This window comes from Calypte anna, chromosome Z, assembly GCF_003957555.1.
Source record: "Calypte anna isolate BGI_N300 chromosome Z, bCalAnn1_v1.p, whole genome shotgun sequence".
NCBI classification, from domain to species: domain Eukaryota; kingdom Metazoa; phylum Chordata; class Aves; order Apodiformes; family Trochilidae; genus Calypte; species Calypte anna.
The window spans coordinates 19,198,892-19,270,980 of record NC_044274.1 but is presented as its reverse complement, the minus strand read 5'-3'; the positions used below and the strand labels follow the sequence as shown (position 1 = coordinate 19,270,980).

General features: G+C 41.4%; 1 long non-coding RNA gene across 2 annotated transcripts; it reads right to left on the bottom strand.

The window, feature by feature from the left end:
• Positions 1-26,404: 26,404 nt before the first annotated feature.
• LOC115599958 lies at positions 26,405-36,248 on the bottom strand. Of its 2 annotated transcripts, none has more exons than XR_003988729.1 (3): positions 36,126-36,248; positions 26,892-27,024; positions 26,405-26,477 (listed from the first exon to the last, which is right to left on the bottom strand). It is a non-coding gene; the product is annotated as an uncharacterized LOC115599958 (long non-coding RNA). The 2 variants fall into 2 exon arrangements; XR_003988728.1 differs by lacking the exon at positions 36,126-36,248 and adding an exon at positions 29,030-29,156.
• Positions 36,249-72,089: the final 35,841 nt, after the last annotated feature.

Here is a 72,089-nt window from a genome sequence, read left to right as displayed (position 1 = left end):
GGAAGCATCAGCCTGCTGTCATTGGTAATGTGAACCATTGGAGCAGAATTTAAACTAAGCTTGCTGAGTGGACAGACCTTTATCCTGTGGTTGAGAGAGATACCTAGGTCATTACCAGCTCTCTAATATTTGCCTTTTTTCTTTCTCTGACAAATGATACTCTTTGTATGTAGTCTTTTATTGCAAGCCCCTCTTCTTTCTATTCTTTGAAATCTCTTGTGGAGGTCTTAGTCTAGATATGATGTCAGCCTTGCTACTCAGGAAAAAGCAAAATAAATTTTAAAAAGGTGCTGATGAAGTAAAGCCATGACAGCTGAGAAACACTGGCTTCTTGCTATTCTTCTCATTGTGTCATTAGAAGTTCCATCACTATCCCTCCCACCCCATACACTTTAGAGTTCACTTCCATTTTTAAAGAATGTAATATATTAGTAGTTCCTTATAAAGCAGGAAAGCTATGGGTGTTCTGCATCTCTGAGATTTAGTGAGCATCTCAGGTTTTTCTTGTGAATGAAAAGATTGCTAGATATACTGTAACTTGAAGGAAGCTTTTTTGAATATGTGCTTAAAAGTATAAATAATATGAACAGCACCGAGGCATAATTATACCTGACATGGAACACCGTGCCCTTTGGACTGAATTCCATTGATTCCAGGCTCATTCAAATGAGTGTAGATGGAGAAAAGGCTTGAGGCTCAATTTTTCCTCATGCCATCACTATCCTTTTATAGTAAGTTCTAAAAACATGCTGTAAATTATTACCAGCCTTTCTGCTTTGTGAATCACAAAAGACTACCCTTAGATATAGGTATTTATTATTTCTGCCTGCAATATATGGTACACATGGCTAATCAGGACTTTAGTGATTTATTGATATGACCTGAAGGTCCTTGTCTTTTGGATATGGCAGTTGCAGTTAACATGCTACAAAGAAATGGAACTAATCTCAGCCTCTGGAATCAAGCAGTGAAATTTCAGGGAAACATGGGCCTAAGACATGCATACTCCTCTTAGTATTGTTAGAGGAATTGGCAACCTTTTTTCTGATAAATAGAAGTTTTAAACTCATGTAATGGTACTGTGTAGTAAAAAAAAGTTGTCTATACTAGTGTGAAAAGCTCTAGTCAAACAGTTTAAAGTAGAAGAGCTGATACGTGTCCTGTCTCGCCTTTGGTTACCGCACAGCGTAAGCCGGCGTTGCCAATCAGATCCGGACAAAGGGAACAGCGGTTGTCTGACTGTGAATCACTTCCCACCTCAATTAATATAGATATTGAGTTTGCACAAATAGACTTGACAATTTGAGGCATGCCCAAATTTTCTGTGTAACTGGAACTTAATGACTGATACCCAATACTTGGACCTAGTACTGAGGCTGAAGTCAACAGTTAAGCACTTTGTTTTGTGCAAGTGACTGGAGGCTCAATAGAAGGATCCAGTGTCTCCTGCAAATAGTCCAATGGATACAGCAGTTCTAGTAAATGTTCCCCAAAGCAAAGGATGCTTAAAATAGATCTACAGAATATGTGAACAAAGCCAAATATGAGTACACAATTGTTTATGTTCATAGCAACAGGATCTAATTTTAAAAGTTATATTTATTCAGCAAAGAGAAAATAAATATACTGTATTAATAGTACATCCCACAAAATGTTTTGTTTAATTTAATACATTTGCAAGTAATTTGCAATTCAAGAACTAGTCAATTCAGCTGAGAAACAAGGGACTAAGTTAAATAAAAACAGCCTGACAAAATCCATTCCGAACAAAGTATTTGCCCAACCCTGACTCTGATAATTAGTTCAAAACTGTCAAAGGCTGATCCTAGATACTGAGAGGCATAATTGTCTAATAGCATCTTACTAGACTTTTTAAAATGCTGTGGTGCTCTCATTTCATTTCCTAGACAGTAGACAATTGTCAGCAGGAAAATTACCCCCAGTACTAGCTCTAGTTAGTAACCTTGCCTTCTGTTCAGGGTCTTAGTCAGCAAAGACACGAAAGTGTCTTATGATTGCTAGGGTTCTTCTGAGGTAGAATTTGTTGACAAGGACATGAAACAAAGCTTTTAGTTTAGATATCTGAATCTCCCGGAGAAATATAGCTCCTGAGTAAAACAGAACAGTTGGGACTGTAACATTTTCCTGAGAGACCACAGTTTCAGTCTTTTAGTTAGAAACTCACCTCTCAAATGAGTGCTGAAAAATCTGATATTCTGAGCTCCAACAACCCCAAGAACCCACAGTTCTTGCTGCCTTCACAGAAGCAAATATCCAGCAAGTCTGGAAATTGGACACCTTAGATGTGGGTATAAGCAAATGTTCATATTTGAATTCAGTTTGTTTCCAATACATAATGCTATGGAAAAGCACTAATTCACAGCACTGGTTGTAACAAAAAGGAATGCATATACAAGTTTGTATGTGTGAGACAGAAAGACAGCAAAGTCATTTAGCTGGTCAGCAACACTACACTAGAGAATTACTTATAGTGGGTATTTTACTTTTGCATTCTATTTTGTGGTCATGGCACATGCAGGTGTAAGTGCCTACATGATAATGTCATTACACCACCCTATTTTGCTGGTTGCACTTTTATGGATGGCTTTATGCATTTATGTTTATCAAATGCTGCTGGTGAGATAAGAACTCTCAGCCTTTAGAGAAATGAAAAACACAGTCTTACTATGACAGGAGAGTTACACAGGTTTTATTCAGTTTGTTGATCAGCAGACCATGTGGTAAGCCGACTATCTCTAAGTCGCTAGATACAAATAACATCTGCTGGCAGAAGGAACCTTAATGGGGCTGAACAAAGGCCAGATAAAGCTGGATATATAGGAATGAAATGTAGATTTCTGGCAATTAAGCCAATTAGCCTTTGAAGCAACACAGAAAGCAATGTAGTACGATCACTTTTGCCAGAGAAAGAAACAAAGATTTTTAGATATAGTCTGGACATCTTTCTAAGAGATCTGTTTAATCAATCAGAAATTATGAGTCTCAATGAGACACTCAAGGAGGGATGTTCAGTTAGCCCGTGCTACATGTGAAGTGCAAGAAAAGGGTCTCATTGTGCTACCCAGGATACTGCAGACTTGGGGGATTTTTCCATGATTCTTATCGCACTGAAGGTTTTCGCACGCAAAGACAAGGCCTGGAGGTAAGCAGCTGTGTTGTAGTCTCAATTTATGTCTTCTCTTGTAAGTGTTTGCTTCTTGTCTATACTCTTAGAATCACCAAATTCTAGAAATGGGTAACTGGAAGAAATATCAATATGTTATTTCCACAAGGCAGGGAAGCAGGACAGCACACAGCCTGCATGATACATGCCAGATGTTTTCCTGATCTGCTCTTAAAAACCTCCTGTAAAGGAGAGCTCCATGTGTCTGAAAAGCCAGTTCCAATGCTATTCTGTATTTATAAGCAGATTACTTTTCCTAAGACTTAATCTAAATTTAAGTAGTAAATTAGCCAATTACTTCATGCCTTACCCTTTGTGGAGAAGGGAAAAACTCATCTCTGCCTTCTTTAAAATATTTGCAAAGTGTTATCATCTTCCTTCTGTCTCTACTTCCTAGACTAAACAATCCCAGTTCTCCTAACCTTTCTTAGAGGTTCATGTTTGCTAAACCTCCTATCATCCTGTAGTGGTTAACTTAAAATGCAGCACCCAAAACTGGATGCACTACTTCAGCTGAGACTGCACCAGTACCGAGTAGAGCAGAATAATTACCTCTCTTGTCTTATACCCAGCATTCCTGCAAAAACATTTCAGAGTGACATTTGTCTTTTCTGCAAGAGCATCACACTGTTGTGAAGAAAGGCTTGAAAACGTGACCAAGTTCTGGCTGAAGTTTCAGAATCCAGAAGGCACATGAAAAAGCAGGGGGGGGAAAGGTTATGTTTCAGTCACTCACACAAAATGGGGGACCTGGCTCAGTTTATTCAAATGTCTTATGTTGGCACTTCTGACTTAAAATCAGTGAACCTCTGTAGACCAACCTTAATTTGCACCAGTGAGTGGTAAACCCCTAGCAAATTGCATTTTTTTTGCAAAGTGAGACATAAATGACCAATTGTTGGGAAAGGCATTGAATTGTTTGGTTACTTATTTTAAAAACTGTATTAATTCTGGAAAGTACTTGAAGTACATGAAGCATTATTAAGGAAGCCCTGTGCAATGCTAAGAAATAAGATTCTCCTTCCAGGACTGGAGAGAGAGTGAGACTTGATATGCAATTAATATGGCATGCCAACTAATGCCATGCAAATTAGGGAGGTTCTAATTATCTCTCTTTATTAGGTTACTAGCTGCCTTTTTAGTCTGTTGCTCTGTTAGCCATAGTGTTCAGCAAACTGAGTTTTCTTTCATTTCCCAGGCCAAAGCATGTAACTGAGTTTAACACATTTTAGCAATGATTAACAACCTCAGAAAATCAGAAAGGTCTGATTTACAGGATACAGGATGTCATATAAAGCCAAGATGGTAAAGAGACTACTGTGAATTACTTACAAGTATTTCTCTGCACTTGAAGATTTATAAATGACATGTAACTCACTTTCATTCAATAAAATGACAAGCAGAAAGACCGTCCTTGGTTCTTCTTCCCAGGACCCTGAGAGTCTGGGAAAATTTCTCCTTTAGGCCACTTGCCTATTTAAAGTGTAAGTCTGATTGATTTTACAAGGGAGGAAGAAAGAGTGAGGGTGTCACTGTGTTTAAGCCTTTTATCAGGAGTGTGGTCAGGACTGTCACAGGTAATTTTCTTGTTGGCTTGATGAGAGACCTCATGGGTGCTATGATTCAGGGACTGTATAGGATGTCTGCAGGCTCTAATGACCAAGAGAGAGTACATGTAAAGAGGAGAAGCAGGAGGACATGATATAATTTCTTCAACAGCAATGCATTCCCTTTCAGGGGAGGTTAAAAAGGAAGAACCTGCACACCCCTCCTTCTGTGGCAGGAGAGCTGCTGTTCACACCAAAGTGTTGTTATTACAGTACCATCCCAAGGCAGTGCAGCTGAAGCAAACAGAGCTGTGTTCCAGAGAATGTGCAGCAGAAGGCAGTGCTTTTCACAGAGCAAAAAATAAAGACTCAGGAAGAGGAAGTACTGTCATAACTTACAGCCAAGGATATCAGATGCACCAAAATGACGTGTGCCCCTACACCACACAGCCTGCAGAACAGCCCAGCACATCTCATTCCCCATACAGAGATTGTGGCTAGTCTGTACTGTATTACCATATAGTATTGCACAAACAGGGTTTTTTGTCCTAAAAGCCAGCTTTATCCAGTTAAGGAACAGCTCATGAAGTTTCTATACTGTGAGGAAACAAACATTCCTTCTCAAGCTATTTCATGTATTATTTCATATAAAATTCCCATGGATCTGACCCAGGTGAGTAAGTGGGAGCCACTGAGTAAGGCTTGGGTTATCTTCAAACCATGCAGGGGCACACTGTCCTAATAAATGACAAGCCTTACAAATATTATGCACTGATATATTGTGGTTTTCTCTGAAATCGTATGTGTGCTCATCACACCACAGCCAGAACACAGGAACAGGAATTGAAATGACCTGGTAAGTGACTGACATAAGCTTTCTGGCTTGTTTTCTTTTGGGTAAGAAGTATGACTAACCTTATTTGGAGGTACCTAAGACAGGTCCTTTGGGCATGTTAGAATTTTCATTACAGCTGAGGAAACAAGCAGGAAGATGGAACTTTCTTAAATTAATTAATTTCCTTCATATGGAAGGGGTTAATTTCCTTCATATGGGGCTAAACATTCATGCTTCATCCTTCTCAATAATGCTGTAGTAAGCAGGTGGGGAAAAGACTTCCTCTCCTGTCCCCCTTTTTTGCTTTTTTTTTTTTTTTTTTTTTTTTGTTAATAAAAAGTCCTTTCTTGTTCCTCTTAGGCATCATTACCTTATGTATAGTAATATTGTCTCAGATTAGACATACCTCCAGCAAAACCTTTCTAAGTCATCACTTGCCTGCCATACACCTCACCCTGTGAAGAACTCTAATCTTAGAAGAAATTCACTATGTGTTCAAGGACGAAAAAATATGGATTATTCCGAAACAAAGCAAATTTGTATCAGTTAAATTGAATTTTAGAGTAAAGCCTGGGTGATTTTTTTTTCCCCTGAATGTTTTTCTGCAGCAGTAATGCATTCATTTAGATTATGTTCTTGCAAATGTAGATGAGGCACAGCCCTGCAGTCATCTTTACAGATTAGTTACTAGCATGTTCCAAGCCATGTTTTTGTCCCACACCAGATGTATCAGGAGACTTTCAGACTCTCCATAAAAGATCCAGATTAAGTTCTGCCAAAATAACCCTCCAGCTAGCAGAGACTTACTGGGGTAAGACATGCTCGTACTGTGTTTGAATGAGCTAAACTGCACCACAGAAAGGGGAGAGGATGTCTTCTTCCTTTTGAGAAATGCCCTGGAGAGGCCATATGTGAACATTTCATCCTTCCAGATGGACAAAAAGAAAGAGAGGAAAGTCGCAAAACTTCCTTTATGGGCAGATATCCGGCACTGCATTTATTTATTTTTTTTCCTGTTAACTGAGTCCATTTAAGGAGACAGAATTTTGAACCTGAGCTTCAACTGATGCAGTGCATCTTGCCCAATAGCCAGAAGTGCTTGTTGAATTTGCAACATGTTTATTTCACCATTTAGTTATACCCTAGATCTCAGGATAGTTCCCAAGTTGTGAACAGAACTTGCAGGTCCTCCAGACCTCTCACCACTGGCTGGCCACAAAATGCAGACTGCATCCAGCACCTCCAGTGAAGACCTTGAGGATCTGGGAACTATGCTTTGACGTAATGTTACATGGGCACTGAATGCCAGGCAGCTGAGTGCCACATCTCAGTGCAGGGAGGCAGGAAAGGAAGATAGTGTGAATCAGATTGCCAGCAAGCAGCTTGTGTGCCCACTTCCTTCTTCAGCAGATTGTCCTCAAACAGGACATCCAAGAAGGAGGTGTCACTAGTTATGATGGAAAATGTTGGCCTTCTCATTTAATAAAAATCTGCTTAAAAGGACCACAACTCAGCCTGAGGTCCATGAACCTCTGCTGCCAAATGCTACCACTGGCAGTGGCAGTCAGCACCCTTACCTGTGGTAATAGCTCTCAGGTCTGTGCCAAGTCATGGACAGTCTTAGTGGGTTTAAAAATCATTGTTTAGGAATCCCTGACCCATGATTCTATTACAGATCTCACACACCTGCTCTTCTGAATTCCAATCCCATTTTCAATCTCTGAGCAGCAATAATAGCACCTCAGGCACAGTGCCTTCCTTGGAAAATAACTCAGCCACTTTAATTTAAAACTAATTTTCCTCATCATAACAATAGGGGAAACTATATACAGACCTGACAAGTATGTACGCTACTGTGTGCCTCATCCTGACATTTTTGTCTCCTCTCCTTTAGTCTAGCAAGGTCCTGAGTCAGCACTCATATATAGCACCTCATAAAAACAATCTGTGCCCTAGGCGACTGGTCCTCTACCAGTACAAACTTTAACAGCTATAAATGCTGAAACGACTAAGTGGAAGCACTCTTGGATTTTTTAGAGGAGAGTGTGTAGTTTTTAGAAGCAATGGGGTGTAAGCACCAATAAATCCGAGATGGTAGGGTTTTACACTCAGGTAGCACATATATAAAAGTTCACCTGCAGCCTGGCCTGATGCCTGCTTACTGAAGTCAGCCTGGATGTTAGGACTGAGACATAACAATCTGGGCACTACAAAGCAAAGTTAATTCAAGGGAAGGAAAAGTGAGCATGGACACAGTATGATACAAAGCAGGCAAGTGAGCTGTTGCATTAACTCTTTTGAACAGAGTTTCCTGGAGGGACCCTGAGCATAGCCCTCAAGAGCGAGGCTTTGAGTTGTTGCCAACTTTATTTGTGGAGGAAGGAGGGTGGGGGGAAAAAAATTTCACCCTGCTAAAGCTTTCTGTTGCCAGGGAAGGTCATGGAAAACTCAGGAAAACTCCTTCTTATGTTCTTTATGATGTTTACTCAGTTGCACAGAGCCAAGCTAGGGATGAGAAAGGCTGCAACACGATGCAGGGCTGCAAAAGCTGTGTGTATTTAATAGGGTGACATAAATAGTGTGTTTCTCTTTGCCCTCTGCTGAGCGCTGTGGGGAAAATCTGGCCTAAATAGCAAATTAGGAAGCCATAAGAGTGGCTGCTGGCTCTCACCAGCCTGCTGTCCCCTGGGCCAAGCCCACAGCTCCGACGGGAAGTACACAGCGGATGTTTAATGAAAGGGCTGCTGCAGCTTATCTCCGCGTGCAGGGGACTTCTTTGTGAACTCCCTTGCTTTGAAAGATACATGGCCCACTGTACTGGTATTGTTGGTGCCCGCTTTAAGCACAGCCACATGATTCACACTGGAGCTGTGTGCTACGTCTGCCAAGGAAAGCTTCCCCCTTTCCCCTCCCTGGTTAGGAATAAACTCAGCAGAAGGCCATTGAGGTCACAAGATCTGCCTGTTACTGCATTTTACAGGAAGGAAGATACGTTGTCTTAAGATCAGTTTATCAGCTGACTTTCCTGTGAAGAAGAGAGGCTATTTTCCTGTGTACCACCACCCCCGTAATTCCCAAACGAGTGTGTTCTGTTTGCATCTCCTGTCAGCTCAGCTGTGTGCATTTCTGAAACAGCCCAGTATTAAGCAAACAAATAAAAAAGCCATTGTGATACTCAGCAGAATCAACATCCCTTATCAAACTGCCCAACTGGAGAGGATAAATGTCTTCCTCAGGGCTGCCCATCACCTCCCTCCCTCTCGGCATCAATGGACAATTAAATCTGTTGTGGTGAAATAGACTCCACTGATAATTGTGGAGAGAGTTACTTAAAAGGATACTGAGAGCAGGAAAGAGCCTAGCAGCCTTCTTTGTTGTCAAGGTGGTTTCTTTTGAGCCTATTCCTTTGAAAATACACAAGCACTTGGGCTTATAGGATTTGGGGTATGCAGGGTGTGAGGATTTGGGGATTTGCCTTTTAATGCCCCAGGTCTCTGCAGAATTTTCATTTTTTTATTATTATTATTAATTTTTATTCTTTATTAGCTCTATTTTTTTCTGTGCAAGGGAACAGCATGCAGAGCAGGATCCCCATCCCCGCCCCCTCCCCAAGCCTCCTCTGCAAGGTCCTCGCTTTCATAAGGTTTTCAGCTGGGAAATGGTTGTCTGTTTCCTCTCTCTGCTCACTGTGACAAACACATTTCTGTGACCAGGAAACTGCAGATGTTACAGATGCACCAAGGCATCGTTTATTAGCTGATGATTCTCAATCTCTGAGGAATTACACATATTGAATATTGAATAGACACTAACTGACAAACAGTGGAAGGGAATCATCCTGGCTCCTAAGTATTTACAGTGGCAGCATTAATCGATTATTTTGTCTTTTTATACATCTGTAAATATAAAATAACCCTCCAGTGCTCCCTGGGTCTTAAGAACACTGATTAACCCAGCAAGAAAAAGAATTTGACAGCATAAAATTTCTGGTTTTCAAGTAAGCCTGTCTGCTGGGCTACAAACCTGTTTTGCACAGGAAAGCAGCTACTGATCTTTTATAATATCCACTAATTTTTTTAGCATTCATCAGGTTGGATTTTTTCATCTGGTTTTGCATAGTTTTGCATTTTCTCTGCACAGAAAACCTTTGCGTCTAATGCTAGGGATCTTCAGATTCCCATTATAATCCATAGAGGGGAAGAGGCTGTGAAAACAAGGTCAGTGTGGACTCCATCCCATTTGCAAGCCAGTAGGAGTTTCAGTTTTGTGGCAGGATCAGGACTCACACCACCGTTCCCACAGCTTTTTCATTGCCAGTGAGGTGAATCCCTCTTTCCTAGTTTATCTGAAAATATTTCATATCCCAATCATAATGTCTACATCCAGGTCCACGTCTGCAGTATACAGTTACTGAAGGTGAAACAATGTTTCATGTGCAAGTTTCAGCATATTATTACGTGTTAATTCTAGATTATTTGGAAAAGCCCTAGTCATATTGAATCTAAATCAGAGTATCTTAGAGAATTATCACAAAGATTAAATGGGAGGCAAAAGAAGATGCAGAATTCTTCTGAGCTTTGTTGTTATACAAGTGGTGTTTGGTTTGAACTCTAATTTGCCACTTGCCAGCCGTCATCTAAGAAGCAACCTTGTTTGGATTTCCACAAAGAATCTCATTCTTTTTTTCAATAAAAAGACCTGGCAATAATTCTGTTGGCACTAGATGAAGAGCTTATTTATTTCATTAGCGGTGGTTTCTTTTGTTGTTGTCTAGTTTAATGATAATTTCATTTTAAAAAATAATTAAAGAAAAAAAAAAAAGAAAAAAAGGAAGAAAAACTCTGAAAGGTTATAGCTAAAGTTTATGTACATTTGTTAAGGTCACGTGCCAAGGGCTCGTTTCTTACCACAGAATTCATTGGGCCAGGGACAAATGTGGTTAATGATGGCACTTTTTGCAAGTCTTTATTCAAAAGCATGAACAAGTGAAGTAAACTGCAAGGCCTGGGGCAGGCATGTGAACAATACAACAATTTTGACTTTACAGCTATTCATTGAAGCTATTTTTTTAGCAACCTTTCAGGAAAGTTGCTAAGTCCTATTAAATCCAAAAGAGGAGTGCTTTTGGTCCTTCAAGTCAAGAGAGCACTAAACAGATCTGTCTTCTTTGTGTTTGTTTTGCTTTGCTTTGGGGGCTTATGTTGGTTTGTTTTTTTTTAATTCACTTCAAACACTCTAAACCAGACATATAGTTTCCAAGTAATTCCATGTAATGTCTTCAAAATTTCAATTGCATTTTTAGATATATGGATGTTTTTTTTCTGTCAGTAAAACTGGTCAAAACTTTTAGAATTTTGCAACTGTGGATGAAGGACAATGCCATATTTTTCATCATGTCTGCCACTCTCTGGTTTGTCACTGCTTCTTAAAACACAGCTTTAAATTCAAGGCTTTTCACAGAACACATACAGCACAAGGACAAACTGAGTATCTGTTTGCAGCAAAGGTTGTTGTTGCATACGTTCCTCAGTCTCCAGCTCACAATGCAGAGAGGCACAGATGGAGAGAACGGCCTTGCTGGGATCTGTGGTGACCTTTCAGTAAGCTAGCTGAGGATCCAGAGCATGCAAATAAAGCCAGAGAATCTGGCTGCTATTGGACCAGAGGAAGCAAAGGCCCTTGGGAAGTGACAACCCCTGCCCTGGTGTTCTCAGCTCCTCTGTGTGCTGCCATGCTGGCAGTGTGGCCCCATTCTCCAGGCTGTGTCCAGGAATTACTGTATTTGCCCAGAATGCCAAGTCAGTGGTCCAGGTTGGGGCTGCTACTAATGGTGTGCCATCCCACTGGCCCCAGCAGGGAGGTATGCTCCCAGACACCCCTATATTGACCCAGCATGCATACTTTTCTCTACACCCAGGGAGGCCAGTGGGGTGCTGGGGTGCAGGAGAACAGCCTTGGATGTGCACACACGGTGAAAGGTATCTGACTATTCAGTATTTTACATTTATCCATTATAATAACTGGATTTATGGCTCCCAAGTTTCACAGTGTGAAGTTGGGATCTTTCCATATATTCCTCTGTGGATGAAGAAGCTCCCTGTTTTCCTGGTGTATAACACTAGGCTAAAGCACTTTCAGGAGGTATTCCATAGGGGCTGATGGAACAGCACCAGAAATTAATTTGGCCTTATATTCGAAATTTAGAAAAATTTCCTTTTATGGTAGTTCTGTAAGTCCTACAAATTAGAGCTAAACGTTCATCTCTCCACAGCCTTCCCCTCCTTTATCTTAATTCTCCTTCTCTCTGCTTTCCCTTCCCCTGCATAAATAACAGATAGGAAACATCTCAAGGGTGGTGCTGTCGAGCTTCTTTATTTTGTCATCCTTCACTGCAAAAGGATGCAAATAAACAAAAAGCCACATTTTTCCACTAATAAGCATATCCCAGGAGATCCTGTTTTTAAGACCTATTCTTAGATATCTTGCTGTAGCCATTCATATTGGATGAATGCCTCTAGGAGACAGTTTTCCAATATGAATGTTTTGCATTAAGCAAGATTCAAAGAAGAGGTAGCTCTAAACACAAGCAAGGATGTGAAATATTTCAAGAGAAAATTATTTTCAGAAGGGTTGCAGCAGCTCAGATCTCAGCCCTAACCAATATCTGTTAGGATTAGAGGACTCCCAGGGGACAGATTTTTCTCCATCTGCCGTTTGAGGAGCTTCTATACTTTCCTCTGGTGCCCTCATCAGAGACAGGACAGGATGTGACTATGTGTATATTTAGTAATACCCAACACAGTCCAGCTCTCAACAGTTCAATACTTTATCTTCTACAGTGCCCAAAAAACTTTTCTTTCAGGACTACACACTCTGGCATGCTGTGTCTCCGGCTAATTCTATGATTCTATGATTCTATGAATATTCTGAGTCTCAGCAGGAAAGCAAGAGGCTCTGTGCTAGTTCCCCAGATGATACACTAAATGACATACTCTCTCCTCACATCATGAAGACCCAGCTGTATATGCACCCACAGACTGAGAGCAGTAGTGGATGGCTCTTACAAACAGGATTATGCTGAGAGGTGGAAGCAGTTCTGATACAAAATAATGTTAAAGATTATGTTCCACAGTTCTATTTTCAGTCAACACAAAAGCAAGCCAAACAGGAAGACTGACAAAAGGAAAGCATAGTTTAAAGTGCTGATCTTTGCTGTCCTTGTTTCCCGTATCTCGTTCATCTCCCTCACATTTATGAGATGTCTGAGTCATGGCAATGTGGTAAGACATCTCAAGGATGAGTAGGGGGGAACCCAGCAAAACTGAGGGAATTAAGTGGACTGCATGCATAGAAGGTTTGGTAATCTGAAAGACAAACAAGTAGCTGCTGTCTGTCAGGCCATTACAGTTCCTGAGAGGTAAGCATATCGATTTTAGCTCTCCATTTTCAGAGGGACCCATAAACTGGACCACTATATCTATGCTAAATTCTGTTGAGGGATCAGGTTTGGGTATCAGGATTTAATAAACAGAATGGGGGTTACATAAGATGAAATCTTGGAGATGCAGAACTTGTCCAAGTTCTGAAAAATACTTATGAGGTCTGATGAACTAAAATCCTCATACAAAACAGAAAAGTCATCTGAAGTAAAAGTGCCACCTTTAAATCTCTTTGTGTGCGCAAGCTTGTCAATTATTAACATCAATACATTAATGAAGTTTTTTTGTCATTCTTCCTTTTCAAATAATACTTTAAGGTTCCCTTAGACTCAGACTTATGTCACTATGAATAAACATACAGCAGAATTTGGCCATCCAACCTGGCCTTGAACACTTCCAGGGAGCAGGCAGACACAACTTCTCAGGGCAACCTGTGCCAGTGTCTCACCACCCTCACGCTGAAGAATTTCTTCCTCATACCTAATCTAAATCTACCCACTTTCATCTTAAAATGGTTAGCCCTTGTCGTCTTACTACATACCTTTGAAAAAAGTCCCTCCTGGGCTTCCTGTAAGCCACCTGCATGTACTGGAAGGCTACTTCTAGTCCCCTCAGAGCCTTCTCCAGGTTGAAGAACCCCAACTCTCTCAGCCTTTCCTCATAGGAGAGGTGCTCCAACCCTCTGATCATCTTTGTGGCTCTCCTCTGGACTTGGTCCAGCAGGTCCATGTCCTTTTTGTGCTGGAAGCCCCAGAATTGGACACAGTACCCCAGGTGGTTGCTCACGAGAGCAGAGAGAAAGAATCACCTTCCTCAACCTGCTGGACATGCTTCTTTTGATGCAGCCCAAGATACAGTTGGCTTCTTGGCAGGCTGAGAGATGATATTGCTGGCTCATGCCCAGCTTTTCATCCGTCAGTACAGCCAAGTGCTTCTCAATAAGGCTGCCCTCAACCCCTCTATCACCCAACCTGTATTGATAGCCAGGAGCTGCCCTGGGTGCAGGAGCTGGCCAGAGCCACTGAACAAGCCCAGCAGTGCTGCCAGTCATGTGAGGTGACAGAGAAGTCCTGTTTGTGTTGTTTGCAAGCAGCATAGCACCAGGAGCACCCTGATATTCCTGCTCTCTCAAGGGTACTGTTCCTAAAAATATCTCTCCAATGGTTGTGACAATTTAATCCTCAGTAACTCAAGTACCCCCATTCAGGTGGAACTCAGGTGGTGCAGGACATAAGTCTGGACTTGGATAACCTTCTCCTTCAGATGCTTTAATTTTTGTCCTTGAGAAAAGAGCAGAGTACACAGACTACTCTTTTGCCTTGTTGTGTCTAACCTTTCACTTTGTAACTGAAACATCCTCCTAATCTGCTATTCTTACTTGCTTTCAAGATCACATTAAAACTCACAGAATTCACCCCTCCTACCCTGTTTACTCAGGGCATGGATGTGACTACTGACTTATTCTCTTAACCTCTTATGTATCATTCCTTCTAACTTGCTCTCTCGTGAATCTTTTCTTTGCTTTACCTCCAGTCTTTAAACACCCCTCAGGTGCACACAGAATTTCAAGCCCTGCCAAATCTGGGTACAAAACAGTGATCTCCAGCCCTGCCTTTTCATTTACAACAGTCTAGCCTAAAAACATTTGGACAATGGTGCTACCATATTACACTGTGTATTGTTACTGTGTTTTATAAGAATTCAACTCATGCCCAATATCTCCTTGCCACTGAATGTCTGTATGGGGTCATGAGATGATTTAAATTGCTTGTTCCGGTCTCACGGCTTGCTGCACTGATTCTCTATCAGCCCCCAGGCCGACACCTGGTGCCTTGCAGATCCCTGCCAGACCATGGGGAAAGTTATGCTTGCCAACCCTTACTGCAGACAGTCAGGGAAACTCAGACTGAGACTTTCCACAGCAGTGCCCCTCCCTGCCCCCAGCTGCCAGAGTGAAAAACAACTTTTGTAATTTTCTGCAGAGAGCAAAGGTTGGCAGTGCCACTGTCATATTAAATCAGGCAACCACACACTCCCATTTCTCCACCCTTCCTCTGAGAAATGCTGATACCTTTGTAGCTGTGCCTGATCCAGGTACAGCTTTACACAGAGGAAAGGAGCAAACACGAAGGCTAACACTTGCACTCGCCCACACCACATATAAATTCTTGTGGTTCAGCTACTGCCCCAGCCCACACCAGATTCTTGGGCCAGGTCCTAACAAACATAACTGTCCTGGTTGCTGCCTTTTTTCTTTTAGAGATACAGTTCAGAAATAAGAAAAAGAGGAAGGAGCACATCTATGTTCTGTTTCTTTTTCATCTTACCCCTTGGATGTTTCTGCTGCACTTCTGGCCCCTTCTTGGGTGTCACTTTACTTCTGCACCCACAACATGGACTAGTGTTTTTGCGCAAGAATAGATACTTGAATGCTAACATTTCAATCCGTGTTTTTATAGTTTTAATTAAATTAAATGCATAAACAGGCCAAATTTGCAGGGCAGCGGGGAGGTGCTCTTAGGGGTAGAAGAGCAGCAGAATAAGAGACTCTGCAGCAGAATAATGTACACATGTTGCAAAATGTCTTGCTAAGGGCATAACTCCAAGTAGGAGAATTGCCCCTTCCACATACTAATCTAATTCTTTGCTAGGATCATTTCTTTCTCAGCTGAAGTGGCTGTGTGGAATTTCCTTGGAGCTTCATTGCAAAGGGAAAGACAATGAACAGCTATGAGTAGAAAAGCAGGAATGGAGATAAAGGCCTACATATTGATATAGCAATAACACACTGGAGTATATCCTGTTGTGATGGATATATTTTCCTCTTTAATTCCTCCCTTGGGCAGTTTGAGGATGGAAATGTTTTTCTCAAAGGAAGTATTCTCACTACTGATTTTAAGGAGAAGCAGCAATTTCCATAAATGGGATAATACTGGAGAGCAGTTAGAGATCCCTTTGCCCAATATGAACCTGTGCTGTTAAATGTTGGTGCTCTCTACAGAGAAGCCTTAGTAGAAGCTGAAGAATTATAAGAAATGCTATGCCCACTATTAAAGCAAAAATATGAGGGCCAAATATTCATCCCTGTGATGGTAGTAGCACCCTTCATTAGGCCAACACTTAAGGACATAGGCGTTTTTTCACAGCTTCAGCTTAGCTGCATGCTTATACATCTTTTAATAACATTTCTCATGGTTCTCCTGAGAATCATTGATTTGCAGCTTTAGGTGAAGATTGTATTATGCAGATCAACGGTGCTCTATATCACTTTGGTTATTCCTGTTCAGTATAACACAAGTGCCCTGCAGAGGTCCTGAGACACCCCCTGTCACACCACCTGGGGGACCAAAACCAGTAGCAGAATATTGCATCTGCTGGGACAGATCTTCAGCATTTCCAGTGAGAGACTTATTAGTAAAAAAAAAACAAACAGCAAAATTGCTTCATTTCCTGTCAGGCAAGGTAGCGGTCCCACAATCATATAAATGTTCTGGATCCCAGACTAGGTAAGGTTTGACAGTGGTCTGGGATACATTTAAATTTTTTAATTGAAACTGAAAGTCATTTATAGACAATTTCAAACAGAAAAGCAGTTCACTGAATCACAGCTGTCAGATAAACTGCTTTGTCTTTATCTAAACAAATGTTTGAGACAAGCATGTGTATGCCTTGCAAGAATTCTGGTGAAGGGGATGTGAGGCTAAAGTTATAAATTTCCATATTCCTCTGAAAAAGAGGACTATAATATCTAAGAATGCAAATGAGTATCACCCTCATTAGCTTCCATATATTTTCTCATTTACACCATCAGAGATCTGGCCCTATGTGTACCCTACCTAATATTTTGAAAAGAATTATTAGGGAGTTTAATGGTTTATAAACACCTGCACACAACTCCCAAACTTTCTCCATAAATTAATTTGCTTGAACTTTTCCGTATCAAATTCTTTCATCCAATAAAATGTCCTTGTGTTGAATATAATAGAGTTTTTTCTTCCCAGAAAAAGCCTGGCATCCTGCAAGTTAAGAATGTCTCTAGATTCTGGGTGTTTGTGGAGCATTTTCATCAGGGTACTTGTTTATTCTGGATTCAGTCCAGGACACAAGGCTGGTCCTAGATGGCTGCTGTTGACAAGAGAACAATGATCATGTGAGATTATTCTGATCACAAAGCACCTACACAGTTTATTTGTGCACTGAGGCAATTCAGAAGCATATATAAAAAGTCCTCAAGATTCAAACATCTTACTTTTTCCATAGAAAATAATACAAACAGCTACTAAAGGGACAAACAGAAACATTAAACAGTGAGGCAATACTTGACTTTCTCAGAAAGTTCAAAAGGTTACAGCCAGCTGCTCATGCTCGCTCAACGTGTCTGTGTGGCAGAGATTTAAGTTTCAGTCCCTGTTGCCACCCACAGAGTTTGATAGGCCTCTCTGAATTTCACACTTGGTTCTTTCTGGACAAAAATTCAGGATGGAAAATGTGGCATCATACCCAAACAGAAGGGGCACAGAACTCACGTCAGTCTTCATCAGGAAGTTGCAAGGTCTTTGCTACAACACAGGGGGATCTGCTGAATCAAATGGGAATATTCAGGATATTAGTCACGAAGCTGCTAGTGGTCGATTCTGGGATTGTGCTTTCCCAGTACTTGAAAAGCAGCCTTGAGTTGAACTTGTAACCTTTGCACACATTTCAGTATTGGTTTCTCAAAAGCACTTCAAGGATTTAAATATCTACTTTGTATTAGAGTCAGTGGGACTGAAACATGTAACCCCTCTAAGCAGTCATTGAAATTTCACCATCAGGAACAAATTTCCATGGCACTCCAAGGGATTAGCCCTGATACAGAAACTGGAGATGGAGAAAATCCCCGAAGTATGGAAGGGAGTTTTGTTTCCCTGCATCTTTCTCTTGCGTGGTTCTTTCTTTCTTTCTGAGTGGACCTTGGAGGTGCCTGTCCAGCAGGTGCAATAAACCCTCATCTTTTCCTTGTCTAAAAAATGCTCTGGGGTAAAATTTATTTTCAAATATATCTAAAATTAGTTGAAAAAAAATTTAAAATAAGTTAACAACGCAAGAATGAAACACCCCCTCCTAATTGTTTGTACTTGGTTTGTATTCCTCTTGCCCCAAACTAGAGTTGTTTACAGTATCATCTCTTTAATATAGCCTGAAACATTCATTCATGGTTTAAACCAAAAATCATTGGAAATACTCAGATGTAAAATGCAATTGTGTTTGTAAAGTAACCGTTTCTGCCTAAGACACTGTAATGTATATATACATCTCTTTCACAAGAGTGCAGATAAATGTCCTTTTTTACAACGTTATATTCAAAATATTAAAAATATACAGAAGGACTTCAAAGGAGACCTAATCTTTGAGGATGCTAATTCCTAAGGTAGGGAGAAGTCTCTATTCATGTGCTAGATGGTATCAACACCGAAGGTTTCTGACCATATTTATGCATTATAATGAATTACAAGATAAACAAAATATCGTATTTTTATGCAATAACTAATGGTTACCATTTTAAAGAAGAAAAGAAAAAAAATATCATCAGCCATATATATTCAACTCATAGGGGAGATTTCCCATTAGCTTTTGTTTCCCCATTAAATTTTCCATGTCTGCATCTTACTATGGATGCAGTTGCATGATGTTACAAAAATTCTTCTGAGAGAAGTTTACTTTTTAAGAAGTTTTGCTATGTACAGTGCAGTACAAACTACTCCCAAGGTTGTACAGGTGGTAGCAAAGATTTTAAAAAATAATTTTAAAGTACTTTTAGATAAGTTCATCTTGTCTAAATGCTTCTGGGCTATACAAATTAAGTAAAAAATATTACATTACCAAGAGTAAAAAAAAAAAAAAATAAATTGTAAACCACTTACTACCTGAACCAGTGCATACCTGTGGTCAGGAGGTCTTAATACAGAAAGAATCTGAGCTGAGATGCACCCATTTGTGGAGGAAGGGATTGTGATAACTGCAGTGGACCCAAGCACAAATGGTTTGTTAGCAGTAGAAAAGGGGAAGGGGCAAATGGAACAATAAATGTGTTTTATAAGCCTGTGTTGAAGGTAAAGTGAATACTTTGGAGTGTAATATCAACTGGAAAATATTTAGCTGTCAGATATGCAGTTATGCGTTAGTTAAAATTGGTTTCAGAGACACTTCACAGAAATTCTCTGTTCTCTCAGTGACTTGCCTACACAGTAAAATCTTCCATCCATTTTTCTTATTTCTGGGTCCTGTATGTCTGCAGTACAGGGTCATCCTCAGGAGAGAGTCATGGAAACAAAAGGCAGCAAACTTGGCATTTTTTGGGTACCAAAACTAATTGCTGATTCATTAGTCTTCAATTCAGTTTACTGTTTACCTCAGGTATCCTTCTTTGTCTGTAGTTTTTAGGGTTTAAAGATTAAGCCAATTGCTAGGTGAGATTCTAGGGTGCTTGGATGCTATTCTAACAGATATAGAGAAAAGATAATGGCTAAAATAAAGAAAATGGGTTCACATCTCCTATTGTGTATCAGCTGTGTATGAACTTAAGGGTTTGCCTGCCGTGCCAGGATCAGAATGACCCAACTGCTGACCCAGTGGGTCTGTCATTTTATGCTCATGGGTAATGCACTTGGGGGCTGCAGGAAGCTAGGTCCTGATGCAGCACAGCCTCCAAGCCCTGCATGGCAGGAAGCAGCAGCTGAAATGTTTATGCTTCTCCCAGTTCTGCTACTAAGTGGCAACTCTATGCATGTCTGCTATAATTTGCTAGCATATTAGCAAAGTGGTGGGCTCTGAATATATTTTATGCCTCACAGTGTAGGATTAAGCTCTATTATTAATCATGACAGCTCACTATGTTCCATCCTTGCCAGAAGTCTTGGCTGGCACACTGTTGTCTCCCTGTAACCAGCCCAGTATAACCCTTTTGTCTGTGTGTGGGCAAGGCCCCTGCCTGTGCTCGTATCATCAGTTCTACCCGTCACCCTTTTCTCCCCACTATGTGCCAGGGCACTCCAGGACCACCTCCACAGTGCTGCTCCCCAGGCACAGCCCCCAGGGGATCCATCATCCTTCCTTTGGTGCTGGCATAGGACATTTTTCTCCAGTCACTCAGAATGCATCGAATTCAGTTACACAAAATTATAGGGAGAGGTGGAGGTGAAAGTATATTTCTGTCAGAGGAAGAATATTGCAGAGGCACACACTTATCCCTGTTTTTTTGAAATTGTCTTTGTTTCCTTTACTCACAAAGTGAAAAAATTATGAGTGTGACCTAGCATGTCCTGACCATACACTCATTATTCTCAGTAGCTTCTTTCATGGAGAGGCACAGCCAAAGCACTCAAGAAGAGAGATGTGAGCTCTGTGTTCCTTCTTTTATGTCATTCACATGGTTAAAGTGTCATTCTGCCATAATGCATGACCCTTATGACTTCTGTAGCATTTAATACCTTGCCTTGGTTTTGCTCATGTGTCAGACTCTGCAGGTAAAAACTGTTCATTGTCCTGTACCTGAATGTTCACAATCCTGGTGCCATGGGAGGAGAAAAGAAGCACAGATTATCTGTATGGTAACTACCTGCGTCTGACTGGTAAATTCATTTGTAAATTTGCATCTAGTCCCTTCCACAAGAGGTATTCAAGGTGTGCAGTTTGTCATTATTAAGACATGCAAAATCTGGCAAAGCACCATAAAATTATCTTGCTCTGATTCAGAAATATCACTTCATGTCTTCTACTCCACTCTCATGGGATTCAATTTGGAGTACTGTGTCCAATTCTGGGGCCCCCAACACAAGAAGGATATAGACCTGCTGGAGCAATTCCAGGGGAGAGCCACAAAGATGATCAGAGGGTTGAAGGGCCTCTCCTATGAAGAAAGGCTGTTGTTCAACATGGAGAAGAGGAGACCTTTTAGTGGACTTCTGGTACCTAAAGGGGCCTACGGGAAGGCTGAGGAGGCACTTTCTGCAATTGTGTGTAGTGATAGGACAAGGGGTAACCATTTTAAGATGGAAGTGGGTATATGTATATGTATATGTATATGTATATGTATATGTACATATATATGTATATGTATATGTATATTATATTATATTATATTAGATATGAGGAAGAAATTCTTTAGTGTAATGGTGGTGAGAACTGGCACAGGTTGCCCTGAGAAGTTGTGGCTGCCTGCTCCCTGGAGTGTTCAAGACCCGGTTAGATGAGGCTTGGAGCACCCTGGTCTAGTGGAAGGTGTCACCACCCATGGCATGAGGATTGTAACTTGATGATCTTTAAGGTTCTTTGCAGCCCAAAACATTCTATGTTTCTATTATTTCCTTTGCTGAAATAGTGTGGAGTAACACATTGGCTGGGGTAACACCAAATCTGCATGCATGCTACCAGACTTGGTACACACAGAAAATGCATGTTCTGCACCACTGAGCATCCTGCAGAGGTTCCTGAGACCTCAGAGGGTTGGAAGGCCTGGGGTTTTAAACCTTGGTGTGGCACATCAGCTCGAGCCTGGAAGTGCCATAGCAACATCTGTGCAGCACTGTCCTGCCTGCCCATGGGACTTACTGGTGGTAACACAGCCTTCAGCAGCAACTGCACTGCTTCCAGTCCTGAGCTGACTCACCTAGGGGCAGCTCATGAGTTCTGAACACATACTCTGTGGGCTTGGCTGCTTCTTCCAGATGGAGCTCCCCACACAGAGATGTCACTTCTCAGAACACAAGCTCAGCACTAAACTGTCCTCTCCTATCCTGCTTTTAGCTATCATTTCCTCCTCAAATGTTACCTGTTATGGCACTGGTGACATTGCTACTTTGTCATTAGAATGAGAAATGCCAATACCACCCATCACTGATATATCCTTTCTTCCAAAGAAAACCATATTTATGCTTAAGAGGGCAGTGATAAGCCCATCTGCAAAGCCCTTTTACCTGCCAAATATGAGGGAAAATGTATGCCAAAATTGTCCCATAGGAAAGAAAAACATCCTATAAGATCATTTTTTTTCACCATCATTAATACCAGAAAAAAACAACCAAAGAATAAAAAAAAAAAAAAACAAAAACAAAAAAACAAAAACCAAAACCCCCCCTAAGATTGTATGTAACCTATCTAGTCTGAGGAGCCTTTGTGCAGATCTAAGCAAGATGGGGAGGCCAGGGGAGCAAAGAGCTGTTAGCAGCACTGTCAACAGCTGGAACAGCACACACGTAACAGACGCTCATCCCCCACAATCCAACACCAGACAAAATCATACCATCTGCATGACCAAAAGCAAGCAATATTGCACGGCATTGTTTCCACTCCACTAAAGTTGTGTCATACCAATTGCACTACCATATTGCACAAGCAAAATTTGTCATGAACCTGATGATCAGGGCTCCCCAGATTCATATCCCCTTGCCTAAGTAATAAAACATTAACACAAATGCATCTTCCTCTGTGACATCATTTGCTTGGCACAGATGGTTTTGCAGCACTTCCCACCAGCCTGTCCACCTATGGACAGTGTTGGTGGCATCAGTGCTGCAGGAAGGAGTTTTCTCTGGTGCATAAAGCAGACTGGAAGTCTGGATACCCAAGAAAAGCTCCTTGATGTCAGAGACTTCCATGTGACACAAGTAAAAGTCTTCATCTTTTCCAGCTGTGTCTATGGGATGTGTCTGGCATGCAACTGAATCTGAACTCCACATCCTCTTGGTACCATGCTGCTCCTGATCAGATAATGAACCAATAAAGGCTCTATCTCTTTTTTGGTATTTCTACGATGCCTTCCAAAACAGAGCTATGATCTCAGATGAGTATTTCAGACCCTGTCATCATAATAAGTCAATCCAGTATGTTCTTCCTAGTGCCTGAGGTTTTCCTCCACCACACTCTCCTTCCAGTATTGCTAAAATAGCAACAGTTTTCTGGCCTGGGGACATTCTGAGCTGTTACCCAAAAGTGGAAGAAATTGTTAACGTTACACCTTTGCCTCCACAAGCCTCTGGAACAACAGCCTCCAGATTAAATGTATCAACTTGCCTGTAGCAAGAGGAAATTCCAGTAAGAAACCTGTTTCTACCAGTTCAAGCTCGCTAGGAGAGACATTGATCTCCATTCATGCTGTTGGCTTCTGGAGTCAGTGATCTTTCTCATAAAATCAAAAGAGGACAATTCAAAATTATTGAAATAAGAAGAAGTCAAAAGATAAAGGACATTAAGTAAAGGTTAGTAAAGCATGCAGGGAATTTGGCTTCTTGCCAACAAAATAAAAGGGGCAGAAAATAATTCTGAAATTTTTATTGGATCTGGTGAATTTAGAAAGGTAAATACTCTGAATTCATCCAAGCAAACGTGATCTTTACTCAAAACCATCTCTAACACATAATAGGGTCACTTCCCCCATTTAATCATACGATGCTGGCCAAATCCAGCTTAAAAGATTCCCTGTCATCACTTCATTAAATTCAGCAGATGGCTGAGCAAAGCACATTGTGCGAAACTCAGCTCTAAGTTAAATTATTGCACTGCAACGAAAAATGCAACAGGGCAGCACTGCAGTGGGTGGGCGAAGCATTTTCACTGTTTCCACAAGGGAGTTTAGCTCTCCGGCATGGAATAAATGAATCTTATTACCCATCTGGATGTGTTGGTCTCTTGTTCACTATCTCTGAACACGACCAGAGACTCTGGCCTAGCTGGATGTGATTTTGCTAGCGGTGACCAGACTTTGCCTTGCCTATATCAAGAGACTTATAGGTGGTGTTCTTATGTCATTTAAGAAAGTACTTACACAAAGAAAAGAATCAGATTAATTTCCCCAAATGCTTACATTATGGTTTCTTTGATAGGCAAGGTCCAAGGGACTTTTATTTTATGTGTGTGACATTTTAATGAGTTCATTATATACAGTGATGGTTTCTGTCACATTCTTTTGCTGCCTAACCATAACTGTTCCCTTTAAAAATAGATAATATATGAAAGGGATTTAGATATTTCTCAGTATGTTCAGTGTGGTGGCCTGGAGTGTTATATGGCCTGAAGGAAGGAGAATTTACAGTAAGTCAGAGTGACTATGTTTAAAAAAATACATCCAGATTTATAAAGACGGCATGGCTGAATGGCTCAGAGCTCCATCCATGGAAGAAATATGATGAGTTCAGGAACTGAAGAGACCAACCAGTTTTTTGTGAGTTTCCAGCCATGCTGTCAAACAATTTAACTGAAAGGAAACAGGAATAGGGCAATATTTGGTATCGATTTTAATATGGCTTAGAAGTTAATTCCTTTTGGCATAGCATCATAGTATAATGTATGCTAAATAGACTAATTAATGTACCACCATTATAATGCTGGGGGGAGGGGGGCAAGGGAAAGTAAAAAAAAAAAACTCTTTAGAATTAGCAGGGCAAGAAAAAAGAAAAAAATACCCCAAAGTTAGCAAGAATGTGTCAGCTTCCACTGGACAAAAGAAAAATCAGGCCTTGTCTGCACACACAGCAACAGGCAGTGACCTGTGTTTCCTGTATCACCCCATGCTGTCTGCTCACAGATGAGATGACTTTGCAATGACTTTTCATTTCCCAGCCTCCAAAACAGAAAAAGAAATTCATATGTAATACAGAATGTCATTAAGGGGGATAGGCTGACTGAAGGCTGCATGGAATTAAACACCAGGAGGGAAGGGAGCAGAACTAGATAAGGCCACTACATGATAAGAATGTGTTTGTCTGTCACATTATTTACCATGCTCAAGCACTTAGAGGAAATAAAGTATGACAGAGTCCATAAATTTTAATGCTAGCCTCCAAGTAGCCAACCCTGTACATTTCATCAAGTAAGAAGCAGCATGTATTTCATTACAATCACACCTTCACACTGACACAAAATTGGAGCAGAGTAATTCAATATTATCTCTGTGTTTGAGTACCTTAGGGACTTGTGAAACAGGAAATAAATAAGCTAATTGTTAACCACAAGAAACAATTTTTGCAAAGCTGTTCAGGATTGCTGGGAAGGATACTTTCTTCTTGTGAAAGATTTCAAATACAAGGGACACCTGTGATTTACAGTGAAACCACTAGAAGTTTGAAGACTGGATAGTGAGAATCATTTTCCAAGACAGGAGATCTGTAAGGAAAGTGAGAAAGAAACCCAGTGAGAAAGTGAGAAGAAACCCAGATTTCTGTTGAGCAGACACAGGAACAGGGGGAAACACCATGGAACAAAATCTTAAAAAACTAAAACTAACTTATGGGTTGAATATAAGGAGCAGGATGAAAGCAGTGGGGCAAATTTTATTCCAGTTTTGCAGAAACACTCACTTGGAGAGTAAATCTGACACCACCAAATACATTTTTCATGCCAAGGTTATGCAAATGGAGACCAGAGCCAGGACTTTCCTGGGGAAGGAGGTAGCAGACTTCACTGAGGAGAGAGCAGGAGTGTATGGAAAGCGAACAAGGCATTCCTTCCAAGGTGAAGGTGGAGCAGGGTCTGCATATTTTTACGGAGCTGCATGTTTTCACATCCAGAGATGATGTTTACTCTTGGTCCCAACTGCATCTTTTCAGTTTATTTTGGGGAATACCTCAGGAGGGTGAGAGGGCTCCTAGCACAGTGACAGTCACAGAGATTCCCAGCTCACTCTCAGGTACTTGCTGCCCTCACACCTCCGAAGGGACCTGCCTGTAAATGGCTAGGGGACAGAGTAATGCAGCACTGGGAAAGATGATAGTTTAAAAGGAAATAGCAATTTGGTTTCTAATGTGGCTAAGATCCTTTTATTTTTACCCACAAAAGGACTAATCACCATCATCATAGCTGAACTATAGAGTACACTTTCAGCAGCAACGCTGTATGGAAGAAGACTGCCACCTTCCTGATTTGAAACCAGACTCCCCCAAAACCTCCTTTTCTCCAGCAGCCTGTCCTCCTTTTACACATTTTAATACACCCAGTTCACAGTCCTACCCTTTCACAATTTTAATTGATGATTCATCGAGATATAAATGAAAGCAGAAGAAAACTACACAAAAGAGCACAAATCTAACTCCAGTAAAAGAGAAGAGCTATGTTAATTTGCCGGAAATTCCATTTTCTCCCCTTTCTCTCAAAACCATGTACAAATTAGACATTTACATGATAGATGTCTATGTTCTTTTCTTAGGGAAAGTACTCTGCTGGAACTCAGAGCTAGGGTAAGTTCCATGTAATGTGGTCGTTGCCAAGGAAACTACTTGTTCTTAATTGAATAGTAGAGAAAATATTTGTGTAACTTATTGGCACATAAATTAAGGTTGCCCTTCAGCAGCCTTAAACTCACACAACCTTTTTTTTTTCTAGATCAAATTGTACCAGTTTCTTAGATTTTCTTTTAATGCATGAATATCACAGAAGAGTCACGGTGACCTCTTTCCAGACTCCACCCAGTGTTAAAGTTGCATGTTGCTTAACTGCAAGACCTGAAACAGAAAAATCTTGATTATTACCGGGGAGAACACAGTAAAATACAAAACAAATATGAGCTTAGCAGGAAAAAAATAATCTCAAAAAGAAGACCGCATCCTCAGTGACAACAGTGATAACCTCATTTTATCCACATTGGTGCAGCTCCACTGAAGTTAATAGATTTATGTTGATTTACATATGCTGATTCAGGTTGGTTTTTTTCTTCTCCCTGTCACTGTTTTTTACTATTTATTCAAATTTCTCTTGGTTTCTGAAGGACAAAATAATCCCTGTTTCTAAAACATGGGATTTTTTTCATGCAAAACTTGAGATATTGTAAAACCCTAATTAAGTCCAGCAGTCCTCAGCAGCTACTGAGGTCCTTTGCAAGGGAAAAAGTGGGATGGAAGTGAATTAGATTGCCTTACCTTTAAATTTCCATTCCCTGTATATGTTCTTCCTGGAATGCAGCTAGAAAACAGGGGAGCATCCTTGACCAGCTATACCAGGTGCTGAAGGTGCATGCTCATTTTAGGGATTCTTTGTTGGTTGTTTCTGGAGCTTAAAAAAAAAGAAAAAGTTTAATATCTTGCTATTTAACAGGAACTGTCAGGATAGATGATGGAAGAGCGGTAGATGTGGTTTATCTTGATTTCAGTAAAGCATTTGACACCGTCTCTCACAGCATCCTTGTAGATAAGTTGATCAAGTATGGGTTTGGTGATCAGGTAGTGAGGTGGATCAGGAACTGGTTGAAAGGAAGGAGTCAGAGAGTTGTAGTTAATGGGGCAGAATCTGGTTGGAGGTGTGTGACTAGTGGAGTCCCTCAGGGGTCGGTACTGGGAGCGGTGTTGTTCAATATCTTCATCAACGACTTGGATGAGGGTATAGAATGTACCCTCAGCAAGTTTGCTGATGACACTAAGCTGGGAGGAGTGGCTGACACACCAGAAGGATGTGCTGCCATTCAGAGAGACTTAGACAGGCTGGAGAGTTGGGCAGGGAGAAACATGATGAAATTCAACAAGGGGAAGTGTAGAGTTTTGCATTTGGGGAAGAACAACACGATGGCCCAGTATAGGTTGGGGGCTGACCTGCTGGAGAGCAGTGTAGGTGAAAGAGACCTGGGGGTCCTGGTTGACAAGAAGATGACCATGAGCCAGCAATGTGCCCTTGTGGCCAAGAAGGCCAATGGCATCCTGGGGTGCATTAGAAAGGGTGTGGTTAGTAGGTCAAGAGAGGTTCTCCTCCCCCTCTATTCTGCATTGGTGAGGCTGCACCTGGAGTATTGTGTCCAGTTCTGGGCCCCTCAGTTCAAGAAGGACAGGGAAGTGCTTGAAAGAGTCCAGCGCAGAGCTACTAAGATGATCAAGGGGGTGGAACATCTCCCTTATGAGGAAAGGCTGAGGGAGCTGGGTCTCTTTAGTCTGGAGAAAAGGAGACTGAGGGGTGACTTCATCAATGTTTTCAAATATGTAAGGGGTGAGTGTCAAGGAGAAGGAGTTAGGTTTTTCTCAGTGGTGACCAGTTATAGGACAAGGGGTAATGGGTGTAAATTGGAGCATAGGAGGTTCAAGTTGAATATTCGAAAAAATTTTTTTACTGTAAGGGTGACAGAGCCCTGGAACAGGCTGCCCAGGGGGGTCATGGAGTCTCCTTCACTGGAGACATTCAAAACCCGCCTGGACACGTTCCTATGCGAAGTGCTCTAGGTGGCCCTGCTCTGGCAGGGGGGGTTGGACTAGATGATCTTTCGAGGTCCCTTCCAACCCCAAGGATTCTATGATTCTATGATAGCCAAATAATATATTATGCTGCTCCAAAAACATGAATTTTTCTCTCTTTATCTGTCCCACACATAGTTCCTTGCCACTTACTGATTTCATTTTCTTAATGAAAAGTGGCTTTTAAAGTTCAAAGAACATAGATTTTTATTGCAGTGATTTCTCCTTCCACCAAAGGTAAGGAAGAATAATGGTGACAATGGTGTAGTTTCAGTTAAATGATGACACTGATTGCATTCAGATTTTCACAGCTATGTTCTCTGCTACTTCAAGATATAATAAGGTTTCTGATTTGGCTCATTAAGCTTGGTCTAAGGGTTGCTTCAAGATTGGGCTTGCTCAAAAAAACAGACACAAAATCTAAAAGGTCATTGCAGTGTAGACTTCAGGAAGCTTGGAAGACAGAGGGTCACAGCATCTTCCATGTCCTGCAGGCTCCAGCCTGCCTTTTCATACCATCTGAGTGGATGCAAGGCTGAGCCAAGCACACTTCAGTTCTGCAGACTTTGAGCCCTGTCTGCAGTCTGACTGCAGACAGCAACATGGGGGGACAGCAGGGAGTCACAGTCCTCAGAATCTCAGCAGATTCTTCCCCAGCAGAGCTTACAGCGTGGTGTGGTGTGACCTGTGCTGCCCAACTGTCCTTTGCTGAGCTTGGCTGCATTCTGTGCTCCAGCACCACCACCAAAGTAGCACACAATAGGCAGGATATTTGCAGAAAGGCTTCTGTTCAGTTTACCCAGTCTCACAAGATAAAATCCTTTAGGGTATGTTCAGTTTACCTTGATATACATTGAAAGTCACTGCTTGTGTAGCAGCTGCAAGACTTTTTTGGGCTGTGACAACTCTCCTGACATTTCCCTAAAGTCCGAGTTGTAGAACGTTCAAGTACCTTGGCCCTGGCTCAGTGGGACTGAGATGCTGCTCAGGCTGGAGAGGGCAAGCATAAAAATTGCACAAAACAGAGGAAAGGAATGCATGCAAAACTTCTGAGAAATACTGGCTTACAGGGCATACACTTATTTTGTGACCTATCTTACATCTGACACCAGATATTCAAGGTTAAAAAAAAATATGCCCATCGGTTTCTATTCACAGACACAGCTATCTAATGAAATTAGAGCAACAGTTCTCTTGATTTCACTTGTTTTATCAGTAAAGCATTAGAGGTCTATTACAGCCAAGGAATAAACATGCAAAGAAGTTCATCCTCCTACAAACTGAACTGGAGTCTTCAGTCTATTATCAGTATTTGGCTTTTGTGTCTTAATGAGAGTGATCTATTTACTAATGGATTTAAATGGAAGCAGAATGAGGTATCTTAAATAGGGTTGGCTATTGTGGCTTTTTACATCCCATTATCATATCAGTCACAGACTCTGCTTTAGTTTCCAAATTCAGCTTCAAAATATTTTAAACTGAGGAAGGGAAGTTTATCATGTACAGAGCATTCATATGCAGAAAATAGTTGTTCTAATTAATCTAGGTTCATTTTCTGTTCACAAGATGAGTTATCCTCAGAAGCAAATGCAGGACTAACAGCTTTGCAGTAAATTAACTAGATGTTTATAAAAATCAGTTCAGTCAGGAGGTTTTATTTCGATGATTATAAACCACACAATGGCCAGTAGATAGAATGCTGAAAAATGCAGAGATGATACTATCGAGTTGCTAAACTTAATTTATAAAGAAAAAGCAGTTTGGGATTTTTGGGACACAGGTGAAGTAAAAGAATTTCTTATTCAATATTGCTGGGCACGCCAAGAGAAGGATCACAAAAAAGGCAGTCTTTCAAAAGCAGGTCTTGGCAGGGGTTTAATGACTAACAAGGGTTTGGAAGTGGGACCTCTATCAGCACTGCAGGTAATACCACTCAGCAAATTACATGAGGAAATTTGCCAAGTCTGAAGGGTTTGCAGGTCATCTGGAAGAGCTGTTTCAAGCTTTATCTATTTAATAAACAAAAAATTCAGAATGCCCTTTTCACAAATTAAAGCCCAGTGAAAGGGCACTATCAAAAGATTTTCTGATAATGCATAGACACAGGTGGCTTCTAGTAGTGAAAAGCATCTTGGAAATAATAAAAATGTAAAACCAAAGGGCCTGTAGGTTTTGCGTTTGGGAGTATTTCAGAGTGATGTTGCCCTTTTGTGCACTCATCACTAACCTAAATATTATCATAGAGCAGCTGGGACAAGCACTCTTAACATCTTTCTGCATCAAGTCCTGTTCAAGTTCAGCTTGTCCCTTCTGAGGTTCCTTTGAGATTGCTACACTTCCAGTCAGCAGCTTTTGCCTAGGCTGATCTAATGAACTTCATACTTGGTTTTGCGAGCCAGGCTTGAAATAGGAATTAAGATAAACAGGCAGACCTGCTGATTTACATCAGGCAAGGAAGCCTAAGAGATCTGAGAGAAAACTTTCTAGGTAAAAAATCGTGGAAGTAATTGATGACTGTCAACAAATTAATCTTTGACCATAAGGTGATTATAGAATCATAGAATCATAGAATCACAGAATTAGCCGGGTTGGAAGGGACCTCAGAGATCATCTAGTCCAACCCTTGACCCACCGAAGCAGTTGCTAGACCATGGCACTGAGTGCCACATCCAGTCTTTTTTTAAATGTCTCTAGGGACGGAGAATCTACCACCTCACCGGGCAGTCCATTCCATAGCCTAATCACCCTCTCCGTGAAGAAATTCTTTCTAATATCTAACCTAAACCTCCCCTGGCACAACTTAAGACCATGCCCTCTTGTCTTGTTGAAGGTCGTCTGTGAAAAGAGTCCAGTTCCCACCTCGCTACAGCCTCCTTTCAGGTAGTTGTAGACAGCAATGAGGTCTCCCCTGAGCCTCCTCTTCTTCAGGCTGAACAGCCCCAGCTCTCTCAGCCTCTCCTCATAGGGCCTGTGCTCGAGTCCCTTCACCAGCCTGGTTGCCCTCCTTTGGACCTGTTCCAGGACCTCTACATCCTTCTTAAACTGAGGGGCCCAGAACTGGACACAGTACTCGAGGTGTGGCCTAACCAGTGTTGAGTACAGGGGAAGAATCACCTCCCTGGACCTGCTGGTGACGCTGTTTTTGATACAGGCCAGGATGCCATTGGCCTTCTTGGCCACCTGGGCACACTGCTGGCTCATGTTCAGCTTCCTGTCAATCCAGACTCCCAGGTCCCTTTCTGCCTGGCTGCTCTCCAGCCACTCTGTCCCCAGCCTGTAGCGCTGCATGGGGTTGTTGTGGCCAAAGTGCAGGACCCGGCACTTGGCCATGTTGAACCTCATCCCATTGGAATCGGCCCAGCTCTCTAGTCTGTCCAGGTCCCTCTGAAGAGCCCTCCTGCCTTTGAGTTGGTCCACACTTCCTCCCAGCTTGGTGTCATCTGCGAATTTGCTGATGATGGACTCAATCCCTTCGTCTAAGTCGTCGATAAAGATATTAAACAGAACTGGGCCCAATACTGATCCCTGGGGGACACCACTAGTGACCGGCCGCCAACTGGATGCAGCCCCGTTCACCACCACTCTCTGGGCTCGTCCCTCCAGCCAGTTCCTAACGCAGCACAGGGTGCTCCTGTCCAAGCTGTGGGCTGACAGCTTTTTCAGGAGAATGCTATGGGGGACGGTGTCAAAGGCTTTGCTGAAATCCAGGTAGACCACATCCACCGCCTTCCCCTCATCCACCAGACGGGTCACCTGATCATAAAAGGAGATCAGGTTGGTCAGACAGGACCTGCCCTTCCTAAACCCGTGCTGGCTGGGTCTGATCCCACTATGACACACCAAATAAATATGTGGTGCTGGTAAAGGGTAGGAGAAGGTCGACAGTGCTAGGAAGAAGGAAACCCTGAGGTTTCTCCCACAGGTACATATGGAAGAAAGGACTTTCAGCTCCAAACAGAGTTTGGGAGAGAATCAAAGAGCCATAGAAATACTGGTTGGGTGTCTGAGGGTCTCTAGTTGAGGGTCTCTCCTGTTTAAAGAGGCCTATTAGCAGAACTAGATCAGGTCAATAGCATCTTTATTTAACCAGGTACTGGAAACCTTCAAAGGTGGTGATTTAAACACTTCCCTGGTTACCCCACTGCAGTGCTGCACCAACATTCTAGTGAAAATTATTTTTTTAATGCCTACTCTGGACAAACTCTGCTGCATCTTGTTGGCTTTTCCTTTTGTCATATCATCTACCACTGTTGAGAGTTTGGCTCCCTAGTCTTAGTAACTCCCCTTTAAGAACTTGTAGGTTGCTACAAGATTAGACATCCACCTTCTCTTCACCAGGTTAAATGAGCCCAGCTCCCACAGATTTTCCTTAGAGCTTCTGTGTTTTAAATTTCAGCATCTTGAAGCCCTCCATTGCATTTTCTCCACATTTTCTCCACCTTTCCCCAAAACAGGAAGCTCATCTTGTCTCATTTGTGACAGGACTACAACTAGATACTACGCTGACATCCATTCTAACTTCTTGGTCCAGGTGCTGTTCAGCCTGACACTGCTCAGCATGTGATTCTACCCCAACTCCAGAACTTCACGCTTTTCCTTGCTAAGCTTCACAGGGCTGCAGTGTACCCAGTCAGCACATTTATCCAGGGGTCTCTGGCCTGAAGTTAGTCTTTTAGTACTTCAGTCATGCTCCAGGTCTAGTTTCATCTCCAGTTGCCACAGGGTATGCTCAGTGCCATTTTCCAGGTCATTGACAAAGCTGGTATGGGTCCCAATATCAACCTTCAAGGTACTCTAGTTAAAACAGGCTGCCAAGAAGGCAGTAGCCATTGTTTGTTACTCTTTGACAAGGAGGAATAGCTGGATGTTCTAATGTAGATGATGCACCTCAGAGAGCTGGAAGCAACACTGTCATGGCCATCTAAGGAGGCTTTTAGCATCAGGTTTGGGAAGTAGCTGTAATTTCCATAGATGCTCTGCAGAGGCAAAACACAACTTTGCAAGTGAGCTTGGTTGAAATGTGTGCTGGAGGTGAACATTCTCCCTACAAATTAAACCACAATAAATCTACGGAGCTGAAGGGAAATAACAGATACTATGACCTCTAGCAACAGCTGTATTTTTGTTTCAGCAGACCTAATAGAGAGAGGTTGAATGGCATGTTTGCTGGCTGAGATAAATGGATGTCAGAACCCAGAAGACAGGACTGACATGGATTTCTCTCAAACACATCAGTGTCTCATTCTTTCTGGCTCTTTTACTGGACTGTCAGCAAAGAAGCAGGAAACAGAAAGGAAACAGGAGAGACTGTACTAATAGGAAGAAATGAGTTTTCTGCTTCACCAAATTATTCCTAATTCTTCACTTCCTTGTGTACGAACTACTGTACCTCAAATATATGCTTCACCCACTAAAGCAGCCTGAACCAAAACTTGTTCCTTCCCAGGAGCTTTTGGAAATTAAGAAGAAACCCATGAGGTTAATTACATTAATTATACATCCCTAAATGTCCTTTTGAAGATTTATTTTCATGGAAAATTGCTTCGATTAAATTTACTTCTTCCAAAAAAAACGTCTGCTGTATCAGATTGTCTTCCATCTCCCTTGCACTGCAACTGTAATCCCATCTCAATAGCTCATTTCCCTAAGAAGAGTGTAATGCAACACAGGAATATAGTGCCTCAGGAGACTCCAGGCTGTAAAAGCAAAGGGGAATACAAGATTCATTTTTCCATAACAAATATTTTTGTGCCAGACAATAAACATTGGTATTTAGATTTCAAAAAAGAAAAAAAAAAATCCCAAAACTGCAGTACAAATATTTACAGGGGCAAGTTTGAAAACCCTTATGTTTCTTGCTTATCATTATCATAGTATTGTTTTATATATTGATTTATATATAGTATAATTAATAATTATATTAATAATAAAATGTAAGAACACTATTATTGTGCATATTATTGTGCATACACACTACTGCAGCATTTATTGTGACACTTCTTACAGAGAAGTATAAAATATGTCATAGGGAAGAAGATGTCAATTATCTACAGTCATTCCATTAGCATACAAGGAGAGAAAAAACAACAAAGGAGATCTAGGGTAATTGGAGCTCCTCAGGAATCAATGATTTTGATGAGAATCTTACCAAGTGGTTTAGTGAATAAAGGTCTTCCTCACAGAAGGGTCATTAGGAAAAGTGTGATTGGTATTTCCAAACTTGGTTTGAAGCCCTCTGGCTGTTTTGTCAGATTACAGAGAACCTGGGCCTGCCTTCCACAAAGTGCAGAAACACAAGCAGTATCTCGGAGTTCTGTAACAGTCATCCAGTTGTAGATGATACACATGCAAGTTACTCTTACTTTCATCAGGGGAGGACACAGGTTGTTCAAATATTTATGAATTGCTGACTGAGGACTTCACAGATGTGAGACTGGAACTGCTTTTGGAGGCAGTGGCAGGATGGAGTTCCTGTGAGAGATGGAGTGGATGCTGGGGGAAGTCAGAGAGGTCTGCAGGGGCAAGGACTAGGAAAAAGAATAATAGTTGGAGTAGAGCTGGGACACCTGAGAGGACAGGGATAAAGCTAAGACAGGTCAGCAACAGAGTGAAGTGGGGCATCTGAGCAAGATGGGAAGCTGGCCCAAAGTGGTCAGCATGGGCTCCCTCTAGCATTCCTTTCCCCCCAGGCCTTAGAAGGCTCCAGGGAACACAAGCCCTCTCTGAGAACAGTACTCTGAGACCCATACACAAAGATTCCATGGAGATGTACTGAGCAAATTCCCAGCTCACAGGAAAACAAGATGCAATGTCAAAAGTTCAGACTTCCCTTCACTAAATAAGCCATTGAGACACAGGAAAAAGAAATTCCAAACAATGTGTAGACAAAGATACTTGTGCTGTCCCTGAGCATGGCACTGGACACCTTGGCTGCTGCAGTTACCTGGCCTGGTCCTTGTCTCCTGTTTCTGATGGAGCCACCTGGTAGGGCACCACCAAGCAGCTCTGCACTGCTCTCAAGGGATGGCAGGCTTTCAGCAGTGTGTGAAGCACCCCTGTTGGCAAGAATAGTTTCTAATCTTGTTATAAAGAATGTAAAGCACTTTTGGATTCTTCTGGATGAATGACAAATAAATGACAACAGTGAAGTTATTAACTGGCTGACATAACTGGCTCATTCAGACTCCCAGCTCTGCTTACTATCTGCATGACCTCACTTCTGCTTGGAGACAAAGTTTTTACTTATTGGTTGGCCAAATCTGAAAATACAGAAAGGAAAAAAAAACCTTCTTTCTCTGTCAAGAGGAATGAGCAATGACAGCAGTCTGGGTAGGGCAGTCTACTGGACAGCTTTGTTACCCCAGGAGGTGACTTCAGCTGGAATTAGCAGAGGGAATACCGCCCAGAGATCAGCCTGAGCAAACAAGAGCCACCAGCAGGAAGGGCACCAGCCTTCCCTACTGGGACAGGGGACACAAGCTGGGCTGTATGGGGGTCCCATGCTTGGAAGTAGCTGGCTGAAAAAACAAGCTTGTCACCTTCCACTGCAAGCCCAAGCAATTGCACATGGCCTCCCAAGCAAAGGCTTACTCAATGCAGGATGGATTTCAAGTGAAGTACGATGTAAGAGAGAACTGGTCTCTTGCTAATTTCCCTAATCTACAGCTACAGCTGCATTATTGTGCTTACATTTCACATGGTAGAGTGTCATATCAGGGGGACTAGGAAATCACCAAAACAAACTGTACATAGAGCAAAAAACTGGCTAGACCTTAAGATAGCAATCACCAAAATGAAGATAACTCATTAAATTTGAGGAAAAGTTGTTTGTTTTAAATCCTGTGCCATGAGCACACAGGTGACAGGCTCACAGCCAGCAAGCACAAAGCATTGTTGCAAATCCCATTCTACCTGCTGTAACAGGCAAGTGATACTCACTGGTGGACACGTGGGAGACAAAAACATGTTCCAGGACAGCATCTCCTCTGGGCAGTCCCCTACTGTGGGCAGTGATCAGTGGCTCTGGTGGAGCAGTGGTGAGTCACAGTGACAGGAGTGCCCACTGGCTCAGCCACTCCTGAATGAGTGGAAAAGTTTTGTCATCCTGTCCAAGCACCTCTCAGGGTACACAAGGGAATTGCCTGGGGTTGCTGGGAAAGAGAGACCCGAACAGTGAAAACAGCAAATAAAAAAACCTTTGTATTCTGATAAGAGGCACGCAGGCACCTCACTCTATATGTGTCAGACAGAATGAGGCACCTAAGCAGCTTTGCAAAGTTTGCACATACCCAGCGAATGAGGACTTTTGTCATTTCATGTTAGTACTACATTCTTTTGTAGTCAGCAACAAAACCCCATTTAAAAATAGGAAGCAATTACTGAGAGGCAGAGGTAACAGAATGAGTTTTCTGTTTATTTTACTCAGGAAACTGGCAGTGGTTGTCTCTGCTGACCACAGTGCTGCATGTCATTCCTGCATCCTCACCAGTCGTCTCCAGATTTCAACATTCCCATACCACTGCCTGCCTCAGACCCATACCTCCAGTCTGTCTTCAGACAGGGTATCAGCTGCAAATGGGGATTGTTTTTCTAAAATGCAATGGTACTTTCAGGGGTTTGACTGGGATCCCAACAGGGTAGTACCCTTCTCCTTTCTATTGTCTAAATCTGAAAGTGCCATCTTTCTAGTTATGTCATATTAATGCTGAAATCTTATTCATTTTCCTCATGATACAGAACTCATAGCCCAAAAACAAAAAGAAGATCTTTATTTGCATAGATGCTGCAAGCTCATCCTTGCTTACTGAGGTTATTTAACAAGACAGGTTGGATAATTTGTTCTCAGACGCTGAGGCCTGATTTCTGATGTTGATTTAAATATAGTACTGAATTTTCACCAGATGAAAGATCTTTCCTTTTAAGTCAGTTTCTAATATTACAAAATTTAAAGTACACCAGTCAACTAGATATTTGCACTTACTCAAAGATCTATAATGTGAATGAAACTTGCCCATTGTTTCCTAAATGGCCTCCTGGATTTTTGCCTGGAATTGAGTGCATAATAAGGAATTAGGATGATGTTAAGTCATCTGAGCTGTGCTTTGCAATTATTCTGTTCTGAAAAGTAAATAAATAGAAGAAGGCACTGTGGTAGTTGCATCTGTCCATTAAAGGGCATGTGTTTAGGCAAAAAACAGTATCATTCAACTGTTAGCATCATCTCAGAATATCTTCTGCCTCTGAAGAAAATCCATAATGTGCATTAATAGTTGGTTATTTTTTATGTGATTTGTCAGCTTTTGTTTAGGCTTACAAGATACATTGTGGAACTCTTAAAATCTACGATATGCTGACTGTCAAAGTACTGTCTTTACTCTGGCTTGGGAGGACAGTTATGGGTCTGGTCAACTTCCCTGCTGTCTTAGAATAGAATTAGAACAACCTCTGAATTCGTATATTACCCCACTCTCATAAACAGAATATTACATTACAGATTATCCAGGTTATTTCCACCCACACAAATAATTTCTGTGTGACCATGTTCCAAATAAAAAGATCTTTTTAGTTCTGAAAAAAATTTTCTTCATGACTAACAGCAAATACCACCAGGCATTGTTCAGTTATGTAAAACAAACCAAAACTGCAGTCACAGGTTGGCTGAGTCCTGATGCAGATTTCAGAACAAACCCCACTAAATGTTGGTACTGAGCTCACCCCCATGCATGCACTTCCACCTGAGCATGAATCTATGAAGTACAATGTACTGATGTATAGTGCCTAACATCACTCCCCCTCCATGCTACACAGAGCTCAGGCTGCAATGAGGACTGTAACTGCAGGAAATCTTGCCTGCCTTTCTCCCCTTAAATGAAACCACATCTGAAAATGATTTCCACCCAAATGATAATTTAGGCCACAAATTTAGACTCGTGTAACTTACAAAGCATCTCACTCTTCCATCACAGATAGGTTTTTGAGTGGGCAACCCTTTGTTCTGTACACTTCTACTTTATTCTGTGCATTTTCTACCAGATGCTGTAAAGAACACATTTTGCCCATTTGCCAATGAGTGTCTTTGCCACACTTAGTGTCCCTCTGGTGCAGAGCATGAAAGCTCATCAAGAAAAGCAAAGCTGTCTTAGAGGGAAGGAGACTTTCTGCATATTCACAAATCAGTGTTCAGCTGCCAGTGCTGCTGCCATGGGGTCACTCCTCCCTGGGGATCTTATTCATGTCTGAGAAACTGGTCATCCTCTGACAGTATGGACAACTCTTGTTTTTTGGACTTGTCTGACTTGGACTCCTACTGTTTGCTGGTTAGTTTTCACTTGTCAGAAAGTTTTGTGATTAATTCTCCTTATGAATGGAAATACCAAAGGCTTCTTGCAAATATGGTTCCCATTTCTGGGTTATTTTTTGTGAAAAGTGTTATCGAGAGATCTCTTTATGGCTGCAAAATTCATACTGTAAAATGCTTTCTTAAATTTCAGGCTCAAGATGTTGTGTCTTGACTTGTTCTGCCTTTGAGACAGAGCAATATACCATGTGTGACAAGGGATCAACTTCAGGGACTCCTACTCTGCCAAGAAGTGACAATATAGAGATGGTTTCTTATCTGTACTGGTACCTCTTTCCCACATAAATCAAGTCCTGCCATGTTCTCTATTTGCACCAAACTACAAACCACAGTACTCTTTTTCATCAGACTTTCCATAAATATCACTCTGTGCTCATCCTCATTTTATATTTTGTTAAGCAAACCTCATACGCTGTTAAACATTGCTCAGGGCTCCTCAGAGATGCTTTTGCAGCTGCACAAGATCTGTTATCTGTTGTTATCTGTTGTAGCCACAGAAGCTGAAAAGATTTATGTTTTAGCATGCTTATACATTTCACATGTTTTTACTTTCCATTTTCATCAGTAATTCGGTCATTCAGTAGTCCTGTACTAAAAGAAGGATAAGCAGAATTCAGAGTGGATTTAAAAGCTCGAACTTTGTAATATAAAATATACACAAATCCATATATACAGTCTATAGACACATTATATATGTTTATAACATATAGCATATGTCATATAAATATGGACACACATTTTCTATATTATGACTGCAAATACTATAAATAGATAATACATCTTGGTCAAACAATTCCAGGTTAAAAACGTCCTGCCCTGTCTCCCTGTGAAGAAAGGCAGAAGTATTGCTTTGACTGACACGTTTATATTCCCCACCTGATGGAGGCTGAGCTATCGCACTTGCAAATGGGTTCATAGCAATCTGTATTGCTGTACCTGAGAATGGAGCATTTTTTGTAGACCAGTAACTACTACACACCATGATATAGCAGACTGACTGAGAGTGATTTCAAGTTATCAAGGCACATAAGGCAAAGCTTCTTCATGTGAAAGAGGCTGAGCAACTTTGCTTCTGAGTGCCATTCCTCTTCTCTGAGATGAAACAAGGCATTTAGAGGTTAGATATCTGATCTCTGGTAACTACCTGGACATCCTGTGTAGCAGATGGAGACCTCTGGAAACAGTTGAATGAAAATAGTCTACACAAAAATGGCTAAAATATGGAGGCAAGAATCCTGTGTCTGAATCCCTGTGCTTTTTTCAATGTCCCATAATGTGTTTTATGTGCTTTCTCCATTTGCCTGGTTCTGTGTCCCTAATTCTTCACTTCCTCCGTTTTGCTCTTTCTCATTTGTGTTCCTCCTGACACCTTCTCTTCTTCTTTCTTCATGCAGCTGCCTTGTGTCCCTTCTGCCAGAAACCATCACTTGCTAGATCACTCTTTGTCACCAAGATGAGTATCAGACAACTCTCCCTAGCTAGCACATCTGAAGCTTCACCATGGCTTGTCTTCTCTGTACAAAGCTGGAGTTTTCTCATGATAGAAATACCCAAGGGCTCTTTAAAAAGAAGCTATACACCATATAAGCCCTGAGACTAATAGTAAAAATGGAGCAACAAGACCAAAATTTGATGAGTTCTGTCATTTTGCTGATTTATTTGCCTGAAAGAGACAAGCAGTATCAGCGAGCTTCCTCTGCCATAGCTCAGAATAGACTCAAAACTGCCCAAAATCTTATGAAATGAGAGCAGCAAGGCAGGGAAAGGAAAGAACATAAAACCTATAACCTCACACCTCAGGGAAAAAAGCAAGACACATAGAATGATAGACTAATTGGAGTTGGAAGTTATTTCTAAAGGCCATCTAGTTCAACTACTCTGCAGTAAGCAGGGACATTCTCAACTAGATAAGGTTGCTCAGAGCCTCATCAAGCCTCACCTTGGATATCTTAAGGAATGAGGTCTCAGCTGTCTCCCTGGGCAACATGTTCCATTTTTCCACTACCCTCAAGGTAAAGGACTTTTCCCTAATAGTGAGTCTAAAGCTACTCTTTAATTGACAAGCATTGCCCCTCATTCTGTCCCTTCAGGCTCTTGCAAACAGTCCATCTCCAGCTCTCCTGTAGTCCTGGAGAGCCTACACAACCCTTCAATTTGACTTAGGTTATGCAAAGTGTTGATGCATAAAAATGTTCATATAACATTGAGTTAATTGAGTGGAAGTCACAGTAGCATGGCTTGGAGATTCAGTTATATTCTTCAAGCTGCCTGCTCTTACATGTGTTTTATCCACCCTCAGACTGCTCAAACATTAAAAAAACTGCTCTGACCTGTACCCTCTTGTAACATGCCTAGAAGTTAGCTCCAGATTGCTGTAGCAGTGATATAACTTAATCAAACCATTTACCCTGCTTCTGGGGCAAGCATGCATCACCAGCTCTTTGCCATTGCCTTCAGCCCTCAAAATAAGAGCAGCATGACTGGAGGGGTTCAGAATAGGTTGTGATGGAAATGTGAGTCCTCCAGTGTTCTCTGTTGTTACAGTCATGCAAGATAACACATATGTCACATCTTGGCATACATTTCCATTAGCCAGCCAGTCAAAAGAGCTGAGTGCTACACAATGTTCATGCCTATGCACTCTTTCTCTAAGGCAATGAGCCCCAAGAAGGAGCCATGAGCCCTTGGGAAACACAATGAGCACACCAGCCATTCTGCAGAAATCACAGACAGACACATTCCCTCATGCACACAGGAGCCCCTGACACCAGAGACATCCCAGAGGAGTTGGGGGCTGATATTGTAGCCAGCTCTCATCCCTTGATCATGAATCTTGTAACAGCCACTGTTAATTTAATTAATAAAGTTCCTGGAGTCATAGTTTCATAGACGTAGCAATAACATAATTCTGGGAGCTGATGATTAGTGCATTATCCACCACTTCCTTGAGTTTGTTGCAGTGCTGTGCCTTTCTAATCTTCTCATATTCTTTCCTGGAGTAATTCTGCCTTTTGTAACATTAAAGCACATACTGCTCACATGGATCCTCCTAAGTGGTCAATCCACCTTGTCTGCATGTTCCTTACTTATATTTGTTATTTACTGCAATACCGATGTTTGTGTCAGCTACAGATGTCACCAGCTGTATCCACATCTATTCTCTCAGACTTTGGGTGAAGGTAAACTATAACCTCCCCAGAGGTTTTCCCAGACAGTTCTTCTGTTGGACAATGATTTGACAGTTACAACCTTGTTCTAATAGCTGAATAAACCCTATGTTAATTCACCTATGTAATACAGACTATAGCCATTTGCTCTCATATGTGAATTGACATAAATAAACATATATTTTTATATTTTAAATGTTTTTTTTTTAACCAGTGTGCTGCACTGAAGTGTACAAGTGTGTCTTTCTGTGTATGGGGCATGGTAATACAGTCACATGGCTTATTCAACCAGCACTGTCTGGGTCAGGCACGATACAAAGATAGTACCACTATTTGCACCCACCACTGAGACAGACCCCCAGTTACCTTTATGAGATTACAATCTCGTCAACATGATAGCAGTTACAGAAAAGGGAGGTCTAAACCTTATTAGCCTATCAGCTGATATTAATTACACTGCCTTCCTTTCTAGTTGTTTCCCACATCTTCTTTATAGTGTCTTGCCCGTGACTCTCTTTGTAGCTTGATACTGTAGCTTGTATGTAAAATAAAGATTTAGACCTTGTAGCTTCAAGGCAAAAGCTATAAATCCCAAAAGCCAATTAAAAATCCTAAAGTTTATAACTTTGTATAATCTCATGGGTTTTAACTTGCTTTTTTGGACTTCTGGAATCCGTTTCCATGAACCAGAAATAAGGTGTGCCTGGGGCTATTAGAAAATAGCTAAGTACCTAAACTTGAGGTATGAATGGAGGCACATCTTGCAAGACTGGGTGAACTGCACATCACTTCAGGAGAGATGAGGGATGGCAGCACCTCAGCCGTGTTGCTGCCTCACCCCCACCACCACACACACAGGCAGGATCAATGTTCCTCTGGACCTGTCCCCAGAAATGCCTGCTTGCCAGAGTCTGATAGTTTACTGTATTCACACTGTGTGTAAATCCCCAGATTAGTGAATAAAAAATGACCTTTCTGCTGATTACCAAGGGGACGAGGTATGCATTAAAATAAGCAAACTGAAAGCCTGTGCTGGAGGAAGATCATCAGCTCCTCTTGCTGGGGTGAACACATGGTGACCAGGGTCTGAGCACCAGCAGCACCTGGGATCATGCCTGCCTGTAGAGCCTCATTCAGCTTGCACATACCTCATATCCTATGGAGTCACTGTACACCTTCAGAAAGAGTAGAGTTAGAAGACTGAAAACATATGAAACTGATCCTCACCATGTGGCCATATTAGCTCCCCAAGTTGTACCCATCAGCTTCAGGGAGTGAAAATTGTATCACGTCATATACCATTGATGCATATGAAACCCTTGAAAAAGAAGCAGGCATTAGGGGGAGAGTAAAGTGCTTTCTCTGAGGAGGTTCATGACTTACAGGACTGCAGCACAAGGGAATATTCAGAGGAAACGTGGTTGGACCTGCAGTATGCTGTTGAGATTATAGTCTCAAAGAAGCCAAGTTGGCCTTTTTGTTTTGTTACTATCCAAAACCCTGAGCAAACCTAGCTTTCTCCTGTGATATTTGTGGATATAGACATGACAGGACTAATGCAATCTAAAGACAAATGTCAATTTGAATGTCTTTTTATAAAGCTCCAATATGCCAAGAAGGCTGTCTTGCTCTCAGGTTTTTCAAGTATTCTTCCTGGGATTTGCCAGTTCAGTGGCAGAAGCTGTTCAATGGGAACAATGGCAGAGGTCTGGTGGCTAGTTTTTGGAGTCAAGCAAAGCAACCAGATCACTTTTTTAAAAAAATGAATCTACAGATTTTTAAAACTAGCTCAGACTCATCACCCCTAACATGGAGTCCAATCCAAAATGAGAATCTGAGAAATACTGATACAAACATCTATTCAGTGAAGATCCTATACAGGTATGAAACTGCAGCTTTATGTGGAAACAATCACAGTGCGAGTTCATTCATTTCCCTTCCCCAGTGTCACTTCATGTTCCATTCATAGTCACCTTGACCCTAGCTTAGAGTGTCATAAAATTCAGCCTTCCAAAATTTCACAGTAGCAGCTGTAATTAGCACTATTCAACCACTCTCCATCTTCATCAGCAAACGAGGGAGGGACTATACCACAAAACAGTAGTACTCAGAGACAATTATAAAACACATGAAGGGGGCTGAATTACAATGCTGTTGCTGTTTCCTGGCATTTGAGTGTTTGACTTTGAAACTAACAGCTTTTACAGTTTTTTTGGTGTAATGTGTGCACACAATGAGGTTTTAAGACCCATGTATAGGAATCTGAAATCATTCATCCATCAGAGTTGATTTAAGGAGCTCTGGCTGCAATCCCTGAAAGGAGCCCTGCCAGCATCCATGAGAGCTGGGGCTTCTAAAGCCATCCCTGCTTTGAAAATAATCAGCCAGACTGTGTGCACTGATCACCCATCACCACAGCAGTTAACCAGTCAGAAAGTCTTCCTTTGAGTTCATCTTGCCTAACCCTGTTCTCCTGCTGCATTTAAATGCTACACTTTCTGCTTCATTTTTACTGTTGCTATCACATCATCACTGGCCATCAACAGAGATTAGGGTTTCATTGTGCAGGGTGCTGCTCTGCCACTGAGGAGGAGAGAGTGTCTGTCACTAAGCCCTTACATCTAAATCAACTAGACAGACAAAGGGGTCCAGAAAGGGTGTGCTACTGTCTCTATGGCAGCAGAAGGAAGAAGCATAAGCACAGCTACTATCATAAAATCACACTGGAGATCTGCAGTGAAAACAGGCTTTTCTCTTTTCTCTTACCATCTTACCACAAGACCATCCTTTGATTATTTTCTCTCAGTCTAGAAACCATGGTTTGGGGAAGTGGTTTTCTGGGGTTTTTTGATACTCCAAAAATACAGTTTCTACATGGGATTTAATACTGAGTTTTGAAAACAAGCTTGCACTGCTGATCTGTTAAAACGCCTTTCTTGCATACTTTGGGTTCTTGCATGTGTGTGGTTGTTGTCTTTTTCATGAAGTGTGCAAAACTTTCAAACATGATGTGAAGAGCTCAGCTGCAGCCTCTGCAGAGATCTCTTCTGATACCAGGCTGACCCTGAGATGGCATCCTGATTAGTTTAGTTGCCTCGGGTCATCCACCAACACACAGGGAACAGGCCAGAGGAAGATTGGGTTTTTTTCTCTTTAAATAGCAGTTTGAACTTGATAGACCTAAAATAATTAGGCTGGAAGTAACTATTAGTTAATAACCATTATTTTTATTTAGAAAAGCAAATTTTTAAAGAAAAGTTCATTTTAAATGATACTGAGTGCATTTATTGGAAAAGAAACAAACCTCTCCCTTTTGCATATAAAAATTGTCCTTAGAAATCCTTCTACATGCCTATATGTGTGGTTATGACATAGCTGTGGGCTGCACTTTATTTTGTGAACCCAAAACTAAATCTGGTCCCTTTTTTTACAGATGTATTATCAAGTGGCTTGAAAAGTAACAGAGAGATTTACATTTGAACACACTAATAACCTTACTGTCTTTGATGACCAGGATGTAAATGGAGTATTAGATATGTACAGATTGGCAACCCTTGGGAGTTTATCATGAGTTCTATTGTATATCATGTTTCTTTTCTAAAAGTCTCTGGTTCCTAATTTTGTAAATAGCTATAGGCTGCAGCTTTCAATAAAAAGAAAAAAGAAAATTCTCCCCTATTGCTGTGGAGGAAAACAAAGTCAGAAAACATTTCTTTAGTTGCTTTTTACATCACCTACAATGTAACTAAAATGATCCCATAGATTTGCGTTTTAAAGACAACCTACTAATCTGTTGAAAACTCACTCCTCAGCAACTCAGCAGTCTGTTTATGCTACAAACACACTAAAGCAATGGCAAAACAGAAAAACCTGGAGAAATTGCTCCATTTTCTACAGGAGATGCCCAGAGAAGCTGCAATTCTTGTGAAAGAGTCATGTGCTGGCAGTGGCAACACATTGGAACTGTTCGATATGATGGGATGGGATGGTTTGAGAAACTGTTTTGGATGGTTTTCCTTCTTCAGCTAGCAAGACATGTTCTTTATAGTCTAAGCTTGCACCCAGATGTCCTCCTTCCCCCTGCCTAATGAGGGCAGGAAGCATAAATTCTCAGCAGGGTTCACTATGGGCTAAGGCTGACTACCACTGCATTGAAGACACTCAGAGGATAGAATCATAGAATAATTTGGGTTGGAAGGCACTTACAGTAAGCAGGAACATTTTCAACTATATCAGGTTGCTCATGGTCATTCATGATCTGATCCAAATGGTGTTGTGTCCAGGGTCAGGAAACATGGCCTGGTTATCTCCTGCCTCCTGTTTACCACTGGCAGAAGTACACTCTGTAATACCATAGAACCACAGAATGGATAGGGTTGGAAGACATCTTAAAGATCATCTATTCCCACCACCCCAGCACGGGAAGGGACACCATACACCTGGTATTTGGCTTCTGCTTACCCCTCCCAGAGCAGTCCATAAAAACCATTACAACGTCCTCCTGGGAAACCACCTTTAACTCTTTCACTGGTGGTAGCAGGTTGCTTTTGAATGAGTCATCCTAACCCTACCAGGTCAAAATCCTCATGGTTCACATTCCTTGTTCACACTGATGGAGTCTGGAAAGGCTGTGCCCAAGAGTACTGCACCATTTCCTGTGTACGTGCACTGTCTACAGAGCAACAACTTGCAAAACACAATTACACCTTTTAAGTGTGTTATGTGACTCGGGCAAATGGGGATCTGGTCCTGCATGCTGCTTCTGTGCTGTCCTTGCTCATCATTTCTGAGGTCTATAGAACCAGATAATATGATACCAGAGGTCTGTAATTTTCAAATTTAGACAAACAGTTTCTTTGGATTGGTGACCAAACTAATTTTTATGACATGTCATTTCAGAAGGACATTGCTTTATTTCACAGAAGGGTTTCCCATAGATAATGGTTGTTAGTTGGCTGAGTTGGAATCTGACAGGATTAAGGAAATCTGAACTGACAGCTGGTTTTGTGCAAGGAAGCATAATGTGGCTGTTGTTACAAGAGGCAATGTGGGATGTTTGTGCACAAATGCATGACAAGAGGTCTTGATCTTAGCTATACATGTAAGTGCAGCTTAGCAGTTAAAGCAGCACATCAGGGCTGAATGCCTTGCAGAGAAAACTTCATATGACTCTTTCATTGTGCACAGTTAAGGATTATGATTATGAATATGATCGTTTTAACTTTCACTATAGTTCTCAAGAAGGTGTTTGAATTCTGGTCAAAATAAAAAGAAGATACATTGCTGATCACCTTAGAGACAAGTCAAGTCAGCTCACCACTAAAAAGTGAAGACCCGTAGTAGAGATTGACTCCTCAGGTAACATCCCAGCTCTCAGGCATTAGTGACTGATATAACAGAGGCAGGATATCCTATCAGAAACAGCATGTCAGGTGCACATATTTCATGCCTCAGCTCCTAGATTTTATTTTCTCCAAGCAAACTGCCCAGCGAGTGTTAACCATAGACATGTGAAAACAAATACAGTTTCAGTGGGACCATACAGCTCAATGCTTGGATGCATCACTGCCACTTCTGCTGAGCTCAACAGGCATAAAGGCAGCTGCCAGTGCTGAAGGGACCTGTGTGGAAACATAGAGCATTTCTCAAGTTTTTTTCAGTAAGAGGAGATTTTAATTTAACTGAGCTCACAGCAGAAACCTCTTAGAAATTGCTTTACTACAGCTATGGGTAAAAATGCTGTGCTCTGGCAAGTTTTGCACAGGTTCTACACCACTGCAGCTCTAATGACAACCCCAAACTAGTATTTAATATCCATCATTGTCAGTGAGGACACAGCTGAACCAAAGGTTTATAAAGCGCTCAGCACAGTACTAATCACGCTGTAGTGAGAGTGATACTACTGAGGCATAAATGTGCCTCATATGGGACCAACACCTGTCACTACCAGATAAAATTAAAACTGGAAAAATGTTCAGAAGAGTTGAAAGCAGAGAGACAGGATCAAGGTGGGATGGTGATACACATGCTGAAAGTGCAAGAGACGGTGACTGGCTTAAAACACGGTGCTGCAGAGCAGGGCAGAGGGCAGAGAAAGCATCAGGAGTATCAGCTTTGCTATGAACATGGAGAATCTGCAATGCACCTTGCCCCTTGCTCCAGCAAGGGGCAGACACAGCTGTGGAGGACACAGCTGCCAGCTGGGCATGTAAGTCTGAAGAAAGGCATTCAGAACATTCAAGCCTGGTTGCAACCCAGGTGGCCTTAGGGGTGCAATTTGGACTTCTGCAGCTCCCAAGCACCAGGGCACACTGCCCTGGAAATTGAGCCATTCCTGAGCATGAACTGTCTGCTCCCCCACCCCCCTTGGATAAATGAAGGACAGAGATCTAGTGTCATAAAGTCTGAGGCTGTCCTTCCCACACAAATGAGACAGAAGAAATTGCTGCAGTTCTGTGCAGGAGGACCCCAACATAACCTTGTAAACCAACATCAGAAGTGTCAATTGAGCTCCTGTCCCACAAGACTTAACATCAGGAGTCCCACATTTGGCTGTCCTGGGGAAACAGTTCGCTTTCAGCATGGGAACATGGAGGGAAATACCTCCTGTCTTGTCCTGCTAGCCAAGCACTGGAGGTGACTCTCATCCTCCTCAGCCATGCCCTGGAGCAAGATCTTTTCTGTGCATAGGTGACACCTTGGCTGTGTGGCGTAGGGTTGATGGTGCTGTTTGGGTTAGATGTATAACACTGAATACTTTCACATTAGCTAATGTAAACATATGAATACAGAAGATTGGAATAAAGAGGAAAAATAAGTTCAAAAACCAAGAGGCAAATCTGTTAGATATAAGCCTCTCAGTATCATGTCCCTCAGAGACAAATTTTCTTTCTTAGCTGTTTGTGAACCCTCTGTTTAGAATAAAATATACTGCTTGTGCTGAGCACGATGGAAAACAAGTTCTGGTCTTTTCCTGTGGAAATATCCCTGTTTGAAACTGCTACACTTCTGTGTTAGAGCAACCCATTCACTCCCAAAAATTCAATCCAGCATCTGGACAACAATTAATCTACCTGTTTCACATGCAGAAAAAAAAGGTAACTGTTTATCTTGGGGGGGTTTTTCCCAGTTTTGATGGTAAAATGTGCACGGATTAATAGCTTAATATATTCTCTTTTCACTGAAGTAAGGGTCTAGAAAACAAAACTCTGACCTTGACATTTAACCCTGAAAAGTTTGCTAAAAGCTTTTTTAAATGATAAAGCTGTTGAAGAAGTGTAACAAGTGGACTTGTTATTTTCAAAACACAGTCTTACTGATATTTTCACAAATAAGCTTTTGTAAAGCATTTTTGAGCAGGGGGTCACTGAATATTGCAGAGCTGCTTCTTACTTTCTAGCAAAGTCAACCATCCAGTTTGCCACAAATGTAAACAAGAGGTAGCAATTAATGTAAAAGCTGGAAGGGCCATCGTCCAGTTTCATTTCCTGAATAAAAAGGCTGTGTGAGAACCAGGGTATAATTTTAGCCATGGCGACCATCCTCTTCATGGGCCTGACTGAACACATTTTAACGAGAAAACACCAGTTCACAGGAACTGAGTATTTCCACGTTTTCCTCTTTCCTGTTCATCATGTTTACCTCCTGGGATTCCCACTCAGCTCTTCAGCTGAGAACAGACATACAGCCCAGGCTTGCATGGCATCCAAAGGCATTGTCAGGGAACCAGAGAGGGTGTCACAGCTCCCAGCTGCAACTCAAGAACCTACAGCGTCCAGCAGGTGCAAGTTGCCCATGGGCTCCAGAGCCACACAGTGATGTCCATCTCTGCCCAGATGGACATCATGCCCATCTCTGGCAGATAAAGATGTTTTGTGAACTGCTTGCTTTCCTCCTGCTGTTCTAATAGCCAAAACATTTCTGATTTTACAAGCAGTGTCAGTTTGTAGTTTCTCCAGATTTACGTTTGAACCATTAGGCTCTGTTTGCCTCTTTCTTGATTACAGATCCCACTGGATTCAAATATTTTCTTCCACTGCAGTCAGTTATAGTTCCTTCTCTGTTTTCTCTCCAATAGAAAATCTGATAAGACTTTCCTATGATTTTCTGGCTGGATCTCAGTCTGAGTGTGGAAGCCATTCACTTAATTAACTTTACTCTTGCGTACATTCGGGATTTAAAATATGAAAAAGGCAGAAAACTAAGATACTTCTTAAGATTCTCATTAATTACAGACCAAGTGAGTGTATTCTCTAGATACCTATGAAGAGGGCACAGTCATTGTATAGTGCAATTTACATAATTAGATGCTTGTTTATTTTATGATCTATTTAATGATTACCCGCAAATGACTAAATTGCAACAGGGAAGAAATTTCTAAAAAAATTATTTATTTGCCTAAGAATCTACACAAAAAAATATGACCTAACCAATTTCTACCACTGAAAAAACTATTTATATTAGTTTCTCTAACTTAAACTTTAAAGCTCAAAACTGGTCTAAAGACAAGGCTTTCCATGTTGATAACATTTTCCCAGATTTTTAATATTGCTTTTAAACAAATATGGCATTCATTGACTTGGGAATGATTGTGCACCTCTGTCCTGCGTACATCATAACTAAATGAAGTGGGAAATTTTGCAGCAAACAGCTGCCCAGTGAAAGGAGGGCAGCAGCAAGAGAATATTCCTGAACAAGTGAATGGTGGGAAGGAGGATTAGAGCAATAGCATCAGATTTTTGACAAATTCAAGTCTGAAGCAGCGTCGTGTCTCAGCCCCCAGGAAGGACAGATTCACGCTTGGGCAGCCGGTAGCCACATCCCCTGGTACTATGCTTTAACAGATGGAGTAGATTTGTCTCTTAGACCACCCTCCTTCCCCCTGGTGCCACAGCAGGGTATCTGGCTGCTCCCCTCACCCAATCTCCTCCCCACAGCTGCGGCGGGGCTCGGCGATGCTCTGAGAGCTGCGCTGGGAGGCCCTGACCTCTTGTGGTCAAGAAAGAGCCCATCGCGGTTCATCAGGGTTAAAAAGGAGGAAAGAGTACAGGATGCTTTAACCCTGGTGCACTTCTGGCTCAATTCTGGCTGCTTGCCCGATCTCTTCCTACTTTCCCAGGGGAATGTCGTTTAGGGCACTGGAACAGCTGTGTGGTTCTTCCATGGGGGTCCAGCATCTCCTGTGGTTGCTTTTCCATGCATTAGTTATTTCACATGGATGGCTTTATAGGACTCATCTTTCATGAGGTTTCTCTTTCCTGTTGCAGAGAGTTTTGTTGCAATTTAAATCTTAGAATCTCAAAGTTTTTTCAATTGGAAGGAGATTAAAAATCTAATTTCAACTCCCCCTGCCATAGGCAGGGCTACATCCCACTAGACCAGGTTGCCCAAAGCCCCATCCAACCTCGCCTTGAACATTTTCAGGGATGAGGTATCCGTAACTTCCCAGGACAGCTTCTGCCAGTGTCTCACCACATTCACAGGAAATAATTTCCTCTTAATATCTACCCTCTTCCAGCATAAAACCATTACACCTTGTCCTATAGCTACCTGTCCTTACAAAAAGTCCCTCCTCAGCTTTCCCTTAGGCTTACTCAGATACTGGAAGTCTGCTTTTAGATCTCCCCAGAGCCTGCTTTTCCCCAGCTTGGACAACCCCAACTCTTTCAGCATCTCCTAACAGGAGAGATGCTCCATGCTATAGATTTTACCTCACCCAGGACCATTTTTACTCCTAGAAGTCTTGTTCTGAGGAAAACTACTCTGAGTGTACTCTTGAAAGGTTAGAAGACCATTACTTGAATTTTTGCTGACGTAATGCAACAATGCTTTGCAGGAATTCTGTAATTTTTTTGTAAAGTTATAGACCTTTCAATCTGTGGTTTGCACATGCTTGCTAGATCCTCGCATGTCTCAGCAGAGAAGATTTTGCCCACTACCATGGCTGACCTATCTTGAAGCTCTGCAGCCTTTTCTTTGTGGTCTTAACCATTATTTTTCTGGGTAATATGAGGTCTCTAAGTCCCACCCAGGGAGCTGGATAACAAAATTAAGAGCTGGATACAGAAACTGGCTAGATGAGGGACAAAGCTTGAAGACAAATGAAGACTGACAACATAGTACAGTCTCACTGGGGAGGAACAGTTTGTGCTCGTATCCCTTCCCCTACCAGTCAAGAGCCAGAATCAGGACTCCCAAAATTCCCATGGCTTGTGGTCAGATCTCAGCAAGGCATCTTGAGTGCGTGCCTCTCCTCCAGAACCTCTTTGAAACTGGGCAGCCAAGGATGAATAAATGTCTCTGGAGATTTGAGATGGCCTACCTACAGTGAAAATGCTCTATCCACCAAAAATGAGCACTGAGGCAGGGAGTGATAACCAGTACTGCTGACCTGTCCTGCAGCAGCTCACATGGAAGAGGACAGAGCCATCAGATATCCATCACCTACTCTGGCAGTATGTGACAACAAAGCCATGTTGGATAGTGATACTTCTACACTTTTTTTATTTCCAGATTGTTTTCCCAAAGCCCTGGGAACTTTTACACAGAAAGATACATTAGAAGAGCACGCTAAGTACCAAAAAACTGAGATGACTGAGATGATCTTATGAGACCTTAATTCCTCTTCTTCCCAAACCCCAACTCAGTATAGGATAGAGTCATTCATTGCTGACCACGTACATTTTCCCCATGGGACACCTGCCCAGCTGGGTTCAGCTCTGCAGTCATCGTGGAAAAATGGACTTTTCCTTGTCTCTGCTGTAGTCAGATCACTTTAGTTTAACATCTTCCAGATGGTCTGATTTTCAGTGCCTGGCTTGAGATTTCCAGGTCTAGTGGGAATAAATGCTGAGCATTCACAGCTAGATTGGCATCACTACTGCTTTTAGCACTGTGTGAGACTGAACACAGGAACAAAGCACATCTTTAGTGCCTCAAAACTGTGGGGTCCACCATAGCGGTCTATCTTCATTCCAGCTTTTGAGTGTTACACCTTCAGCCTTCTTCCTCTTTCAGTGCCAAGACATCTCATTTCTGCAAGCTGAGAAGGATTTTGGTGCTGTAAAAATTACAATGTCTGTACTTGATTTAAGAATGGAGAGCCATCAAAAATATCAGCTTTTCTTTTAGTTCTGCTACAACATATTATGGATTTGAAAATATTTTTTTTTAAATTGCAAAATTTCCATTGAGATAAACAAAGGAAAGCACATTTTGTCCTGACCTCTTTTAGCATAAAAGAATCCATATTTAGCTGAACAGCCCTTTTAATGCCGTAGACAGAGAGAATAGCCCAAAATACACACAAGATGTATTGAATTCCTGAGGAATTTGTGCTTGCTTTCTGTGTATTATGAAACAGAAAATCTATATGACACTATAGAGCCTATAAAAAACTATATATACAAATATGCACACTGATCTCCAAACACTTGCATGACTAAAAATTTAATTAGCAAATATTCATGCAAAACCATAACCCATTCAGTGATGTCAAGGGTAAGTCAGAAATGTCCTGCATGAACCCCTTCACTACATGTTGAAAATTTAGCTAATAGCATCCTTCAAATATGGTGCTTAAATTCTAAATAAGGAAGAAGAATTGAGCTCTTGCCAGTATTTGAATCATAAGAGGGGCTGTTCATAGGGAGAAATCTTTATAATATTTTACTGCATATGGATTATGATTAGGGTTGAAGGCAGTATGACATGATTTCCAGCCACAAAAGACCCCTGAGAGAAGGTTACAACTAATCATCAACTTTTGTGTTACCATACAGTAAGATTTTTATTTTTCATGCTGAGAGATTTAAATAAGAGAAAACAGAGATTGAAAAGACTATGTCAAGGCATACTTGCTTAATTTGGCTTTGAGTTTGCTCGTGCTTCAAAAATTATTCTGAATATCTGGCTTCTTGGTTAATCAGAGAGAGACTGTTGCATCCTCTTCACTTTTTGTAAGAAAAAGAAAAAGTATTTTAATAAATCATATGATGGGAGCATATGTAAACAGTAACAGTCTGCAGGCACTGAACATGACATCATGCTACTCATGATATGTCTGCCTGTGTGTGCATGTGTGATGCCCATAAAGGCAATCATTTTCCCAAAGGCTTTGAAACCACATTCAGGAACACCCCCAGCATGGTCCACCAGGACTGCAGCACATGCTGAGCACTGTGGCAGCCAGCTCAACCCAGTCAGGGACTTAGAGGTAAAACAAGTTATTTGCTCAGATGAGAAACAGTTCCTCTCTTTAATGGTGTTTGGAAGAGGTTAAAGGTTAGAGGTGATAAACAATTGGCCTCCTGATATGTCAGCCTCTGCTCCATTTCCATCCAAACAGCCATACTTAGGTCTTGATTTCCTCCCCAGGGAAACTTTAAGCCAATTCAACTGGACAGCAAACAGTTCACCACCTGGCATGCAGAGATTCGAGGCTACTCTGTGGTCCTTTTGTACTCCTCAGTGGTGCCTCCATCACCACCTTTTTGGTTATGGCCACATTTAGGAAGAAAGCAAACAAAAAGTAGCTGTCTCTGGTGACATCCAACTGGAGCAATGGTTCCTGGTAAGTGGTGGAAGACAGCAAGACACAGCAGCCAGGACCTTTTAACTAACATTACTAGCTCCACTGGCAGATTGAATTGGAAGCTGATGCTTCCCCTTTTTAAAGCAGTGGATAACAGTTTCACCAGACCACAAACTCTTAGTTATCAGAATCACTTCAAGGAGAAAACCATGAAACAAGCGCCCTCTGTGCATCAGAGAGTTGATCTGCAGATAAGGGTTTGGGACTTGGTTTTACTAAATGTGTACTAAAATGCAGTAACAAGGAACACTGCAAGTTTGTTCTTTAACCAAAATGGTGGGAACTGGATTTCCTAAAAAAGCCCTCTATCTCATTAAATTCTTACAGAAGCTACATCAATTATTAAAGCAGGCAAAGTAGCTAAAGTATCAAGGCAGTAGCTAAAGTAGAGACTAAAAAAGTTTGTGGAACAATGTTTCAGAAATGTATCTATTTTGTGATTGGTAAAACCTATAGGAAATTACTTCAAATAGAGATGTTCTGATTTTATGTCCCATGCATAAAAGAAGTACTCCAGCGAACTCTCATGATAACATGAAACAACCCTTGAGAACAGAGATGATGGGGCTGGCTCTCCTCACTCCTTAATGATGAGTAAGAAGTCTTTAACAGTTACACCATTCTGAACAGAATCTTTTACTGCAGAGAACAAAAATATCATAATCCTGTCAAAACATCACTGTTTTCTGATGACTTCCTTTATCGGCAAGCTGAGCCTCTGGGACAGGCACTGGGATGTTTTCCCCCACCCTCTTGGTCTCCCTCAGCCAGAGCATCCCTTGCCTGCAGGCAGCACTGGTGGAACTCTGTGCAAACCTTGCAGCTGAATGGCTGGGGACAATAGCTCCCATCCCTGCTGCCCAGGATGGGGTGGCAGCAGGCCTCATGGCTGTGCTCCCAGCACCTGCCCCCAGGTAAGGATGGGGAGGGCATGGGGGCAGATGGGAGAGAGAAATCGCAGAGCAGGGCTGGCTGCTGTATGCTAAAGGCTGCAAAATCACAAAATAAGCATTCTGTTGGGCTGAGAATGTTGGGCTGGCCATTCTGTTCCTGCTCAGTTTTTCATTTCATTATTTTTAACATCTTTTATCCTTGATTTCCCAGATTCATGGTCTCCCATGCAATTTAGGTTTCACATACATACCTGAGCATACAGAAGCACACGTATGCCTGCTTTGCTTATTCTGTGTGGGTCATTCCTGAGAAACGCTCAGGTGATCTAAGATATCTCCTACCCAATGCAAGGTCCCCAAGGCCTGTAGATGACTGTTTTGAGAAGGGAATGTCCTCCACTGTGACACTTCCTCGGTTTCCCCAGCCAATGTGACCCTCTCCAAGACCAGCTGACTCTCCAAATGCACTCAGACTGAAAGAACTGCTGCTCAAACAGGCACTACTCTGTCAGAATGTGCCAAACGTGACAGCAAGGCTTGGGGGCAAGCTGGGCTGTGTGAATGGCAGCCCTTCCTCGCAGCTCCTGGCACTTGCCCAGGGCTCCCTTCACCCCCACCCACAGCCTCCCACAGCCAGGGACAGTGGAAGTTTCCAGAAACCCATGGAGGAGGAGTTCACAATTTTTCTTCCCCTTCTGTCAGCATCAGCTCCCTGGGTCTGACAGCTGACCTGGGTGGATCTCAGTGGACCTGAGCAACTTCCACCAGCAATCTCTGCTAGGAAAACACCTCTGTAAAACCATGTAAAGCAGAAGACTGGCTTTGCAAAGTGCTAATGCACTACTGTTAAGGATTTAGCACAATCAGAAAATGTTTTTGGCACCAAACTGCAGCAATGTTTGGGACAGCAAGACCGACATCCATTTCTACAGGTACAAAGTTCATGTGATGTTCACAGGCAATCTGTCTCTTCCTTTTTTCCATGTGGAATTTGGTCACTGGAGTCAGGGAAGGGGTGCAGTCCATATAGACATAATTAAACAGCTCTGCTAATGTTCTTTAAACTCTGGAACTTGGAGTAATCCTGGAAGTAAAAGCTTAGTCTTACTGGATTAGGATGTAGGAATATTTTAAATGGGCACATGCTCTTCTGGGGCAAACCGGTGTAAAAATAATTACCTGATAATACATCAGCTGAGGTTCAGTGCTATAATTTACTCCTCTGGGTTTTTCTAAAGAATAAATTTAGATGGGGTCTTGAATGTTCATAAAAATCACTGTGAGACCAGGCAAGAAGGGACACCATTGCTTTCACAGTCTTGTAAAAACTCTGGCTGAGTTGTCAGATTTCAGTCAAACAACAGGACTTGAGCTATTTACAATGGCAACTCAGAGACTGAATCCATTTTTAAATGGATGTATTTTAAACTTCACTCTGCTTTTACATCAAAGAGGAGACCTAACCTATTTCCAGACATTTCTCTGATTAGTTTCTCAGCAACAATATCTAACTGTATTAACACAGCTGTCCAAAGGAGCTTGCTTAATAAAATGTAGCCTTTGTGAAGCGGGAAAAAAGGAAATTTTATTAGTTTCTTGACCTGGGCATTTCTACAGATTCTGCTTCTCTGGTTTATGTTATTGCTCAGGTCTGATGCTTGTCACTGTACCATTTGTCTGATTTAATATCTCTAATACAAGGATCTGAAGTTATTATGGAGAGATATTAAATTGGAAGCATGCATGAAGATCTTATTAAACAGCGTTCCTGTGTTATCTATAGCAGATGTAGTACTGTAATACAAAAAAAGCATTTGTTAAGCCTCCAAAGCTGTCTTCTTCCATCTGTGTAAATTGGCAGGTTGCATGAAGACCTTTTTGTTTTTTATAAATAGAGTCATGCTTGAAATATAACTGCACATATAAACAGCCTCTAATTTAGAAAGAATTAAAATCCTGGCCTTAACATCCATCTTGCAGCCAGTCTGTCATTATAATCAGAGGTTTTACTGTTTGCTTCCTTTGGTCCTTGTTACTGTTTTTACAAGGCAGCCTCCAGTTAACCCTGGCTGAATGAAAGTTAACCTTTCATTCAGGTCATCAGCATCTTGCATGTGTTATATAAGATAAATGTAGACGACCTCATCAGCCTATGAAATACACATGCTCAAAGGCACCTAAGGCTATTCCATTAGCCTTTACCTCCTCAGCATCAGATTTGCCCAACATTGTTTTTTGTTTATAAAATACAATTCACTGCATGTCATACCTCACCGGCTTCAGTAGTTACCTTATAAACTCAGAGTAAGAAGGCATTAAATGACCGTGTTTCCTGCCTGGGGGTCCAATAACTCCATAATACCACAGGATCTCCCTGAAATAACCATTTATAAGATAAAATCTCTCTGGATAAACCCTGCACCTAGGTACTTTTGAATTGGGTGGATGCTTTTTCAGCAAGTTGGCTCTGTCATTTTTCCTTGAGATGGATATAACTCATGACCTTCTTCTAGCATCTGGTGCCAGCCACTCAGAAAACTTATCTCATGTGGGTAAAAAAATGAGGTTGTTATCACTGCCATACTTAGGAAATGTTCTCAGGTTTATAGTGGATGTATTTTCTTAAGCAATATCAGGAAATGGCTGAGAACTTGACACGTGGTACTTCTGCACACTAGAAAACAAATGACAGAACTATATTCTTTAAATCTTATTTTAATGCTGCAGAATTAAAATAAGTACTTTCTTCCATCTTTTAACACAATAAGTTAGTCCCTGCACAACTGAGGTTTTCAGTTACCTCTTCATTGGATAACATTATCTACCTGCAGTTCCCAACCTCTTCTTAGTCCCAGTTTTCACTGTTATCTTACTGCCCCTGACCTTTTTCCGTTCTGCCTAGTCCATCTTTATTTTTATTTTCTTCCTGTCTTTCTCTAGGAGATGCTATCTTGGCATCTTAATCTGAATAGAGCTAAATCATAACCCGCTACAGAACCACTGATGGACAGAGCTGTAAAAGGTGGCAGGATATTCTCCTCCCCTCACACAAGGTGAGTGTTTACCTATCATATTCTTGACACTTTCCAATACTTTTACCACACACTTAAGAGAGTCTTCTCTAGTATCTGACTGTGGTAACCCTTCTTCCTTCCAAGTTCTCCAAGACACTGAGCTGTTTCATGGGTTTGACACACTGGATGGGAGAGGTGCCATCCATAAGGGCCTTGACAGGCTTGAGAAGAGGGCCTGTGCAAACTGCATGAAATTAAATAAAGGCAAGTACAAGGTCCTGCACCTGGTCAGGACAGTCCCAAGTACAATTACAAGCTGGCATGAGAACAGATTGAGAGCAGCTTTGAGGAAATGTACTTGGAATTTTTGCTTGTCTAGAAGCTCAATTTGAGCCAGCAATATAAGCTTCCAGCCCAGAAGCCAACTGCATCCTGGGCTGCACCAAAAGAAGCATGGCCAGCCCACTGTGGGGAGGTGATTCTTCCCCTCTGCTCTGTTCTTCTGAGACTTGACCTGGAGTATCATGTCCAGTTCTAGGGCCCGCAACGCAACAAGAACATGGACCTGTTGGACTGAGTCTAGACGAGAGCCACAAAGATGATCTGAGGGCTGGAGCAACTCTCCTATGAAGGCAGGCTGGGGTTGTTCAGCCTGGAGAAGAGAGGGATCCAGGGAAACCCTGGCAAAAGCCTTCCAGTACCTGCAGGGTGCCTAGAGTAAAGCTAGGGAGTGATTCCTTATCACAGTATTTAGTGATAATATAAGGAGGAGCAGTTTCAAAATGCAAGAGGGTGGGTTTAGATTAGATAGAGAAAAAATTCTTTCCTGTGAGGGTAGTGAGACACTGGATCAGGTTGTCCAGAGACATTGTAGATGCCCCCTCCAAGGAAGTGTTCAAGGCCAGGTTGGATGGGTTTAGCAACCTGGTCTAGTGGGAGGTGTCTCTTCCCATGGCAAAGAGGTTGCAACTAGATGATCTTAAAGGTCCCTTCCAACCCAGGCCATTCTGTGATTCTATGATTTTATACTCTTTCCGGATGAAATGTTAGATGATTTCATTTTATTCTTTTCCCAGCTGCCATGGGATTCCAGTGATCATCATACCTTTACCTACTCCACACTGGAGCATTCAGTCCTCTTCCCAAGTCTTCTTTTAATTCCAATTTAAGAAAAATCTACTGTTTTCCCAGCAAGTTAGGTTTTCCAGGCTTGCTGTAATATTGCTCTCTTTTCTCAAGTCTCCAGTAAATGTATTAAAATTTAAAAATGCTACATATAAAAATGAAACTTTCTAAGAGCTTTCTCGGGACTGAACAGAGTCATATTATCTAGCCTTATGTATGGATCTGCCAGGTTTTTTTCTTTCAGCTTCCCTTTCTTCATATTTTGTGCTACTAACCATGCTACTACTATAACTTATCACCTGGTGCACCTCATGTACTGACAAATCCAAAGCTACCAGAATGTACAAGATGGCTTCTTATATCTTGTTGAGAGGATGGGAAAACATACACATTATTCTCCTTGTTCTTAGTCCTTCCCAAGTAAAGAGTAAACTTTTCCAAGGTTAGCCCAAGGCTACAGTTACACTTGCAACCTATAAACTCACTGACCATCTCAATTCTCACTACTGTAAGTGCAAAACAAACCAAACACCACTGGACACATTTTCTCTTCCCCTCAGTATTATTCATAAATGAAGTTGCCTCAAGGGAAGTACTAAATCACTGCCTGTTGTGGATGCCTTTCTGTATGGTTAGTACTTCCAAACTCCAGTGCTTGTCCTTGAATCTTTCCTTTCTTCTATCATCTTTAAACAACTGACAGTTGTTTTTTGTACTCGTAAGCAAGGACTTAATTAACCTAATCAGCTTGCCATTGAGGGGACAGGTATGCTTTTCTGTCAGAGTTGTGTCAAAGCATGTAATCTGCAATGAAGAGGAGCTTTTTTTCATCTGCTCTGGCAGTGGTTCAGTACATCCATGCCTCTCCTCAGACCACTGAGCCATGTGACCTTGCAGTTCCCAGTGAAAAGTGAGGATTAGAAAGTGTATGTCAAAAAGCTAGTCTTCTCTGACCCAGTTTCCAGACACAACAAGATGGATAGATGCCAGTGAAGCAGCAGCTTTTGCTATCAAACCGTCACAGGGCCAAAGCAGCAGGAAGCATCGCTCCAGTACTGCCCAGAAATGATCACTGCACAGAGCAGCGCAGAGCTTGGTTTTTCAGAGTATGATTAGGAGGCACAAGGTGAGACCACACAGAGACACCGTCCGAAGCACTCCTGGGTGTTTTTGCCTATACTGACATAGCATCCTGACCACTTTCTGGGCAACCCTAAAGGAAGCAACAACACAAATTCTTCTGCAAGCCTTCTGGCTGCTGTGTATTAGGAATGGGTCACTGCCACTGGTGGACTTAATGCTCTCTTAACACAAGGTCAGAAAAGGAGATAATGGCTGGAGAAAACAGTGACAGTTTGCATCTGTTCCTCTTCCCAGACCTCTCTGAAGCTGCAGCCCTTGCACACCGGAGTCGGGAGCTCAGTGATTCCTATTAACTACCTGGCTTACACTCAACAAAAAATAATACAACATACTATACATCCTGACAAAGCCTTATGAATAAAACAACTGGTCTAAAATTAACGCAGCTAGGTGGTTACATATAAATCAAAGTTTGTTTTAAAAACTCTTAAATACATAGATCCTTTAATTTCTGTAATTTTTCCCCAGTTACTTAATTTCTGTGAGTTCTTAATTTCCTTATTTCTGAGGCATTTTAAACACAGCAAAAAAGCTGGAAGCTTTTCCCTTGCATTCTGCATAGCTAAGAACTGTTTAGTTGTTCTCAACAAGTCCATAAATAGTAAAATGCATGGTTTGCATAATTCTTTTCTATTCAAAAGGAATATTTTAAATCCTAGCTTGCAGATCTGTACCAATGTCTTACACCAAATGAATAACTCAGAGAACACACAACAGCCAAGTTTGACCTGGCATGTCCTGTTGTTCTCTACTGGCTGCTGTGTTTGGTCTTCCTGTGTCACCTTTAGTAGCTTCTGCCCAGGAACAGTCTCTTTTAGCCCAGCTAGGAAGGAAATTATTGTTGTCAATCAACTTCATAGATTCTTCCCTTCCTGAATAGCAAGGTGCTGGGACAGTCAGCCTGCTCTCAGACCCAACCTGCTCTTTTTTTTGCCAGTATCAATTGCTTTGATGTCTTTAAATCACACAGAATTAGCAACTGGCAAGTCAGACTTCCCCATGTAGGCTTTGTATGCAGCAAAGATATAGAGCCACAAAGTCAGAGTTAAGCATGGGTTCACTTTGGCCCTGCACTATACCTAACTTCTTCCAAAGACGTACCTCCCCATCCCTGAAGAGATAAGCCAATATAAACCAACAGAAAGATCAAGGTCAACAGTATAACATATTTTTATAAATATACACTTGGCTTTTATCTGAATACATGTGCTTTTTAACAAGGGCAACTCCACAGCTGTTTTCTGGGGCACTTCTTCCTCTCCGTAAGAAATGAGCCTCTCCATCTCACCAGCTCCCCTTATGAGGATGTAACCATCCCCCCCTCACATCTCAATTTCTCTTCACTAATATCACCAATACAATTGCTCTCCTCAGACAATTTTTCTCCTGCTTGTTTGATTGCTTAGTGTTTTGCCTTCACCACCACCCTAACGTCTTACCTGGAGCAGCTGCAGTGCTGCTGACAGAACATTTAGGACTCTATCTTTCTCCATTTCCTCCTAGTCTCTCAACATACTTCCTTTGACAGTTTCCTACCCTAGGAAATATCCCCTTATTGAAAAATCAACCAACACAGGGAAAGGTGTTTCCCCAGTAGCAGCTTCCTGCCTCCCATCAGGGAAGTCAGATGCCAACAGCAGTGACAGATTTGTAACAGTAAAAAAAAAAAAAAAAAAACAGAAAAAAAAAACAAAAAACAAACAAACAAAAAAAACCAGAAAAAAAAAATTAGAAGCTAAGCTGGAAAGTCTAAGACTAGGAGAACATTACAAAGAGCTGGTGTTTGTCACTATCTTTATGTAAATTCTATCTGTCCTTTGGCCGATGTAAGAAGGAAAGTATCTGAAGTGCACTTGCATAGACAGAACTCATTAATGGGACTGGATCCTTAGCTACCATCTCTCAGATATCCTACTGCAACAGCCAGCCACACTGCTGTTAGATCTGAAGTATAACCTTTGCAAGTAATCAACAGGCATATGTTTCCAAGCACTGGGCTTCCCTCCTGCATTGTCATACCAAAAGGAGAGAAAGCAGACTGATATGCCAATCCTGTTCAGATGATAGTGCCTCTTTCACTCATTCATGTGTGAATTTATTTAAACCTAGACCTACATCATGTTCCTTTCAAAATATTAAGGGAAGGCTGGAATTTGTATCCACCTGGATGATACCAAATGATACATGACACATTGTAAATGAAGTTTCATTTCCAAAGGAAAGCGAGTATCTCCTTAAAAGCCAGGTCTGGCTAGGTTAAGCATCTAGATTAAGGATCACAAACTGCATAAGACTCTAGCTCACACATCTGAGGGCTAGAGAGAAAAAATGTGCAGAAGAGCAGGAAGCTTAAAACAAATGTCCCAGTCCAAATGGTCCTTTAGGAACATGGACGGGGGCAAAGCACAAATGTTTATAATAAGGAATCTGGTATCTTAACCTAGTGCTTCTGAAATAGGAAATGCACCCTGTACTAAGCTAAATAATGTAGAATACCAGCACTCTGAGAAGATCTGGAAAACTTTCATGAAGCGCCTATGTGTAGTCATGACACTCAGGACATCAATGTGTCAGGTTCCTACAATTCATCAGAGCACAGAGCACAACTCAAAACACAGAAAGCAAGTCATTTGTGATGATGTAGATTGATTTTAGTATTTCAGAAAACTTAACTTATATTTCTGAAACTATACCACTAAAGAGAGCTGACTTACTAATACTTTCACATATTCACAAGTGATGGTGGAGTCCTGGAAAAAAGGACACCAAGAGTCTGAAGACTGAAATAAGTATAGATCTGGCATTTAGTGTTACAGTCAAAACAAATGTGGGATGGCTGCAAGCAATGGCTTTGCAAGAAGTTGAACCAACAAACTGAACCATAGAACATTTTTATAAGATGCACAATGAAGGGCAGCTAGCAGGATGGCAAGCTCCAGAGTGTTGGTATCCCCTATAGTAATTGGATCTTCCTTTATAATGTGTAGGGCTTAGAATTAGAAGAGGAGCTTCTTGAAGCAATATAGAGTCCTAGGAGGCTCTTAAATTTATAATGATTTTATTTAGGAACATAAGGATGGGTTCTAACTTCAGTCTTAAGTACACGTGCTCAAATATTGTGGCTATGACACACTTCATAGTTTAACTGCAATTTACATGTGTTTGCAGCCCCAGTAACATATTAGCTGCAATGTAGTTACATAGATTGATATATCTGGGAAAGACCTGAGTCTTATGTATCTCAACCATTAAAATTTTTTTAAGACATTGTATGTAATATACATAACAAACTACTATTGCTGCCCAGTGCCTAAATTGGTAGACTAGATTGATAAGGTTTCTGAAGAGACTGTTGCCTGTGCCTGCAGTTTGCACTGCATCCAGGGCAGAGGAAGTAATGTCCTGACAGGTTCTGCAGTGTGAATCCCAAAATTTTCCATCAGCCTGGTGACAGGATGCCTCCGATCACAGATACTGCAGAGGTGCAGTCTTTTCAGGACTGTTCTACTCAGACTTTCTCACACAGAGTAAGTAAAGCAGGGAAACAGCTTTCAGTGGAAAAGCAAGCAAACAACAAAACAAAACAAATGCCACTAAGTAACTGTAGATTAAGAGTCTGGGAATCTTTTGATCCCTGGGACTCAGCCATCCTCCAGCAGAACAGAAAAGAGATGACTGAAGAAAAATAATGCCAAATAACTGCATTTCTGGACAAGAAAATCTAAAATGAGGATAGGAGTGAATGGGAAAATGTGTTTGTCAGTGACTCTGGCTGGGTGAAATCCTATCATTGCCATAATCAAACAAGAGCTTTGCTTTTGACTGTGAGGGAGCCAGGCTTTAACCACTGAGTTCAGTGAGGACACACACAGTGTTCACTCTGGGAGTTTAAAAATTTATCATTAAGCATTTTGAAAATCCATCACTTGGATTAATTATAAAGTATAAGTAGAAAGAAAATACTACAAAGAAATTAACAAACTTTATTTCTATCTGAGGCTATAGGCCAATACTGAAATTGGCATTTGAGAGGTAACTGTTAGTGCTCAAGTTCAGATATAGCTGCTGGTATAGTTAGTAAGGTTCACTTCGGTTTTGACAAAATCTTCCCATGTGGGCTTCAGATATAAAGGTAATATGTTTATTAATACTATAGTAACAAATTGTGCATGTGGATATGTTATTCATCTATACACATGCATAAACACAGAGCAAAACTCACTGAGATTATTTTTGTCAATGGACAAGAACAGCTGTGTTTGTTATATTATGCTGGCTTATCAGTCCTTAGATTACAAACATTGTATGGCTAGCTTGGACCTAATTCAAGTCTCACTCAAATCAAGATACCTGCATGATTTTTTTAATTTGAAATTGCCCACTTGTAAAAACACAGAAGATCCAACAACATGGCATGACTTTTGTAGATGCTTTTCCTGGTTTCTCCTCACCTGTCCACGTGGGCCAAAGGGTGACCAAGGATCCAGGAGTTCTGACTTCTGAGCTGATGATCTCCAGCTTCAGGTTAAGTCTTCAGGTCTCAGGTCAGTTGCCTTCAGTTTAAGACCCCTGTTATAGGGTCCCTGTGCCCTATATCTCAGAAACCACATATGCTATAAACTTTCACTAGAGTACTTTTTAACTCTTGCTCTTGCCAAGATTAATTTTTAATTTTAATCTAACAAGATTAATTTTCTTAATATTGATGACTTCCACAAATTGGAAGTGCAGTGCTTTTGCCACCCAGTTCTAATCACTTTCTCAAGCCTGAATTATCTGCTTCTATAGCAGGAAGCTGAAAATGTCTAATATGTCACTGGGCACTATTCCTCAACATTAACCATGGGCCAGTTTGTGCATTGCAAGCTGTGACTCAGAAGTGGAATAGTTCAACTCCAGATCCCCTAGTGCTCAATATGAACATTTTTATCTAGAAAAAATCATTTAAAGAAGGGTCTCCTTAAATATCTTAACTGGGAAACATAAAAATCAAAGAGATGTACAAGCACCTCGAAATTAGAGCATGTGGCAATCCCTATTCCCCCTGGGATTCTTGAATGCCCACAGGCTAAATGTTACAGTATGAACAGGGTACTTGGTCATGGGCAGAAACCCATGGGTACTCTTTCCTAAAGCATGTTAAGGTCTACTTAAAAGCTGCCTCAGAAGAGATGCATTGTCTTCCAAGGACAGCAGCTGTCCTTTGAATCACAGGAACTTGTACATGTACATACATATATAAATATATAATACATATTTATATATAGTAGTGTATATATATATATATATATACACACACACACATCCTGTGTTTTGACAATAATAGCAAGGAACAAATATGATGTTTATGCATATAATGGTACTATTTGCAAAGTGAAAGAAAAACCCAGATTTTTAACAGTTTTATTGATAAAGCTACTTCAGGTCTCCATTTACTATCCACAAGGTTTTTCCTAAGCAAGCCAATATTGATCCATGAGGCAAGGAAGAAAGCATAAAATATTTACTCATTCACAGAATAACACTAAGCAGAATTTTTTCACTGTAGCCAGACATCTGTGAAGGGTGCTGGGAGTTCATGGGGAGTAGTTTATTAACAGAGCTGTTCTACATATTTTGTGTAGGCATATTTTGTGTACTCTTCATGTTTTGAGCTTCTCCTGAAAGGCCAAGATTTACTGCCTGCAACAGAGGGGGTTGTTCATTCATCCAACAAAAATTAGTCTCTGGTGCAGGTTTAAGGCAAATGGCTGTGCAGGACTTAACTCATTGAACCTGGGAAGGCCCACACCTCCCACACCACTGCCTTTCAAATGAGAAATTCCTTGGCACAAAAGGCTCAGCCCACAGGACTTCTCCAGACAAACAATCAGCCTGCAGTGCTTCACTGGGCATAAGTGTCTTGGCAAAGTGCCATTCACTATCATTAAAAGTGTTTCTAAAAAAATGTTCATTTTTGGCCAGCTTTTTTTCCAAAGCCAGGCCTCCACCCCCACATCTTCAGTGGAATGTGTTAATAATTTGCTTTGTGGAGATGAAAGACTCTTTGATAGGAGCAGCATAAACACATCTCACTGTGTTCAAAGGTCTTTGTCCCACAATAGAAGCATAGTTTCTGTACAGTGGCTTGAACGGAAAGAACAGATGCATTTCTGAATCACTTTTCACTTTTTTCTGTCTTTCCCCCCCCCCCCCCTCATTTCTCTCTTATTTCTTATAGTCTCTTGTAAACCCTTGTGGGCAATACAGAGAAGTGGTTCCAGGCAAGAAATCCTTCCTTATGCTAGCAGCAGATGGATAAAAAAATACCAGCCAGTCCCCATAGTCTCCACTGTCAGAAACCAGTATTTACATTGAAGTCTGCCCCAGAGTCTGTGACTGAGCATAACCTGGAGGGCATGTGTATCATGGGAGAAAGAAGGAAGCTGATAGCTATTGGCTCCTGATTGTCTCTTCAAAAGCAGGTTGCAGGGCCCACTGAATTAATACAAATGGGACATTACAATTTATCTGGAGAAAAAAACCCATAACTACCTTACAATGCAATGTGCATTAACAGCCTAACTGCTGTCTCTTTGCTATAATGTAATATATATCTCCTCTACTACCCAGTTTGGGACATTGCATACATCTCCTCTATGCTAACACTGTCCTGAAAGCTCCACCTAATAATTCTGAACCATAACACCAGTCTTCACTTCCATTTTAATCAGACACCAAAGGGATAAAGATATGCGGCCCTTACTACTCTCCTGATATAAATGTGAACATGTCTTAATCACTGTCTCTTGAGGTATCAGCTATTCAGGACATCTTTCAAGACAGCCGTGGTTTAGGAGGATTGCTTTCTCTCCTTTTTGTATGTCCTTTTGATAAAATGACTGCTCTTTCAATGGCACACTGTACCACCTTTACCTATGTCTTTGTTCCCCTGGATTGTCGAATGTTCTCACTCTATGATTCTATTTACTGTTGACATATTACTTTGTTTTATTCATGGCAGGTGTATTTAATAAAGACAAATCAAATAATTTTATAGGTGTGTCATTTAATGCTTCTTAAGCTCATCATTAGGTCATTCGGATAACATGGTCAGTGACTTGACAGCCTATACTGTATTTCTGAAGGTCGTTTAGACATTAAAGGCATTAGGCACTCTTCCACCCAGTGTTTTTTCGTTCTAAGTTCTTTATGCTGTGGTGTATGACTATATGTTTGAGAGTGAACAGCTGTCCATCAGCTTCTTTTGCACTCTGCAGAGAAGCAGCATCAGTCTAGACACCCACAGGCACTGATTTCTGTCTGTTAGAGACAGTTCTCCTGGTCCTCAGGGTCTGACAATGTTTTTGATGAGGATGTCCCCTTTTTAAAAGGTTTTAGACCCTTACTGAGCTCTGCTCAGATTGTCAATACTGAGAAGAGGAATTGATGTTTGTTAGCAAACATTTTTGAGTTTAGGGAAAATATAAACTTTGTAATTTAAACATAAGTTTGCCCTAATACAAGCAAAGCACATAGCTTCTGAGCAAAACTGAGGTGACAGGAGTGCATAGTTTTAAGTCAAGTCTCCAACAGTGAAGTTTGTATTGTAGGTAGTGGGAGGAATCTAGCAGCTTTGAGCTACAGTACCTCAGAAAGTGCTAAGCTGGTCACTCCATGCCACTAATCTTTTCTTTTCTTTAATCATCATTTACAGACCTGGTGATTCAGCAAACATAACTGTGGCTTGTCATCAGCAATGTTTCCTCCCATGTAATACTCTCTGAAAACATTAGAGTCAAGCCTGAGTTTGACATGAATGTCGAGCTGTGGACCCAGTCCTGCCCTAGGAAGGGAGGATGTCTGACAATGCAAGAGGCATTTGGGCTGACAGCAGTGAAAGTGAGCCAGGACCTTTCCCAGTGGTTTCAGATCTTAAACTAACCAGTGTGGACTGAAAGAGAATGTCTTGAAAACAATGCTAAACAATTATGGACAGCATGTATTTTTGCTCACCATAACACGTGAGACCTCTGGATCCATTATTCCATGTAAAGTGGCCCTTAGCACCACAGATTGCCAAAATGCCACTGCTCTTTTTAGCTTTTCTAAATAAACCTTTCCACAACCCTCAGGGAAACAGCAACCAAGTATTTTGACATAATTTCTGTGCAAAATCACTTGAAGAATGGTAGCTTCACTTGAGTCTGTTATGAGCATTTTGACCCCATTCAGAGCAGAAACTTAGGGAGTGCCGTGATACTGTGGAGCAAAGCAAATATTTGCACAACTCTTGGAGTACCAACTTAAAGCAGAACTATTGTGTGCTGCTGCCTCCAGTCAGGATCTGTGTATTTGTGGCAGGCATAAGCAGGTTGGAACAGCTATGCATCTCTCCAGGCCTAATAGCTACCTTAGGCAGAGAAGTGGAGCAGACAGCTTTGGTGGAAGGGGGGCGGGGAGGAGCAGGGGGTACGATAGCATTTTCAAGTGTAGTGGAAAATTCACCAGAACATCTCTGCTTGTACCTGGTTTAAAACATCTCTGATTCTGGTTTAAAACATCTCTGATTCTGTTTTCAAGGAAAAGCTACATTCCTACAAAAGGGGCATAGCAGTAAGGAGAGATTCCTAAAATAAAGAATCTTCTGCTTATCCGTTTGACTTCTTCTACATTGTCTCGTAACCTTAAATACAGTGACCTATGCTGTAAGACACCTTGGTTCTTTGTAGCTGCTTTTTCAAACACTTGCAGGCTTATTTGCAAGCCTACATTCACTATATTCACTGTTACCTGGGAGGACAGTATAACATGCTGGTGGTGAAACAGGCTAAAACTCTGATGAACAAGATTTACTTTACTCGATGTGATGTCTGAACTGACTCACAAACATTCCCCTTAGCAAATACTTCTGCTTTCCCTAGCATGCTACATGGGGCAGCAATGGAGCTGCCTGTTCTCTGTGAAGAGAAAGCCCTGATCTCACCAGCTTACCTACACCATACCTACTCTCTTTCTAGAAAGAACCCACAAAATTTGAGCAGACAGATCTAAAAGTACAGCTGATCTGAAGCTGACGTTGTAGCTAGACCAGTTGTGACCAGTAATAGTGAAAATGTAGATTATGACAGTGTTTGCCCATGCGGGAGAAATTACAGAACTGAACAGGAGAGATTGCTTTAACAGTCTTTATGGAGGGTTTCAAAGCAGGTAGCAGATATAATGGGATGGCCCCAGCCCTGCTCCTTTCTGTATAATTGAGTAAAGCTCAAGAAAGAAGGAACCGGAAATATGACTGTGTTGTCTGTTTATTATTTGCTTCTGCATAATAGGCAAAGCTCTGGTTGCACTTTTCTGTCCTGTTATTTCTCTTGCATAAAAGCACAAGGACCGCTGTCAGTCTTCTCCTGATCGTTTTACTATTAAATGTTTTAAAAGAACTGTTTCTATATCCTAAGGAGTCTGATAAACGACGGCACAGCTAGAAGTAGAAACATTTCTTTGGGATGAAAAATCTAGCCACACTTGTCTTTATTTTAGAAATAGAATCATAGAATTTTCAGGGTTGGAAGGGATCTCCAAGATCATCCAGTTCCACACATCCCACTAGATCAGGTTGTCCAGAGCCCTGTCCAGCCTGTCCTGGCCTTCCAGTGTCTCACCACCCTCATGGTGAAGAATTTCATCTTAATATCTGATCTAAATCTACCCTCCTCTAGTGTTAATCCACTCCCTTGTTCTATTACTACCTGACATCCTAAAAAGTCCCTCACCAGCTTTCTTAGAGGCTGCCTTCAGATACTGGAAGGCTACAATAAGGTCTCCTTGGAGCCTTCTCCTCTCCAGACTGAACAACCCCAACTCCCTCAGTCTGTCTTATCAGAGGTGCTCCAGCCCTCTGATCATCCTCATGGTCCTTCTCTGGACATGCTCCAGCACATCAACATCTTTCTTGTAATAGGGGCTAAAATAAAAACATAGCACATACAGTTATGACAAGCTGTGTGAAAACACTGATTTTTTTTTTTGTTTTTTTCAAGGTTGGATGATACTATGAATAGCTAATAAGCCGGTGCTGGAAGGTACCAAAAACCCCACAAAGTATCTTTTCACCCTTGTGAAGGTTCCCTGCTCATGTGAAGATCAGTCCTTGTAGCTTTTGCTTTTTTGAGAAGTGTTTACTGACAACAGGATTTGCAAGGACTAGAGCAGTAAGAACATAATTTTTATCATGACTTTTTAGTGTGATCAAAGAAAAAATTGAGACCTTATATTTTAGGTGCATGGTGAAAGTCATAGTTTTTTCAAATTATGAAATGCAAGAGCAGGGAAGACAGCAGGGTCTCCTGTCCCAGCAAGTCCTGGCTGCTGCCACCAGAGCTCTGCTTGTGCTATAATACACTCCCCGTGCTCCCACAACAGTAACACACTGACACTAATTTTAGCATCAGCCATAGTACAAATCAATTCAAGGCATCCACAGCATATTACATAAGGACAGTATTTCTCTTCTGCTTGTGTAGTTCCCAGGCTGCAGGGCCATTCTCTTCATCAATCTAAAACAAACACCACCCTTGAGATTTTCTAAATAGTTCAAAGTGTTTAGGGAAACATTAGAAACATATATGGAAAGCCTGAATACACTTCAGATGAAACCACTTTGGATGTCCATTTTTGTGCAAGTTCTGGGCTGGAAGATAATATGCAAGAGTTTTTAAGAAAAAAATTGTCAGGAACAATGCTATAATAGCAAATTTTTCTAAATATTTATTCATGGTAAGATTTTCACAAGCCCTTTTCCATGGCTCATCACTTCACTGAATTTTTAACGCAAGAAATGTTTTAAGAGGGAGAATTAATGATCATGAACTTAGGGGTTCCCTCGCAGTCCTTACTGGAATGTTCTTTATATCTCGTTTCCCCGCTTATTTAATACAGTGAACACATATAGATGCGTTCATTGCTGGAGCAAATGCACAATAGGCACTACTCCAAAAGTCAGTGTTTGACAGCAAACACCACAGTTTCCATAGTTATTTTCTATTCCAAAAACAAGGAGGAACTGTAGTATCAGAGACAAGCAGTCTGCAAAATACTGACTAATTCTATCTCATTAATCATAAAGTCACAGAATGATTTTGGTTGGAAGTAACCTTAATGGTCATCTAGTTTCAACCCTACCTGCATGGGCAGGGACACCTCCCACTAGACCAGATTGCTCAAGGCCCCATCCAATCTGGCCTTGAACACTTTTAGGGAGGGGGCAGCCACAGGGGCAGCCCTGTTCCAGTGTTTTATTACCCTCATATTGAAGAATTTCCTCCTAATGCCTAACCTAAATCTACTCTTTTCCAGTTCAAAACCATTAGACCTTAATGGATAATCACTGTTTACAGGCACTGGGAATTAGCACATATGAACACCTGAACCAAGCCATGACAAAATAAAAGTATGAGATCAACTCATACTTTTGAAAGAAGCAGCAAAAGACACTGACATGAAAAGACCATTCATGAGATAAGAGCTTCTGATTTCCACTCCTCATTCTTCTCTTTGGAAAGTCTCAGGATATTTTCTGGCCTTTATTCATCACTGTCACCAACCATCCCTGGTTTTTGAAATGCCACAGGTC